The following is a 72,089-nucleotide window of genomic DNA, read 5'->3' as shown; positions in this document are numbered from 1 at the left end:
ACCATCCTAGTCTATGAAAAATAAAGGAACTGAGCACAATAAGATTTAGTATAGTATTAGCTATATTGTTTGTTACTTCGTCTTCCAATGCAGTTTTCTGTTTACCTTGTGTGTTAATCAAAAACAGAACAACAACAAAAAAAACAGACACTAAGATGGAGTTAAATGTGTAATAGATTTATTGGGGAAAACATTAGAGGAGGCTGAGGGAGATATCAGACAGCAGTACAAGTCTAAACTTCGTGAAGGTAAGAGGGCAGGGGTCATTGAACCAGATAATGCTAGCAAAGAACCAAGTTTGGGGAGAGAGAGAATAATGAATTCAGTTTTGACATATTGATCTCAAAGTGTTTTTTAAACATTAATCCTGAGAGTTAAAGGGAAATGTGGTCTGGAGTGTGCTGCAGTGGCACATTGTGAATCGTCTACAAACAGATGGTAATAGAAGCCAGAGGCAGACTGAGAGGGCATTGGAACAGAATATGAAGTGAGAAGGGAAAAGGGCCTAAAGCATTGAAGAATTCTTACATTTCAAGTCTGGACAGAGAAGGATGGGCCTGCAATGATATGGCCACAAAGACAGGCAGAAAGCAGGGTAAGAGTCTGTCTAGACAGTCAAGGGAAGTAAGAAATGATCAACGGTGACAAACACTACAGGGAGGTCGAGTAAGAAGCAGCCTAGAACTGCCCATTGGATTTAGAGACTCGAGGGCCATTGTTGCTTAACAAGAACTATCACAGTTCAGTGACCACGACAGGCGAATCTCTCTATAGAGTGGTGTGGGGGAAGGGCTTGGGTAGGGAGACAGAGATGGAGACAGTGTACAGATCTAAACGGCAAGTGAGCAGACTGGCTTTGAGAAGATGCAAACAGCTCCATTAAACAGGAGGAGAGAATAGATTAGATATAGATGTAGGCAGAGATAAGTTTGGAAATGGAAAGCCGAGAGATCACAATCTTATCTAATAGTATTCATTTTCTCTGTGAGAATATAATTTTCTGAGAGCCGTGGAAAGGATAGAGAAGTTGGACAATTATAGAGAACAGAGTTTGAAAGTCATTTAAGAAAATGGTGGTGGGAATGGACGAAAAATATGCAGCAAGTTAAAAGGCCCATTTGCAGTTGTAGATTATACATTTATAACAGATCCAATGAGCCCTGCTATGCGACCTTCTCCAGCCAGGTTGGGCTGTTATATGCCCAGGAAGGGCAGATCTCTGGGTTAATCTAGGATTGACTTTATAACTAATAGCTGCAATGAAAAGCCAAGGGTAGATGCGTTTAGTGGTATTTGTCATAGTGTTACCGAAATAAGAGTTCATGGACATGGTTGAGGAGAGAAGTATAGAAAGGAAAGGAATGACGGATTAAGAGAATGCAGGCATCAGAGAGAACCCCAGGAACTGAACACTTTGTCCTCTAACTTTAAACAACTCTTCTAAAACCCATCAGTTTGGTTCCCAAGAAAAACCATTTTATAAATCTTAGATTTGAAAAATAAACTGCATTTACGTTAGCAAACATAGCCAAAAAAAAATGTCCTTGCCTTCATGAAGTTTGTATTCTAGGGAAGTATGACTAACAATATTTATTATAGAATAACACTATCTAAAAAATAAATATCAGGGGAGCCATATATGTTATTTTAAATTTTCTAGCAGTCATATCTAAAATAGTAAAAAAAAAAAAAAGGTAGACTTGCCTGATTAAAAAAACAGGAATATACTTAATACTAAAAAATTATTCCTTGTTTATCTGAAATTCAAATTTAACTGGGCATCTTGTGCTCTTATTTGATAAATTTGTCCATGTAAATAGGTGAAATAAATCTTATGTTTGTTTCTTTTTTATCATTTCAACATGTAATCAATTTAAAAATGGAAATATTTTAAATGTTAATAATTAAAAGCAAACAAAAGTAAAAATTTAGTCTTCCTCACTTCCAGTGTTCAATAGCCACACTTCAAGTGTTCAATAGCCATATGTGGCTAACGGCTACTGCATTGGGCAGCACAGTCGTAGATTATAAACTCCTAACGTCATAGACAATGTTCAACTTTGTAATCTCCCCTGTTGACCAGCAAGGCTCTATAACGGTGTTTCCCCGAAAATAAGACCTAGCTGGACCATCAGCACTAATGAGTCTTTTGGAGCAAAAATTAATATAAGACCTGGTCTTATCTTACTGTAATATAAGGCTGGGTCTTATGTAATATAATATAGTATACTATAATATAATATTAATATAATATAATATAATATAATATAATATAATATAATATAATATAATATAATATCGGGTCTTATATTAATTTTTGCTCCAAAAGACTCATTAGTGCTGATGGTCCGGCTAGGTCTTATTTTCGGGGAAACACAAAATTTCCACCAATAGAAGGAGATGTATTGGTGTAGAAGAAAATATACAAAAGATATACAACAATGAGCAGAAAAGAGAAGTCGTATATGTACTGAACCAAAGAGCCTTCTACAAACCAAAGAAATTTTACTCTTTGGACAGAAATTTATATGAAAAAGATGGTCCTTGGAGAAACAATTTCATAACCAACTGGAATCTAATTTTAAAAGAAAAAAATACCTTGTGGACTTCAGCAATATATACAGAGAGAAGGAAATGGTGTCTTTTAAGAAACTTTCTATCCCAGCAGGCCCCAGACATTTCTTTCTCTGCATTTTGCATGGAGCTTAATGTCTGACATGAGTATGTTCCACAGAAACCTCTGGAATTCTGCCCCTGTTAGGCCTGCAAGGACACAGTGTCCCTGAGAATTCCACAGAGCAAAGATTTAGGAGGTTGTGTATCTCTGAGGAGCGCAGCTATTTTCTCTAAATCCTCGCAGGGTGTTTTCTGTTTTCTAAAATGAAAACAACCTGGAAATTATTTACTTCATGGTAGAGACCCAGAAGAGTAACGGCAGGCTGAAAGCTCACAAAAGAAGAGGCTGAAGCTGTCCTTTTCCTCAGGGAAAAAATAATCTGAGTCTGATGCAATGCAGTCATTTTTTCCCTACCATTCTTTTTATCTGTGAAGCTATGCCCTCCTAGAGCATTCATCAGACAGCTCTTTCTTGGTTAGCACAGAGAACTCTGTATGAATTCTGACCCCATGATAGGATCCATCTTGGACAGAAGAGAATATAATGAAAGAGGAGGGGAGATAATTCTTGTCTTGATATTTACATTTCTAAGAACATATAAAGCTATCACTTAAAATTAATTGCTCACCAGACCAGGATCCCACTGAGAAAATGTTGTTTCTTTTAGAGAGGAAACTGACCTGTAGCCGCCCTTTGAATCAGACACTGTTTTAATTATTCTCTTCTCTTCACTCCACAAATGAGCCCCCATTAATGGTTCAGTTTGTGAAAAGTTCCCCTCCTTTGTATTTTTAGTCTGCTGAAGCTTAGAACTCATTATTATCAATTTTTATTAGTTAAAAGATTAATTTTATAAACTTCTGAACTGACAAAACAATAATCGCTTTCCAGTCTATAAGTGGATTTTTTCAGTGACAAATACAGGACCAATTTTTGAAGTTAGACTATACCTATAGTGGTAAGGTTAATATCTGGTTTGTGGGCGAGGATGGTATAAAAATTTTAATGGTTGGGTAATGTTTGAACATTGGAAAAATGACACCCAAGTACACTACCCACTGGTAGTTTATTGAGACATAAACTCAGGAACAATAACCTGAAAAGAAAGGTCACCATTTAGTGGAGAATCATTTACTTCTACTACTTAGCATTTGCTAAGAACTGACAAGTTATGAGTCGTTGAGTACATTCAGCAGCCAAGACAAACTCTTCTTATCTTTCTTTTCTCTTTAATTTCCCAAATCAATATAATAACACTACAGAAAGATATCATGGTCTAGGATGGAATTAGAGTCTTGGCTGGAAATAATTCAACTCTTCTTTACCCTAAAAACAATGCATTACCAGCTCTGTCATATATGTACAAAATTGTTGGGAGACAATTCTCTGGGGGTCTCACATTTCTACCCATTTTGCAAGAGAAGCACTGGTTGCTCTTTTATTCTGGACTATATTTTTAAGGATGTTTGTACAGCGAACAGCCTTGGAAGAAAAAGGAAGTATCTCCCTCTGGAACAAAAGGTGATAACTTGCATGCTTATCATCCAGTAAAATAAAGATAACGCCTCCCTGAGAGCAAACACAGGAATGCTTACTGACCACTGTAAAATATTTGGGTTCCTGAAATTTGGGCTCCTTTCCTGTAATGCAGCCCTGTGATGCAACATGCAAGTGTCATTTGACCATTTTTATTTTGCTTCATCCTGTAGGACTCAGGGAACTGGCAAAATAATAATAATGATGATAATAATAATAATAAAAAAATAACAATAACAATAATGCTTATATTCTGACCATTGCTGTTACAGTAAGAAACAGTCCTTTGTCTCCTAACCAGGAGTCTTGTGTCTTCTACCAGTACCCATGAAACTGTGGCCACCTTACTTGTTAGCTTGCAAGCAGGGTAAAATCTCAAACCCTTTACAGTTCTTTGCAAGAGTCAACTAAGAAAAATGCACAGGCTTTTACTACTCAAATGCCAGCTCTAGATATATTCCGTCAAGCTGAGACCTGAGAGGGCCAGAAAGGAAGGGATTTTGGACAAAAGGATCTCAACTAGTTACAGCATACTGGTGTACTGTAAAGCCTTCATCAGTGTACAGTTTTGACTTGATAAGTAAAATGTATTTTTGCTGCAACTGAGGACCTGTACCCTTATGGTGATGTGTATCAGATAGGATACTGACTGACCTGACCACGCAGTATAATATAGAACAGAGTATACCTTGCTGAGAGTAAGAGATGAAATGTTAAACTCAATCTAGCATGAAAGGGAAACTGAGCGTTTACTGGAACATACGAGGATCTTGCTGCATGAATATAAAAGTATTGTCAGAGCATTCAAAAACTTGATTCAAATAGAGATTGGAGGTGAAGGCCCTAAGGGTTACTAGTTGAAGAGGCTGGTAACTTCAGTAAATTTTTTCAGTTTTCCAAAAGTTTGCCTTTAAAAAAAAAATTGGTATTCACCTTTGCATCTTTCAAGTGTGTTTCCCGCCCCCCACCGCCCAATAGACTTCTAATATGTGCCATGAAGACGTAAATGATGCCAACAACAGATCTGGAATGTCCACAGCTGTGCATCGGGTTGGTGTTGCCAACTTCACTATCCCCAGAGAAACCATCCCTATGAGGCTGATTCTCACAGGAATGTACAAGTCACACCAGGGACTAAATACAAAGCTGAGCGAGTAAATGCTATTTACCCAGTACCCTTTCACTTGGTGTCCTTTTAGAAGCAGTGGGGAAATGCCCTCTCCTCAACCCTATAAGTCTCCTTCTAATTCTCAAATGAGGTCATCGTAGATGCTATCTAAACAGATGGAGAGATTTATTGCTCTGGGATAAGCCCCAGACCTCTCTATAAAGCTTTAAGAGATACAGTCCACAATGTCTTGCCAGCGGGAGCCTCTAGAAGGGCTTGGGCCTCTGGAGAGAATTCCCAAGATAAGAGAGGGATTCCACATACCACAGACACTAAGTGACATGATCCAGGGAGGACCAAAACCAAATCCACTTAACTGAGCCCATCGCTGCCCGGCCCTGTGAAGAATGTGACAAACTCTAACATGGGAGCGCTCCCTCCATGCCAGTCAGAACACATGCAGCCATGTGGCTTCCTCCCTAATGAGAAGGTAAAAACATAGCCTGGGTGGCCATGAAGTCTTGGAGGTTGAGCTATAGGATGTAACCTCCTCTGACATTATATGGAGAACAAAGAAAAGCGATTTCTCTTAGGAATAACTTCCGTCTTCACCTTTGATTAAAAGTAAAAGCAAAAACAAACCAAAAAAAGCAGATAAATGTTTTAGGTTAATGTGCTAATTGACCACCCCTTATGTTTACAGTTTTACTCTGTAAAGGAAAACCCTGCTATCTTTCCACTAACAATGACAAATAATAAAGCCCTTTTCAGGAAAGTCCAATCTGAAAATGGCTATATGTTTTAATGAACACTTTTGACCCTTGGGAAATATAAGAAGGAACATCCAGAATAGTGATAATAGATTTTTCTGTCTTTTAATCCTGATGGGAAAGCTTCTTTTGAAGAATTTCAATTCTTAATGCAGACACACAACAGATGACAGAACTGATTAACTGTTAAGAGCTCAATTCTTCCCCAGCAATCTATTCAGGTTTTGATTCCCTATTAAAACTCAATACTTAAACGTTCACCAGTGAGAGAAGGAAAGAGAATAATGTCTCTTGCTTCAAACTCATAATGGCCTCCAGTTCTGCTTTGCCCACTTTAAGTAGATTGCTTGCTTTGGCCATTTACACTGTTTTTTCTGGAAACCACTCGTACTTCTTCTGGGTTGCACTCCTAAACCACTGGAAGTCGTCTGGCTGAGAAGGAATTAGAGGCCAAGTACTTTTTTATGACTTTATTTTACCTGCTCCTTTTGAGCATCCTGCACTTTAACAAACACAGAAAACACATTTATTGATAACTTTTTACAATGATCTCCTAACAGGATGATTTTGTTGTTACCCACTCCTGCTTTCCACGTTTTACTGCAAAAGAAGAAGCTCTGCCGAATCCAGTTGGTGACTTGTATGGAAAAGTTTACCACAGAAACATTTGCAATCAGTTAAAATGTTGGTCCCATAATCCTTAGCAAAGGAAGCTGAAGACAATTTCGAATGGAAATAGACTTCTCTGTGCCAACCCTGAGAGCTCAGTTTTAAGGGGTCACCCCTGGAAGACATGTATTTTTCTCATCGTTTGGTACCTGGTGAATGGCGATGACTATGTCTTTAAGATTTTTCTCCTCTATATTTGTGTCTGCATCTGTATAGAACATTATCTTTCACTTGGCAGGTCACCTAGACTTGCCCACATCTGTTTCTGCTTTCATTTCTACTACCCTATTCATTTCTGGCCAGCACTTAGAAAGAGCTGCAAGTTTATAAGTGCCACGGAGGCATATGGTGGAAGGGGATATTTTCCCTGTTTACCAAGCCTCTATTTTTGTTTTGCTTCCCCCCGCCACCCCATTCTTCACTCAATTATGAGTGATCACAATTGAATTGAGACTTTTATCAGTATTCTGGAAAATAAAATTTCTAAAAAGCATTTTAGAATGATCTAAATGCTAAGAAACTTTGATTACTGAACTCGATAGAGACCCTATTGAGAGGCGCTCTTCGTTTGAAAGACCATGGGCTTCAGAGTCAGGCAGAGTTCATTCTGATCCTAGTTCTGCCACTTACTGACTGAGCGACATGAATCCCAGGTTTTCTCATCTGTATTTACGTGATTTAAAAATAAAAATAAAAAATCCACATCTTTAGGTTGTTGTAAAGATGAACTGCAAATACACAGTAAGTACCTGGTAAAAGGAAAGTATTAGTAATAAAGAATAGCTCTTAATAATATTTTGCAGCAGCAAAACGCAATATTCTGATCACAATCAGCAATTTCAAAAAATAAACAACAACTTGCTGGTTATCATCTTTATGAAATCTATTATATAGTGGTTTTCCATTAGGCTCAATCAAATAATAAAGGATGTAAAGGCCTACTGAGGCCTAGTAGTTTTATTTGCTTAATGTGAGAGAATGGGCCCCAGGACAGTATGAGTACATTTACGGTTTGGGAAAGACAAAACAAGTTGCTATAAAAGCAAAAGCATACTGAACATGTCAGAGAAAAATAAAACACTGATAAATATGAAAATAAGTCCTGGTACCAGGAATAAGGTAAAACAGTGATTAGCTACTGAGAATCCAGAGCGCAGACCTAACTAAAACAGACAAGATAAGCCAAAGGAAACCATTCTCCATCTCTCTCCTCCATTCTCTTGATTATAATTAGCTTTGGCTTTTAACTGAAGTGAAAAGGGTGGCTTCAGCTAGGTAAGGCCAATGCCAACCTTAGTTAACTGTTTGAGAAAACTAAATGGAGTTGCCGCAGAATGTCAACTTTAGTTTTGCCAGTAAGTAGTAAAATCATGCCCAGAGACTTATCCGTACTCATTTAGTGTGATCATAAACATAAAAGAGACTGACGTTTAAAATAAGATTTTAAAAGACACCAACATTTTAGGCGTTTATTTCACTTTCAGGGTCAGGTAAAATTGAGTAAGATATATTGTACTATTTTGATAAGATTTGCATAACCAGCTGGATTTAAAGATCACTTCTTCCATGTAGGTGATGGCGTTTGCTGTATCACAGGAGATGTTTATTATGATTCTTATCTTTAAAGCAGTGATTATTTCCTATACTTCCAAATAATTTCTCAGGCACCCAAAGACAGCACCACTTATGTATCTATAGTCTCTAAAAGTATATTTTGTTTCTTCTCTGTCTCTCAGGTGAGGTTGACTTTCATAAAGAAAGACAGAGATTCTGGTAAACATTGGAGTTTTTCTTTAATCAGTTTTCTTGTCTCTTACTTGGTATCGCTTACTTCCCTCTGGGTCATTTCAATGAAATTAGACTTCCACCACGCCATCCTAAATAAAGGAGGAGTATGAATTAATGAAATTTGAGTAATATAATTCTTTTAATGAAATTCAGGTTTATTGCTTTAAAGAATCTATGGTAATTAAAACTAGACTGAGAACTGCTTCATTGAGATTCAAATTTAATAAATAACGAAGCGAGATTTGCAATTAGATTATCATATCCAGACACCAGCCCAAGTATTGTCAATGTCTGCTTATACTGTAAGTATACTATCTTATTCATTTATTTATTCATTCTTTCAACACAAACTTATTGGGCATGTATTGTTTGCGAAGAATAGATGCTAGGGACTGAATGGTTAACAGGAGAAAATTACTTCTTTACCTGCTTGCTTCCTGTAAACTTGGGGAAAACTTTCCTTTAATTAACTTTCCTCTTATGTTCTTATTTATATTATTCCATGTGTTGATACAATCACACACTCACAATTAAATCTAAATTGATGAGGGTTTTTCCTACTTTTTTTCAAGGCAAAACCTTTTTCTGCATCTGTGCATCTTAAAAGATTTTTTTTTAAAAAGCTGTCTGAATCTGTTTTCTTTTTCCCTAGAAATTTGCAGGGAATGGATGACTTTTGACTAGAAACCACTTATCACATCAGTCTTTTTTTTTTTCCTTTGAGCCATTATTACAAGAGTGCTAACAAACAACACGTTTAGAGAAATATTATGAAGTCGAGCAAGTACTGTGCACTAAAAATGTAGGGGAAATACATTTTGATGCCAAGATGCTGAAACTTCCAATAGTTCACAACCATACAGTTGTCTCAGAGGGAAGGATGACTTTAGAAAATGGAGCACATAGATGTTATACAGCGTAGAGAGTTCACAAGCACATCTGACCCCCTCAGCAGGACGCAGTAGCCATAAAGGGCCTGGAGTCCTGGAAGGAGAATTAGTCTGGTGGTCCCAGCTCTGCTGTGATCTTGAGCCAGTCCAGTCACCTCACCTCTCAAGGATGCAGGATATTCCAAAGCACAGGAGTTGAAATCAGAAGGCTGATCTGATCTGTGACTATGGACAAAGCTCTTTTCAACAGTGGGCTCTTTTGTCAAAATGATGAGGCCAGACCAGAAGTTTTCAAAAGAACCTCCAGTGCTGGCCTTCTTCATTTTTAGAAGTAGAGTTAACACCACAGGCATTTTTGTTTTAAATGTTCTGAATGGCACCTGTCCTATCCACCACTCTCCTTCATTCTACTCCTTTTGGTGTCATTGAACTAAACCATCCAAGGGCAAAGGAGAGGATGGTAACCCCCAAATTCAAATGTTGAATCTTAACCCCCAGGACATCCAAATGTGACCTCATTTGAAGACAGGGCTTTTAAAGAAGCAATCAAGTTAAAATAAGGTTGTTAGGGGGGGCTCTACTCCAATATGATTGGTGTCTTTTTACAAAAAAAAGGAGAAATTTGGACACAGAGATATGCACTGAGGAAGGGTGATGTGAAGACACAGGGAGAAGATAGTCATCTACAAACCAAGGAAAGAGACCATGGAACACACCCTTCCCTCACAGCCCTCAATCTTGCCAACACCTTGAACTCAGACTTCCAACTTCCAGATCTGTGAGACAATCAATTTCTGTTGTTTAAGCCAAGCAGTCTGTGATACTTTGTTACAGCAACCCTAGCACACTAATACACCCCATGAGCTAGTTCCAAAAAATAAAAGAGGGCTCTGACTATCTCGGATAACAAAAAGTAGTAGTGGGCTTGGGTCCCAGACTTCTTGCCCCCCTCTAAACACACACGACAGTTTGCATATTTCCCTTTCTCTCTCTCCCATCTGCCCCACACCCCAAAGCTGCCTACGTTTTAACCAGATATAAATATGCTGATATGATGTCATAGATTTATCACCTCATTTGCCAAGTCTTCCCCACCTTACCGCTCTGCCCCAGTGGAATCTCTTTCGTAACACTTGTTGGTTGAATTTGACAGTGAGGACCCCTTTTAGCTTCTGTATAAACATATGTAATAGACAACAGGATCCACTGAGACACTTTGAGAAAAGGGATGAAATGATTAAAACAGTGTTTTAGGAAGATCATTAGTGACAGTGTGAAGAGATTAGAAGGAGAGAGACAAGTAGAGGCTGAGAAACCATTGTTGTAATTGCTCAAACAGGCGACGTGATGAACTAGTCAACAGAAGTAGACTAGGTCAGTGGTTCTCAAAGTGGGGTGTGTGCCAGCATCGCCTGGAAGGCCCCACCCCAGGAGATTCTGATCTGTTTCAGTAGGTCTGGGGAAGATGTCCAGAATTTCTAACATGTTTCCTAAGTGATGCTGACTCCACTGGCTTGGAGTTCCACACTTTGGGAATCACTGGGCTACACTGTCATAGCCAGAGCGCTCTAGAGACTTTAGACCACAATCCTACTTTAATTTTTTTTTTTTTTTTAAGTGTGGCGTTTGGCAAAAACAGGGTTAAGTTTTGCTTTTAATTTTGTTTTGGCCTGAATTATCCAAGCAGTTAAATACACAAGAGTGGCCATTGATCATTCAAAATTCTATCTTATTTGGAGCCATATCAACCAGGAATTAGAAGCTTTGGAACCTAAAACTGAGGGAAACAATCATGAAATGGCATTCTCAAACGTGGCTACCATCTTCCTTAAGTTAAAAACCTAGGTGACTACCACGTCTATGCCTTCAACTTTCCCACCCCAGTTGAGAAACACTGATCTACAATTTGCAAAGCTTTTTCATTTGATTTTCAAGAGCAATTGGTGAATTCACAAACAATGGTTCTGTTCATCATTCTATGTGTGTAGGCTGAGAAAACATTACCCCCAATTTGCAGATAAAAGAAATGAGTCTCAAAGAGGATCTGACCCCTGTCTCATTTCTCATTCTGTTCCTGCCAAGATTTTAATAATTTGCCAAAAAAGATTAATGTTCCGACCCCAGAAGTTTTCTTTAACATATGTGATAGGATCAATATTAGACTGATCATTCAATTCACACAACCAATTTACAGCAGATCACCACAAAAGTAGAGTCCATTAAAAACAGCCAATCAGCCCTGATAAACTTCTCCATTGGCAAACTATGGATTCTGCTTGAAGAGTCATCCTATAGGATTGATCCAATTTTTCTTTCTTTTATCTGTGTTCATAGGATTCATTTCATATAAAGTGGCTTCCAGCTACAGATTCGGCAAATGAGGAACTAACAAGCTTCTTTTTCCTGGTTTCCTTCATAGTTCACAAAGAGAAAATCCCAAGAACTGTACTTTCTATTAAACTGAGATGAGAGATGTGTAATAAGGAAAGAATTTTTTTCAACAATAGCAGCAGTGCCACATAGCTGACCAGCTGGAGCCCAGCCCAGCCGCACCCCCACAGCCATTCCTTCCAGAGAGAAGCCAGCGTGGCTCAGAAGAGGCACCCTGACAGAGAGCATTCGCCCAGCCTCCATCCAAAACACCAGCCATCTCTTTCTGTAGCAGAAGTTATGCATTTGTACAACTTTTGCTCTCTCTCCCTCTCTCCCTGCCCCCAACTTTCTAAATCCTCTTTTAAAACAGTTTTGTGGCTTTAACATGAGCAACTAAGTATATTGGGTCCGCCCAGTCTATCCTTGGATTTCAATGAAAAATGAGTTGCTTTTATTTCCTTGGGGTCTTAATTTTACTCAAAAGAGGAGGGTTACGCACTGACACTTCATCTTCATGAGAGAGAGCAACGGAGAAACAGAGACTGAGAGACCCGGATGGGGGGGTGCGCACTGGTGGGGGAGGCCGTTCTCAGACCAACATTTCGACCTCTCCTTCCTGATTGCTATTTAAGGCACTTATTCTGACTTGGAAAAAATGTAATATATAGTTTCTTAATGTGTTTAGTTAAGGACCTCATGAATCATGTGGACTTCTCCACAACCTAAGTGGTTATTATGCTGACCCAAGGGTGTGCCATTTTGTGGACACTTCATCTTTGTGTCCCTGTTTATTTGTAGCGAGCAAGCTTAGTTCTGTAAGACACTGATTAGAGGGGCAGTGGAAGTTATCTACTGTAAGTTGCATACAGCAAAAAGCTGCCAAGTAGTGTTCACATAATTGAAGATGCTGAGCTTTCAGACTTGATTGTGATTTGGGTCTAGAGCTTTCAATTCTAGGTCAGGCTCTCAATAAAGCCAAGACTGCTCCTTATTCTGAATTATTCCTTTCAGGAACACCACCTTAACCATGAATCTTGGCGATGGCATACCAGTTGTTGCATTTAAAACCTCCTTTTTAATGACAACAATCTCATCCTTAGTCCTCCCCAAACTAATGAACCAAGTCCGCTTCCTTTGCTTACAACTAGATTTTAACTTTGCAAAGACTTTTACTATAAGTGGAAAAGCAATGGGGGATGGTGACGGCGTTGAGTTACTTAGTACAACTCAGAGCTGAACGTGAAGGAACGGCTGTGCTTTCTTACCAGCTGTTATACATCAAGAAGAGGCAGGCTTCTGTAACCCTTTCCTGGCACGCTAGTGCAAAAACAAAAGCCAGACACTCAGTTTTGATAAACTGAAAACATGCACACAACATAACAACTCTTTCCCACTGAGGTGTAGGTTAGGAAAACACCATCATATAAAGAAAAAGGCTTGGATTGAACCTGCTCTTCGTCAAATCTCAGAAGTGTATTCATATGTACTTCCCTTAAGGGTTAAGTACAGGGCACCTCCCAGGAAATGACAAATGGTTCCAGGGCCAAAGTTTTGCTCACTCCCCTGCCCCCAATATCCAGACTTCCAGACTTCCAATAGTTAGAAGGAGTTGTTTGGTTTGAAATAATTCCTGAGGTTTCGTTTGCCTCACAAACCACATTCCTTTTACCCTCCTCCATCCAGCTCAGTTTAAAAAAGAAAAAGGAAAAAAAGAGCAAGAGGAAAATAGCTTGGCATTCTGATGATAGACTTGCTTAAAATCGTCCACGTTGCATACTGAGTGAAAAAAAAAAAAAAAAAAAAAAAAAACCTAAAGAATATGACTTCTTCTGTAGCTGCCAAAATGTTTGTCTTCAATTAGAGATATTTGTCTTCCATTTATTTCGCTACATCTTGAATGCTTACTGTAGTTTTCATTTTGCAACTTTCCATTTTAATAACTTAATTCCATTTTAGTCCTATGCCCATGAACACATCGATTATTTTGTGAAGCCCAAGGTCCCTACATATACCAAAACCCTTCCGTCAGTGTCCATGAGCTTTTTTTAACCTACAAAGGCCTGGGACCCATCTCTAAAAATTCTCATTTAGTAAGTCTGGTTTGGGGCCTTAGAAAGTGTAATTGGTCTTCCAGTGATTTTTAAAGCCAAGCTTCACTTAGAAAACACTGCTACCTACTGTAGATCCTCCCAAGCCCCCAGACACGCACACATGACTCCCACCTAATGATACTATCAGAGAACAGTCATTATTAAGAGTTCTATTTGGAATTCTATTGCCGATATATCCTATTTTTTCCTTTCTTGCTGAATTTCCTGAAAAAGTACCAGTCTGCTCTCAATACTCCTATTTCCTAATCCATCGCCCACTCACACTATGTACAATGTGGCTTTCTTCCTAATGAGTCTGAGATCAGTAGCCAGTGACCTCTGACTCATGAAGCTCAATGGTCTTCTTCAGTCCTCTGCTTCTTAAACACATTTTCAGCCTTAATACTTAACCACTTTTACCTACTTGGAGCCCCTTCCTCCTTTAGATCAAAGAGCTCTGCCCTTCCTCAGCTCTCTCTCTCTGTCTCTCTCTCTCTCTCCTCTCTCTTCTCTTTCTCTGGTTCTTCGTATTCTTTCTGCTGCAAAAATCCACCCCCCCACCTCAAATCTGCCCTTGGCTGTTTCGTTTTCCATCTCTACAAATTCTCCTCTGGCAAGCTTATTCCACCTCACAGCTTCAATTAGCACCTCTTCATCAGGAAGTGCCCAGATCTCTCTCTCTCTTTAATCCTGAACTCTATCCCAAACTCCATTCCTCTCCGTTTCTTGTTTGCAAGACTCCATTGGGCAATTCCACTACACCCCCAAAGTAACATGCACAAATGAATTAATCTTTCCTCCCAAACTCACTGTTCATCCTGTGTTTTGTGATTCTATAAACAGTAGCTCAATGGTCATCCTTCCACCCAAATATCTCTCACTCAGTCTCCTCCTTTCCAGTCCTACTGCCTGACTATAAATGCTATTGTATGTTAAATATGGGGAAGAATTTTTGGGAAACAAGCATATTCAGAGAAAAATGCAAAATGCTCAAGAGGAGACTTGAACAATCCTTGAAAGACAGGTAGGATTTAGGGAAGCCAAGGGAGAGGTAGAATGGAATCTGGTGAGAAGATCAACATGTATGATGGTCCTGATGCAGGAATAAGCATGGCATGTACAGTAAAAATTTGTTTGACTGAAGACAAGTATGTTTATTACTCTCCAAAAGTAACTCCCTAATCAACCATGCTTCTACGTAATTGTACCCTTGTGTAATCCTGTCCTCTGGAATCTGCCACTGAGGCTCTTTGTGATTATAGAATGTGGTGAAAGTGACACTGCATAACTTCCATGGCTAAGACAGCAGAAGTCTCACAGCTTCTGCTTTAGTCTCTTAGAGCACTCTCTGTGGGAGCCAAATAAGAAATTCACTGCTGTGCTAGAGATGCCACATGGAGGCATTTCTGTCAACAGCCCCAGCTGAGCTCAGCCTTTCTGTCATCTCTGTTAAGGCAACAGATATATGAACAAAGCCATCGTGGACCAGTTGGATAAGACCAGCTGCCAGCTGAACCCTGAGTGACCTCAATTAATACAAAGGAGAACAGAATAATCACCCAGTTAAGCCCTACTTGAATTTCTGATCCGTAAGTCAAGAATTAGTTGTTTTAAACCACTAAGTTTTGGCGAGTTTGTTAGGCAGCAATAGAGAACCAAAGCACAAAGGCGAATTTTGTTGAGTAGTAGAAATAAGATTAAATATGTATGATGGCTCCAAATTACAGAGAGCCTTGAAAATGTCAAGTGGACAGGCTCTTCTTGCTGATATAGGATAATAGGGACCCAGTGAAAGTTTTTGAGCAGTAGAATGATAATCACAGCAGTGTATGAAAGATAGTTTGGAAGAAATACACAAAACGCATAGACTAATGGCAAGCTTTTGCAATTTGTTCATAGGCGATCTAGGGTCTAAACTTGGCTTTGTTGATACTGAGAACGTTATTAGCTTGAACTTGCTACCACCTCAAAGGCTTGTTGTGATGGCTAAATTGGCCCTCTAATGAACAGTACTTTGAAGACTCATTTCAAATACCATATAAAATAAATTCCCGTTAGATAAAGAAGAGACTAAAGACATCAAAAAGAGCTAGAAGTTGGGACAGCAACCTGGGTATAGTGTGATGCATTCCTTATTTAAGATGATTGATTTGGGCCTTCTCTCTGCTTACTTTCAGCCACTTTTTACTATATACCATGTTTCCCTGAAAATAAGACCTAACCAGAAAATAAGCCCTAGCAGGATTTTTCAGGATGACATCCCCTGAACATAAGCCCTAATGCATCTTTTGGAGCAAAAGTTAATATAAGACCTGGTCTCATTTTCGGGGAAACAGTAATTTGTACTCTAGCTATACTAACTGTAGAGGGTGGCTTCAACATACCACACCTTTTCTAAGCTCCAACACTCTTGTTCTTGCAGTGCCCCCTACCTCTAGGTCTTTCTCTTCTTATCTACCATGCCATGCCAACTCATCTTTCAAGACTCAGTGGGGGTTTTGCTACTCTTGTAACCTTTTATTGATTTTCATAGTTTGAATGAATTGCTTGCTTATTGGGACCTCCACTATACATTTACTCTATAATGATTCCACATGATATTAAATAGCATTTGTTGGTTTACATATTTGTCTCTCCAGTGGTGCTACACTCTGAGCAACTCTGATTACCTGACACACAGCAGGGTCTTAATAAATGTTTTTGTTTTCTTTTTATCAACTAGAACATTAGAGATAGCTAGAAAAAGGACTGAAACAAGTGGCATCTTAAAGGGAAAAAAATAGGACTCTATGACTGACTGAATTTAAAGAATGGAGATTATGGAAGAATCTGAGATGATCCTGGGGTTTTAGATGTGTGCAACTAGGAGAACATTATTGCACAAAGAGACTCAGGAAAAATAATAAGGATTCTGGACATAATGGACGAATTCTGGAAAGCTTAGATATGATTGTGTTGAATTGAGAAAATCGCAAAACATCCAAAACATCTGGATAGAAACATACAGAATTAGTTGTCTATATAAGGCTAATATTGAGTACATAGAACAAGAGTCAACCTTTAGTTGATACTTTAATTGAAAGAGATAACTTTTCAATTATTCCTCTGATAAAAGGTCTTTTTCAGAGGAATAGTGTCCAGAGAGAAGAGGAGGACCATCTTCCGGGAGCAAGAGAAAGAAAGGAGTTATAGAGGGAAACTCAAATAGGTCAGCGTTAGTAAGACCTCCAATGGTGATGTCACAGAAACCAGCAGCAGTTGCCTGCCAATCAGCAACAGATGGCTGTCCTGTGTCATCTCAAACATATGATGTGCAAATCTCAATTTCCTCCCCTTTCTCCTGTCAACCCACCACCACCATGCAATGTAGTATGATTGCTTTTTAACTGCTTGCCTCCAATCTCAGCTCCCTGTGATCCATCCTATTCATATCAATGTTCTAAAACACAAACCGAACCACAGAATTCCCTACTGAGAATCCCTCAATGATTCTCCATCTCTTACAAGATAAAACTGTGTCCTCTATACATGGATGCTGTCTGCTTCTCTGCTTCTCTTCTGATTCTTCACCATAAGCGGCCTCCATGTTCCAGCCATGGGAAATTATATATGGTGTTTCAAACACAACATGTCTACAAGGGAATACATTATTTTCTCAAACTCAAATCCACTGTTCTGCCAGAATTCTCTATCTCAGAAATGTTAGACAGAAACAACAAGACAGAAACCTGGTAGTCATATTTGATTCCTCCCTTTTCCTGATTCTCACATCCCAAATCTACCTAATTCTCTTCACCCCCAGTGTTACCACCCCCGGCTCCACTGCCATTCATTTCTCATCTGGAACAGTCACTTAAAGGGTCATGTTCCACTCATCCCTTTCCAATCCATTCTCTAGACCACAGATGGAGTTATCTTTCTAAACAATATCTGATCATGGTTAGAGTTAGAGGGTCGGGGTTAATGTTAGAGTTAGGGTTTAACACTTTTCAGTGGATTCTCACTACTGCTAGGATATATTTCTTAAAATGTCTTTCAAGGCCATCCCTCTAGCTCACCTAGAACATACCTTTATGGACTCAGCCCCTACCTCACTGATCCCCTTTCCCTGGGATAAATAGCACCCATTTGTTAGGGACTGAATGTTTGTGCCCCCTCCACTCAATTCAAATGTTGAAGTTCTAACCCCCAATGTGATGGCATTTGGAGGTGGTGCTTTGGGGGGATGATTAGGTTTAGATGAGGCCATGAGAGTGAGGCCTCCAAAAAGGAATTAGTGCCCTTTTAGGAAGACAAAGAGAGGCCAGAACTCTCTCTCTCTCTCTCTCTCTCTCTCTCTCTCTCTCTCTCTCTCTCTCTCTCTCTCTCTTCCATGTGAGGACACAGCAAGAAGGCAGAGTTCTGCAAGCTAGAAAGAGGATTCTCACCATGAACCAAATCTGTGGGCCCCTTGCTCTTGAACTTCTCAGGCCCAGAACTGTGAAAATTAAATGTCTATTGTTTAAGCCACACAGTCCATGGTATTTTGTTATGGCCGCCCAAGCTGAATAGGACACCACTCTAGTTCTAAGTTTGTCATTTCCTTAGAGTCATTCCCTGTGTTCCAGGGCTAGCGTCCCTGCCATGTACGCCAATAGCACCCCACAGATTTCCTGTCAGATGACTTATCACACATTATGGTGCAGACTTATTTTATGCCTGTCAAGATAGCAGGAAGCCCTTCACCCTAGATTATCAATGCTTGTCACTGTACCTGAGACATAGTAGGCATAAAATAAATATTTAATAAATAAATGAATCAAGAACTTGATTCCACTATACTGCTATGCTTTTGCATATTCCTGTGTATTTCCTGCAGATCCAACCTAACAAACCCTTACCCATCAAGACTCACCATCTCTCCTTGAGGATCCCTCTTAATCTTCTCAGGCAATGTTAGATACCTCTTTTCTGTTTTCCCACAGAAAGACCTCTATCACATTGTTTTGTTTCTCACACACCCTCACTAAATTATGAGCAACTTGAAGCCAATTAGCATCTTAAGCATTCTTCTCTCCTCAGCACCTAGGATTCAATACATGTTTGCTGAATAAATAATTCACTTGAGAAGGAGGTAAGTTAAAGTAATATTTCTTCTAATAATAAGGTATGGAGCTATCCTAACTGTTCAGTGATTTCAGTTGTTCGTTATCATATTCGAAAAGTGTTATAAACATACAAGAAACAATATTCTATTTTTTTAAGTATAGAAAATAAGGGTGTAAATATAGTCATTTTACCTTTTACATAAAGAAAACACTTTCAGTTAATTGTAAGACCATTCTGTCTATTCCTTATTGTTCACTACAGTACATACTTTAGCCCATTCTTTATTTTTTAAAATGACGGAAGTAGTGGACATTCCTTAATATTCTTTGGAAAATCTGTCTAAAACATTAAAGGCCATACAATTTTAAGTTGTGCCTTGAATTTCCACTATTCTTTCTGAAACAATTATTTTTCTATTTGTAATTCTTCAAATTATCACTGTCATCCTCTGACTGTACTTTCTACAAACGTTTTAGAGATGAAGTCTATAGAAGGAAAAGATTAAAGTTCCAAGAATCGGTGCACTGTACTATTTCAGACCTTTGCCATTGACTGGTCACAAGACATTGATGGAACCACTTTGTGTCTCTGGAATGACTCCATTATGCCTCACATGAAGTGTGGCAATCAAGACTGCAAAAATAGAACAAATGGTCTCTTAAGTCCCTTCTTGTTCCCCACTCCTGTCATGGGCTTTCATAGCTGCTGAGTCTTTATCTGGACAGTTTCTTCAGCTTGAAGAACATTTTGTATTATTTGAGACAATTATAGATGGCTCACATTGATTTGCTGTATTTTTTTAGTTGTCTTTCTTTCTCACAAGACTGTGAGATTCTTTTTAAAAAATTGAGGTGAAAGCGCATAATATAAAATTAACCATCTTAAAGTGTAAAATTCAGTGGCATTTAGTATATCCACACTGTTATGCAACCATAACTAATATGGAATTCCAGAATATTTTCATTATCATCAAAGAAGACCCCACACCCATTAAATAGTTATTCCCCATAGCCCTTTGGCCACCACAAATATATATATATATATATATATATATATATATATATATATATATATATACACACACACATATATATATATACATATATATGTATATATATGTATATATATATATATATATATACATATACACACACATATATATATATATATATATACACATATACATATACATATATTTTGCCTCTGTGGATTCACCTATTTGGGATATTTCAAATAAATGGAATCATATATTATATGATCCTTTGTGTCTGGCTTCCTTCACTTATCAAAATACTTTTGACGTTCATCTATGTTGAAGCATGTATCAGTACTTCAGTTCTTTCTATGGCTAAATAAAATTCCATTGTATGGCTGTGCTGCATTTTGTTTATCCATTCACTTATTGATGGACATTTGAATTGTTTCCACCTTTTGAATATTGTGAATAGTGCTGCTATAAATATGTCAGCTTCTTAAGGACTAGAATTATATATCTTGATATTCTCAGTGCCTGGTAATTTGCTAATCAAGTCTATTGAATATAATAAGTTAATGTGTTAATAAATATACAAAGACAGATGCGCACACACACACACACACACACACACACACACACATCCTGCTTCTCTTCTTATTTTCTTCATCTCAAATAATGATAATACCAACATCTACTCAGTAGCCCAAGGCAGAGACTTCTCCATTCTCCATATTTAAATGATTGCCAAGTCCTATCAATTCTAAGTGTCAAATATCTCTCAGATCAGCCTTCTTGTGTATTTGCTGTTTTAGCCCTAGGTTAGGCACTCACCATCCCTGCACTGTTATAATGTTTCTAAGTGACTGACCACTCTCCGGGCTATTTCCACTGCTGCTTGGTTATCCTACTAAAACATAAATCAGATGGTATCATTCACCTGCTTGGAATCCTCCAGTGGGTCTATCCATGGACAATATATTAAAGGAAGACTCCTTAATATGGCACAAGATAACACTTAATAATTTCTCTTTATTTTATCAATAGCCTTATTTTCCCACTGCTCTTTAATTATACCCTAACCCAATGCTGAATATGTATAGTAAGTCCTCACTTAGAGTTGTTGATAGATTCTTGGAAACTGTTACTACTTTAAGTGAAATGACATATAACAAAACCAATTTTACCTCAGGCTAATTGATATAAACAAGAGTTATGTCCCTGAGGCAGATTTCTGCTCACAAAAACATCACCAAACTTCTAAATAAAGACCTAAAACACTCTTAATATTAAACACAGCAATAAATGTGAGCTATACATATAAGAAAGATGACTAAAAACAAGGAAGATATTTCCCAAGCCACTTATTCCAGTTCCGGCTCATGGGTGGTCAGAGCCTGTCCCAGCAGCTCAGGGCGCCAGGTGGCAACCCACCCTAGGCAGGACGTCCTTCCATGGCAGGGCCACCCACACCCACACTCACTCACAATGGGACAGCGTAGATATGACAGTTAACCTCACATGCACATCCCTGGTATGTGGGAGGAAACCAGAGGCCCCAGAGAAACCCATGCAGACATGGGAAGAAACGTGTATCTCCACACAGACAGTGGCCCTGGTGGGAATCAATCTTTTTTCTCATCAATATTATAATGAAACAATATTGAATGAAAAGATGTTATTCAAGAACCTGCTGTATTTCCCCTCCTCAAACATTTCCCCTTCTCTTTCATGCCTCCATTCACTCAACAAATGTTAAATGAGTACCGACTCTTCCTCCAACCATGCTAGGTCCAGCTGACAAAGCGGTGAAAAAGATAGGCGAGGTCCCAGCTCTCATGGGACTTACCTTACAGAGCAGTGGCAATATTGACATTTGAGGGGAGTAATTATGTGTTGTGGCATCTATCGTATGTATGTAGGATATTTAGCAGCACCTCTGACCTCTATCCACTAGACCCCAGGAGCACACTCCTCCCTCTAGTCTTGACAGTAAAAACTGTCTTCAGATATTGCCCAATGTCTCCTGCGGGCAAAATCACCCTGGGTTTAGAACCACTATGCTAGAGGAAAATTGTGATAACATCGATTATTTTTAAATACAAATTACGATACATGTCACCTGCCTCTTCACATGTTGTACTGTCTGCCTAGACAGGGTTTTCCTTTCCTTTCTGCCTGGTGAATTTCTCCAGGATCCAATTTCAATGTTCCTTTTCCCTACTCAGCCTTCCTAAGGAGAATCAGCTATTTCTTGATATTTGATCCTCCTCATGGACTCCCTTAGACCTTGTTAATATATTGTTCAATGAATAAATGCAAAATATCTCTGTTTGAATGAGCTAATGTGCTATTTTCTCCCGTTAGGTAAAGTAAACTCCCCCCCACCACCACCATTAGTGAATTGCCCCTACTTTAAATTTTAGTAAGCAAGGGATTCCAGAATATGCAAATTTAGTTTTGTGCACTTTTTTTCCAACCACAAGAATCTTAGTTTCAGTATATGAGAATTATGAGTCACTCCTGTTGGGGATAATTAGAAGAAGAAATTGAGTGTTGTGGATAAAAAAGTAAAGCAGATGGCATGGCTATAAGTTTTTGCCTTGAGGCTTTAGGAAATAAGCGAATTTAAGGAGACATAAACCAGGACCTTAAAATGGCACTCTCACAGCTGCCAGGAAGGAGGGAAGTGATATTTGCGGAAGAAGGGACTGATGGCATGTGCTTTGAGGGTTATGTCTGGGACTGAGGATGCCAGAGTCAAGAATTCCAAATCATGAAATCAGAAAGGCATTGCACATTTGGATGGAGAACCAGATATGGGGGGGGGGGGGGAATCCTTTCATATGTACATTATCTTCAGCAAACCAAAGCAAATTTATGGGCATTTCATTAAAATGGCAGGGGAGAAAGACCCTGAGAAATTTCAATTGAACAAGAGACGGTTAATTGAAAGCAATTGTGCCATAACCATTATTAGTAATTTAAGATGTGAAAAATGTCACTGATGCTCTAGCATGCTGTCTTGACAGTTCCACTTTAAAGATGTACAAAGATTTATAAGGGTTTGCATTTAGTCCCTCTATTACCTTATTTCAACCTCCCAAAATCTTAAGTACTTCAAACTGAAATATCTTCTTACCCTCACAACTGGGGAGGATCTACTGTGTTTGCAATGTCTTCTGAGCTTGGAATCTATACCTTATTCCTCTACTTATCCCCGCATTTGCACCTGGCACATAGTGGGAACACCATTATTGTTTGTTGAACATACAACCCAAAACAAGAGGTGGCTAGAGGAACTGGCAAAACCCACCCTCTTCTCTCAGATGGAGATTCTGAGAGAAAAGTGGAGATTGGGAGCAGGCACCGCAGAAATGGACTCAGCTGCAGGCAATAGCTGGACGTCAGAAGCAGGGCAAACACAGAGAGAACTACTGTGTGTGCCGGGCCAAGCCAGGACTGCCATCAGTGGGGTCCTGCAAGAAGGAATGCAGGTGTTGCAACAGGTGCTGGCATATAGAGCCCCGGGGAAGCACTATGGCAGATGGAGCCAGGCAGGTCTGCAACAGTGACAGACGCGAACATAGAGACATGGCGCTGGAGTTTAGGGGCAGAACTCTGGTCTCCAGGGTGTCAGGAAAGGGCAGGAGAGGGAATGTTGCCAAGATCATGTTTCAGGCTCTGTTTCCAACATCGTATCTTACATAGACAGTAGGAAATTTGTTGAATAAATTAGTAAATAAAGTGAATAAAGCCAATTATAGAGGAAACAGGCACATTTTCGAAAGAACTCAGGTGCAAGAAGATAGAAGGTAGGCTATAAGAATGGGCATAAAATTTAGACTGGGTTTCAGCTATATGAAGCCCAGGCAAAAGAACAGTGTCAGAGAGTGAAATCCAACGAGTGGCAGTTAGACAATGCTACAGCTGGAGCTTCTTACTTGTATCCTCTACAAGGACAGAGCCTGTTTCCAGCGTCTGCGCAGGACTGGGTTTGCAGGTGTGCCTAAAGGGCCAAGGTTGTAAAATAAAAACCCTGTCAGAAAACCCAGCAGGAACTCCCAGGCAAAAACAATGACTTCTCTGATTGTTTTAGTCCAGCAGCTTGCACTTCCTGAAATAGGAAGATCTACTACTTACTCTCTTATTCTCTGTCTCTTATATACTCTCTTGGGTGCTTCAGAAGGAAAGTTCATTTTTTTAAGGCTCCGGTGTGCCATTTTTATTCAAGTACCAAAACATGACATGGGAACTACAGGGAATAGAAGCATATGTCTGAGCTCTCAATATATAAATAAAATGTTTCCAAACATTATCTGGGTCTTGGGGGGCATTGTCTACAATGAGTAATGAATGGATTCGCAGTAAACCATAAATCTTTCCTGTCTCACCTGAACTGTTTAATTATCTAAGGAATTGTACCCCAGGTCCACAGAGCGGTAAATTCCAAAGTACGGTAACAGGAAGAAGTTAATTGGCCATAGAGGAACTGAGGCTACAACCCAGACTTCATTAGCACAAGTTCTAACCATTAGGCCAATCACACTTAGCTTTCTTGAAATGTTAGTATATTCTTTGGAACATTTTTCCACTGTAAATGTTATGTTATCCGAATAACCATAAACAGGGCTTGGATCAACAAAAAGGAATTAAAATGATCTTCCTTTGATGTTACAAATACTGTAAATAAAAAACAATTAATAGACTTTCAGGATGTTCAGTTACCCATCCCCACGAACCAAAGAGAATCAAGAAAAGACGAAGTAAAGATGGGTACTAGACTGATGGGCCTGGTCACTTTGTAAGTTACACAAATGTATAATCAATCTATTGTAGACCTGAAACTAATATAATATGTCAACTGTAATTGAAAATTGTTTTTTATATTTTATAAAATAATAGAGAAAAAAGAAAAGAAGCAGTAAGTCAACAGATATATTAGAGAGAGAGCAAAAATTGATTTTAAGGGGGCTTTCTGGAGTGAAAGAGAAGAGAAAAAAGGAGTTAATATTTTCCTAACTGGGCTCTTCTAGTTTTTAATCTTGTTATGCTCACATCTATTCTCCATGATGTTAAATTCAGATTTATTTCAAATTTAACCATAGCAGTCCCATTCCTCAAACCCGGAGGGCTGTTAAAACACAGGTTGTGCTAACTCACCTCCAGAGTTTCTGATTTAGTGGGTCTGAGATGGGCATGTGATTTGTATTTCTAGCAAGTTCTAAGGTGATGCTGATATTGCTGGTCCGGGAACCACACTTTGAGAACCACCGATCTGGAGAAAACCTTGAGTTTTTTTGAGCCTCAATTTTCTTCTCTGTAACATAATAACTAATCTCCAGACTACTGTAAAGGTTAAATACTGCAAAATAGTCTAGACAAATGCTAGCTGTTATTTTAATTTTGAGGAAAGAGCAAGAGACTGGGAATCAGGAGATCCCCTGGTTAAAGGTCTACCATAAGCTAGCTCATCACATAAACTTCCTGGGCATGTTTTCTCATTTATAAAATGTATTCATTCTTGAAACTAAAACTTATTGAATACCTGCTGTGTACTTGACATTTGCCAGACATTAGAAATATGAAAGAAGAACAAATCCTGATTCCACACATGTATATGATTATGATTTGGATGATATCTAAATTGTCTTCCAACTCTGAAATTTCATGACTTTATAATTATTAATAAAATTAGCTTTTTCCTATTCTTCAATCACTTCGCTCTTCATAAGTAGGCTTAATAAAATAAAATATTAAAAGATATCAAGGAATAATTAGGTGCTACTATTGGGTGAGTTGGTTAAAATACATTCATGGACTACTCAAGTAAATTTCGTGTGTTGATTGTCACGCTTACCTATCAATAAAAAGAAATTTTAAAATGTGTGGGTTAAATGGTTAAACCATCAATGAAAAAAAGTAACCAGAACTTACATTTAAGTTCTATATTCTCCAGTTATGTCATGCCAAATCAGACTTCATTTATTGAGGAAAAATATTTGTTGAGCATCTATTATTCAGCAGACATGATGCTAAGATCTGGGGTTGGGAGTATGAATAAAATAGGCATCGTCTCTGCTATTGAAGACCTCACATTCAAGTGAAGCCAGTCAATGAACAGTTAACTCCTTTAATTAATTAATCCATTATCATTGTGATACATACTAGATGTTAGAAATACAAAACATTTTGAAAATGTACAACAGAGGCACTGATCCATTCTAGGATCTGGGGACACATAGACAAGTCACTTCATCTTTCTAAGCCTCAGTTTTGTTTTATTTTGGTTTGTTTTGTTGCTTGTAAAATTGGGAACAATAAAACGCATCCTACTAAAGTTTAGATGATTGTTGGAGGTTTGAGATAATTTATGTGAAATTCCTGGCAGAGTACTTAGCACACTATATATTAGACAGTTATGATGTCACATTAACGAACTGGAAGATTGTTCATGCAAGTAGAGAATTCCAACTGTCAAAATCAAATTTTAAATTCCAAAGAGTTCATCAGTAATGCCATTAACTTAATTTGCTAGTTATTTTTAAAAGATGAAATACAAATTATACAAATTCTAAATATGGCATCATTTAATAAAGTACTTATAATTCTTTTTCTATATGTAATGTAGGAACCAAAGAGAATATATCTTGATTCAACTTAATGGGTGAATCAATCAATTACAACACCCAGAACCTTTTTTGCAACTGAACAAAAAGTCTCCTTATTTCTTTCCACCACTTGAAAAGATCTGAAAAATATTAGCTTAGAAACCAAGCCAACCAAACTTCTAATAAGCCAGAGTGGACTTTTGGAATGCATTCTGGTGCTCTACAATTTAAAGACGGATTTGGAGCTAGCTGAATAAATGTAATCAGCATCTTCTCAAAGAAAAAGGTAGACTTGATTTAAAGCTGAAATTTGTGTGCCCTGACACATCTCTCTGAATTATGGACCATTGACGATGGAAGAGTCGATAACAAGATACCACAAAACACCTATATTCATATAACCTGTACAAGAATACTCAGTGGTTGTCTATTTCATATTTCTAAACCTGCAAAACAGGTCACTAATCCCAGATTAAACTGGGATTCATAAACTATGAGATAAATGGACTCTGTCTACACATTTTAAAAGGAACTCCTGAAGAAAAAAAATTGATCATTCACTACCAAGTTAAAAGTGCTCCTTCCTTTAATATTAAAAAGAAAATGGGGGAGAGGGGAGTATAATGTAGGAAACCTCAAGAAGGAAAACAATATTTCAATGGAAGTCTTTAAAATGGAGTGAGATTGAACGTCTGCTTCTGATGGGATCTTTCTAACATGCGTAATTCTCTTCCAGGTTAATCCTAATGTCACCCTTAAACTATATCCCAGGTCTCTCCTGACTTCTGTTATACAACGTTTTGGTCCACGACTCACCCATGTACAAGTTCATAAGATTATAATGGAAACTAGATTTGGGATGGTGAGCAGGCAATAGAGTATACAGATATTGAATTATAATGTTGCACACCTGAAATTTATATATTATTAACCAATGTTACCTGAATAAATTTAATTTTAAAAAGAAATTATAATGGAGCTGAACACTTCCTATCACCTAGTGACGTAGCTGTTGCAGTGTGGTAGTGCAATGCGTTACTCACATGCTTGTGATGATGTGGTGTAAACAAACCTACTGTGTTTGTTGTTGTGTAAAAGTATAGCACATACAATTACAGTAGTAGGCTATACCACCCAGGTTTCGTAAGTGCACTCTATGATGTGTATATAATGTTGAAATCGCCTAATGTTTTCTCTGATGTTTTAATTACCTGTCTTCCATGTTCTCTCAGCTGGATTCTATTCCCTTGAAACCACCTTTACCAAGATCACCATGACTTCCAAGCTGCTTATTTATGTAATAATTGTAGCCTATGTTTCTGACTTGACCTCTCAGAAACATATGAAACTTTTCAGCCACCCCCAAAACTATATTTTGCTCCCAAAACAATCCGTTCCCTTGCCTTCTGTGATGGAGACACTGGTGTTCTTCCACCCCGTAGGGCTGTTCATTCTCAGTCGTCTTTATGGATTTTCCTCTTCTCATGTCTATTGCTTACATGCTGGAGCTTTTCAGGATTTTGTTCTAGGTTTCATTATTGTCTGTTTACATACATACATACAACCTGGGCGATTTCCTCCACTCGAATGACGTCGGTAATCCGATGATTCACTCTTTTGTCCATAAATCTAGGCCAAGCATAAGTTTTGGACTTTAGGCCCGAATATCTAATCCCCTGTGAGACCTGTGGTCCACAAACACCCCAAACTGAACATACCCAGATTGGCCTCTTTATCCTCCCCTGACCCACCCCAAGCCTTCTCCTCAGCTGTTTCCCACATAGATGGTTTCAGGCAGCCAGTGGCCGAGGCCAGAAACCTGGTGATGCTCCTCAAGTCCTCCTTCTCCCTCACTCCCCCCACCAAACACCAGAGTCTTTTTCTTCTACTTCCAAAGTATTTCTAAAACCCACCAACTTCTCTCCAACTCCACCAGCACTACCCTACTTCAGGCCACCATCATTTTCCTTCAGAAACACTGCTGCAGCCTCCTAACTGGTTTCTGTCTCCAATGTGTTCTCCTGCTAATCATTTCTCTATGCTGCAGCCACAGTTGTCTTTTTTTTTTTTTTTTTTAAGTAATGAAAAAGCAGTTCATTAGTAGGAAAAGTACACTCCAAAGAGTTTGAAGCGGGCCAAGCAAAGGCAAGGCTCCAAAAGGCGTGGGTCACAGGAGCCTGGGGGTCTTATCTGGGATGAGTGGTTCCTCTCCAGGTGGGGGACTACCTGATTGACACCTGTGATTGACAAGGGGCTATTACCTTATCTTTTCAGACTGCTTTACCTTTCAGACTGTTCTCTGTAGTTTGAAATTGTTAACTACAAGCGGATTGGCCCTTCCTCCTACACCTGAGCTAATAGTTTTGGCGGGCTCTGCAGCTTGAATCTATTTTGTTCGCTATTAAAGTTATTTCCTTTGGCTTTGTTATGGTCTCCGCCTTAATCCCCTCCACCGGGGCCATGTCCCTGACTGCCTATGGTTTTTCTATCTCAATCCCCCCTCTGATGACATAACCCTAACTATCAGAGCCCTGAATACTCCAGCCATCACCAGGGAGATCTGAAATTAATCCTGCGCCATTCAGATAAGTGCCCGGATGGTGGGACTTAACCCCAAAGGGACAGTAATGGGCGGTTACATTCTCCTAATACTTGCCTTTTTCCTCTTTTTTACTGGCACCCTCATCTGCGCAGCCCTAGACCTAACACAACAAAAAAATGTTGTTTTTACATACATCATACAGGTCCATAGTTACCCATTTGGACACTGCCAGTGCACTAACAACTTCCATTTGGGTCTCTCAGACTGGTGAGCACCCCTTAGAGCCCAGCGCCTGCAATGGCTACGGCCCCTCCTGGCCCCTCTACTCGTCCTCCTCCTTCTACTCTCCTTCGGGCCCTGCATCCTCAACCTACTCAGGAGGTTTATCTTTTCTCTCCTAGAAGCCATAAGATTACAAATTGTACTCGACATGGAGCTGCGTATGGACTTACAAGACCTACCCATCTACCGTGGGCCATCAGACCGGCCTCTGACCGACTAGCTCACTGCCAGTCCGTACTTCGCTCCTCTTCAGCAGGAAGCAGCCAGAGCAGTCTTCGGCCCTTTCCCTAGCCACAGTTGTCTTTTTAAAAGCACCCTCTCATTGCATAATTTCTATGCTTAAAATCATCCAAACACTCCCCATAGCACATAGTTAAGAAAACAGAAGCACCAGAATACAGCTTAACAAGTGTTGTTTGATCTGGCCCCTACTAAATCCACTGATGTCATCTCTCGTTCCTTCCTCTATTCCCCCCCACCCCTTTCACCCCGCACATGCTGAAAGACTTGCATTCCTCAGAACTGCCAAATCTTCTCACGCCTCTGTGCCTGGATCTGTGCCCCATCTCTTTTAAATCCTATTCACATTTAAGGCTTGAGCTTGTTGCATCCTCCAGAAAACCCTCCTTGACTCCACCCACCTAAATCTAGAGTAGGTGTCCATCTTAAATCCTCCCATTAACACATAAGCTCCCTGTACCCCCATCACAGTACTCCCCCACATTATTCTCTATTCTCCAACAGACTACAAGCTCCTTGAGGCAATGGCCATGTCATTCTGTTTCGTAGTTATATACCCATCAACTAGTACAGTGCCTGGCACAATGCTAAATATTAGTTGAGTGAATACATCTGGACCCATTTTACTTTATTATTTTATTATTTTATTTTGGACTATTGGGGAACAGTGTGTTTCTCCAGGGCCCATCAGCTCCAAGTTTTTGTCCTTCAATCTAGTTGTGGAGGGCGCAGCTCACTGGCCCATGTGGGAACCAAACCGGCAAGCCTACTGTTCAGAGCTCGCACTCTAACCAACTGAGCCACGTGGTCACCCCTGGTCTCTTTTAAATAGAAAGAACTGAATAACCTAATTGACATGATGTAGGGCAGGAATCTACATTTTCCAAAGTAGTATCGCACTGAGAGGTCAGCCCTCAAACCTTTTCAGCAAACACCTTAATTGTCAGCTCATACCTACTTAGCAGTTGTTTGACAACCAGCTTAGTTAGAGCTAGAACTAGAAGGAGACAGTGTAGTATCCTTAATAAATGTTTGAAAGGAGATGTCAGTCAGATGTTCACTTTGATCAAAGAAAGGAATAAAAGTATAACATAATATGGCCTTTCCAGGCTGGTTTGCATCCCTTCAGTAGTCAGGCTCCCAGCCATTATCTTGCCATATTTTTAAGTTTGGCCTAGTTTGTCATCTGTAGGTCATAGGGAGATGAAGAGATCATCCTTTTTGCAACAGACAGTGATTTAGGAATAGGAACCCAGGTGTTCACTGTCTAGTGGCAAAATATAGAAGTCTTTGATTTCTGCCTCCCGTGTTCCATCCACCACTCACAACCTCTACCCCCTCTACTCCCTTACTCTTTGCTCCTCCTACTCAGTCTCCAACCTTCCCCCCCACCCCTGATCCCAGGCACAGAGGCTCCCCCTCCACTCACACCCAGCCATCAGCAGGACACTCAGTTTAGGCTTTGGGTCAGCTCTTTCCCCAGCCCCACTCCATTCACGCAAAAAAAGCCTCTCCCTGTTTGGAGGCACGAAATGTTAAACAGATCTAAATGTAATCATTAAAGAAATCTTGCCATAACACAAACACTTAATTAACTGTGTTCTCCACTGAGTGATGAGTAAGAGAAAGAGAGGATCCAAATAATGTGTAAAAACTGCTGGAACTGGAATCCATCTCCCACTTAAAAAAGAATTCCCCTTCAGTTTTCTCCATTTCCATTGTTCCATTTAGATCCAGGGCCTCCCACCAATCACGGACGACTGCCTGCTTCAAACACTGCCACATCAGCAGGGAGGGTGCCCCACCGCATTTGGTATTTGCATCAGTTTCCAGGAATGCGTTTCAAGTGATCAGTTTACTCTGCAGAGATGTGTTTTTTTTCCTTTAAGTTTATAAATGTGTGCTTGAATTCATATTTCTCTAATTCTCAAAAACTAGCTGAGAATTTTTTATGCTAAAAGGGAAATTATAATTGCACTTCCAAAAACTGTTTTACAATTGCAATGATCAGATTTGACTTTGGATTGATAAACACCTTGTAAACACCTTCCTAGAACTGACCAGAACCCCTTTCAAATTCCTTTACTGCACGTTATCTCAAAAAGTCTTCCATAGTTATCTCTCAAGTCAGTGCTCTTACTTAGAATAAAATAAGAGTTTATTATAGTTTTGGGTTGTTCTCTTTTATTTCCATTAAACTTTTTGTTCGTTTGTTTGTTTTTAAAGTTAGAGGAAGCAACCGGTTTAAGAATATTCAATCCCTTCAGTTTATAGCAGCTGCTGATGAGTTAGGTAGAAATTCTTCCTTAAAGTACAGCCAAAAGAAAAAAAGAAAGGAGGGGAGAGATGGGGGAAGAAAGGAAAAAAGATTAGTAAGAAACTATAGCCCATTGAATTTCTGTTTGGTGGAGACAGAATTGACCTAAAGATGCCCCTTTGCGTTGACTTCTGGGAGAGGATGGCACTCTGAGTAACCCATGGCAGCCTCATTGGGGGTGCTGGGCAAGCAGAAGCCGCCCCAGACCCAAAGCTTTTCCTCTGGGCCTGAAATGACATCTCAAGAGGGCTGGGAAAAGGGCAATCCACTGAAGTTGACTGCACTCAGTATTTTGCAATTCCTGGGAGCGCTGGCCTCCCACCCCCAGTGTCTCAGGGTCAAGGCCCCAGCTCCTCCTCTCCCTGGCGGGAAGCAGAGAGTGGGATGGAGCCGCAAGGAGAGAAGGACGTTGAGTGTTGGGGAGTTAACATCCACGTTGATGGGGGCGCTGCTTGGGATGTTACCAGAGAAGACTGCCCATATCCCCAACTCGAATTAGAAGCTTCTGAAGATGGGCTAGGAGGTTTCTCCAAGCTGTGGAAGGACCTGGGACAAAAGGAAGGAAGGTGCTTGGGCACTGATTGCTTGTAAGAGTGGGGTTAGTGAACGGGCAGCGAGATCAAGAGGGGCTGTGGATGGTCACTAGAGGGTTATCAGAGTCCAGGCTCAGGATGGAACCAGTAAATGCGGACAAGGAGTCTGTGAGGACGAGGAGAGGGAACGGAAACCTGAAAGAGAAGGTGCGGGTCCTACACTGCAACCTCAGCAAGGAGACTGCGTAAGAGAGATGTCCAGGTCTGTCCGTTGCAGTCATTTCGCAGGGCCAGATAATTCCCAACGCCTCGATTTAGAATCAGCCTCAGCAGAGGGAAGCGAGGAGGTGAAAGGTCTTCCCGATGGCTTGGTCTGGTCTAGTGTGCACAAAGCGTATCCTCCCTGTAATGGGTGCCACGCCGCCCTAAGCCCGCTCTCCTCCGAACCCCCAACAGTAGTTGTCCTCCGACTCCAACCTAACCCTCCGCGGACACAACCCCCCTCTCACCCTCTCCTGGAGCCAGGAGAGCGTGACTGCTGAAAGAGTGGGCGCACACTCCCCAAAGCGGAGAAAAGAGGTAGGGTGGAGGGTGGGCTGAAGGGGGCGGGGGCGGACTGAAGAGGGCGAGGGAGGGCGGCCTCCGGCTGCGCCACGCGGTCGGATCCTTGCTCCCTCCTCCCCTGCCCCCTCCTTGCCCGCCGGGCCCCTCCACCCTGCCGGCCCGCGGGGCACAAGGTGAGGCCGGGCTGGACAGCTCCTGCTTTGATCTCCCGGCGCCCGTCCCCTCTCCAGCTGGCCCGCAGTCCCCAGATCTGCAAACTCTGCCCACGTCGGTGTCTACAGAGGGCTCCGACGTGTCCCAAAGTGTTTCCAAACTCGGAAAGGGAGGGGGGAGGGCGGAGGGACGGGGGAGGGCGGAGGTATGCAGACAGCGAGTCAGAGTTTCCCCTTGAAAGCCTCAAAAGTGTCCACGTCCTCAAAAAGAATGGAACCAATTTAAGAAGCCAGCCCCTTGGCCACGTTCCTCCCCCCTTCGCTCCCTCCTCTGCTCCCCCGCAGTCTCCTCCCAGCTGTGGCTGCCCGGGCCCCCAGCCCCAGGCTTCCCATTGGTGGAAGCGTTTTTGGAGGCACCCTCGGGCCAGGGAAACTTTGGCCGTATAAATAGGGCAGATCTGGGCTTTATTATTTTAGCACCAAGGCGGCAGGAGGTTTCGGCTAAGTTGGAGGTACTGGCCACGACTGCATGCCTGCGCCCGCCAGGTGATACCTCCGCCGGTGACCCAGGGGCTCTGCGACACAAGGAGTCTGCATGTCTAAATGGTAGACATGCTCAGCTTTGTGGATACGCGGACTTTGTTGCTGCTTGCAGTAACTTCGTGCCTAGCAACATGCCAATGTAAGTGCCTTCAGCTTGTTTGGGGCAGGCGGGGGAGAGAGATTAGATGGGTGGGCACCCTGGTCTGAAAAGGGAAAACCTAAACTAAGTTCGAGGTACAGCTTGGAGGGAAGGCTCTCTGGCATGTGGAGAAATGCTGGCATTGATAAGAAACACGTAACTTACCTTAGAAATGAAAACATAAAACGCCCGACTCTCGCCAAAAGTTAGGAAACTTTTCTCTGAACTCAGAGTGAGACTGTTAACTTGATCTGGATCCTCTGGATAGTGAAGTTCAAAGGGAACAGAAAGGCTTTTTCCCTAAGGATGAGATAATTAACAACTGATGTGATGAAGGAAGAAGGCAAGGGCCTTCCCTAACAGGCCCCATAACTGCGCCGATACTCACCTTGTAAAACTTGAGGCCTGCTTTAGAAAGCCTTCTAATTTAGTAATACAAAACTCACCCCCTAACGGCTTTTCTGGGTGTTTAAGACTTGTCTGGATGATGATGATAATGTTGATGATGATTATGATGATGATGACGTTGACGACGGCTGTCAGGCGCCCTCTAGAGGGAGGACAAGGAAAGCACAGGGGACCAGGCCGTAGGCTAATGGAAGACTATATAGGTTTATGGAGAGGTGGTCTGCATTTCTGACTGAAGCCATTCCCAACAGCTAGTCAGTTTCTGGGAAGGAAAATGGATGCTACTTGGAATGGATCCATTCTGAAAAGTAAAATTAGCTTCTCAAATTCATTAGCTTCTCAATTCATTATTAGTCATGGAAATGGTAACTGAAATCTGCTCTGCCTTCTGTTGAACCTGAGAGTTACCTCGTCGACCTGTTTCCAATGACAATCAGACATTTTGAAGACAGCAAGTTGGGAAACATCAACACTGATGTGAGACTCAAGAGACCCAGGTTTTTCCCATGATGTTGCTACTAATTTACCATGTGACCTTGGGCAAGTCAAACTGAGCTTTTTCTGAAATGCAGGATAGAGATTAGATGGACCCCAAGGCCACGTTCCAGCTGTAGGTTTTATGACCAGACTTTCATGTCAAGATAGAATGAAGAAAATCAGTCCATTTTTGATGTCTTGAAAATGGCTTCCTAATCACCAAAGATACTAACTTGATGGAGTATGAGGGGTGTCTGACTATACCCAACACTCCAAAACGTTTGCTCTACCACATACCACGGTGTCTACCATTGCATTATTACTGATGCATTTTTGGTGTGTTTTCTCCCTTCACCCACTTTTAGTGTACACGCTGTGGTTACTAAGGAGTAATTGCATTGAACAAATTCATATCACCAAGTTCTTTTTTTGTGAGATCTGAGGGTGAGGGGAAAGAGTTGGCTCCTAGAGAAAAGATGAAAACAGACCTAGGGAAGTTTGAAGATACAAAAGACAACTCACCTTCTGAGTAACAGCCAACCACAGTCTGAAATAAAAGTTACCAAACACAGGTTCTTCAACATGGCTCAGTCTGAGTAATTAAAAGGCAAATTTCCAAAATCATAAGGACTTCCGTTAATCAAGTGCAGGCATAATTATTCTTCCTGTTGATGGACACAATGAAGTAAACATATAATTTTCCTAATTTAAAAGTAATTCTCATAAATTGCCCTTAAATGTCAGTGCTGGATGTGGTCCACCCTCCTGAATTGTGACTATTGCAACAGATGTTCTCACTTCAATGACATATTTCTTGTCCACTTAATTAAAGCAATTTTTAGGGGTGATTCATCTTGTTGCCAGCTTGGCTACATTTATATCCTGTGTTAACCTATAATTTTTATACCGTAGAAGAGGAATTCAGTCTTAAGGACTTACAGCAATCATGGCAAAGGAGGGGATATTACTTTAGTGTATTTTTCCCATTATTTTTCAAGATGTTGAATCCACAGTTTTTCTATTTATACAGGGAAATTCCTTCTAAGGGACAAAAGTAATCTGTAAAATGACCTTACCTAATTTAAGTGAACTAACTTAAAGCAAAATTTCAGATGTCCGAATGAATCCAGTTTCATATTGCCAATTAGATCTTTTGAAACAGGACATTAAGAAAGGTACAAACTCGGTGAAGTACTACCATGTTTCCACGAAAATAAGACCTAACCAGAAATTAAGCCCTAGCATGATTTTCCAGGATGACATCCCCTGAACATAAGCCCTAATGCGTCTTTTGGAGCAAAACTTAATATGAGACCTGGTCTTATTTTCAGGGAAACATAGTAAGTAACTTCAATGTTTTATCAAAAAAAAAAAAAAAAAAAGTCTACTTTCGGCAACATATTTTCCTAAATTCTTCCTTTTCTTAGATTTTTAAGTATCAAAAATTATCTAAACCATAAATTATTTCCTCATCAATCTACTGGTCTTACTCATCACATTCAGTGATCCATGTGTGTAATTTACCAGCTTAATTACTGAGCATTAGAAATATCCTTTGGACACATTAATATTTCACAAATTTATAAAATAGTAAATAACAATTCGATTCAAAATATAGTTACACGTTAATATTGTATGCAAGTCACCCTGATCCCTGCCTACTTTTGACCTGCATAATTTCCAAGTCATTAGAATTTTCCTAATAAAAAACACAATTGGTCTTTTACTTAGGTAAGTTAATTTTACAGACTAATATATTTATTTGGTATTCATTGCTGTTCATCAATGAAATAATACTAATAATTATTTCCTGTTTTCCCCTTTCTTCTAAAGCTTTACAAGAGGTAAGTAAAATTATTTTTAGAATATATATTTTTTAATACTTTGATTGCCTTGGCCATAGTAATGTCTTCTTTGGGAGGAGAAGGGGAGGCTACGTTGGTATTGACCAACCTGAATTCCCAAGAAAATTATCAAGAGTTATGGTAGTCAAACCTTTCTGGTTGCCTTAGAAAGTACCCACCCCAATTTCCAAAATGGGCGGGGCTACTGAATAAGACCACTCTCATAAAAAGACCCAGAAGAAACAGAGAGTAAATAATCCAGTGGAAGGTTGGATTTTAGCAGCTGCTACTACAAAGCAGAAGACTTCACAGAGCTAGAGAACTTTGTCACTCCCTTGGAGTCATTTGCAAGAGTATAATGAACAAATTCTTAGCTCATCAATTGAATTTGAGGCATGATTACAGATAAGTATATATTTCGGTTCTGTACATATTTTCTTTAATTTACTTGTAAAATTTAAAGTCATACTTTGAAATATTAAGATAATAGTAATGCTCAATATATATACTCCACAGGTATATTGTATACTACACAGAAATGGGAACCATTTTAAAATACATGTATATAATTTTCCTCATAATAATCTTTTACATTTCTTTTCTAGGCAACTGCAAGAAAGGTAAGAATCCAATACTTCTCCATAATATCTGAAATGATCAGCAATAATTTATAATTTAACTAAATTTATAGTGGACTATACAAGGAAAATACTTTGTCAAGATTTGCCCATATTCATTTAGCTATTGAATATGCATTAGCTAACCCAAAAATAAAATAGCTTTGATGTTTAATATAACAGTTTTAATATCTTCCAGAATCATTTCTAATTACACTTATATTTTATAAACTGGTGATCTACATACTAAAGAAAAAAAAGACTTGTCTTTATTCTTGAAACATGACTATTATGTTAATTATAGGTAGATGAAAGTTTATTTTAAAGGGCTTTGACTATATAAGTATGCTGCTAACGATGTAACAAAATAGTAACTCTTTCCACAGAAATCATCTTTCTAAAAACAGTAGTTATAATATTTTGGCCTAATGACTGGAGACTATAACCTCCAATATCCCAGTTTTAAAAAAATTACATGTTAATTATAATAAAAACAACACACTTTTATCTATTGTATTGTGCCATTTTATAGCTGTTATCTAATAACATTGTGATTAGATCAGTCTAACCAACTAATTTTTATCAAGAATGCTTTGCTTGTTCACTGGAAATTGCTTAGACATTTAGAATTGTGCTGTTTGTATCTTCCTTGTAGGGCCCAGCTGGAGATAGAGGACCACGTGGAGAAAGGGTGTGTAATTTTTGAACTATTAAAGGGTTTTGACCCATAATTGAATAACTACATATTAGAAACTACCAGAGACTGACGATTTATAAGAATATCATGTAGCCAGATAATTGCACCATCTTTTAAGCAGATAATGCCCTACAGAAGAGACGAATGAGCATTATTATATATAATCAATATTCTTTTCAGGTCAAGATTACCTTTAAGAAAGCAAAACTATTACAGACAGCCATATTCTTTGCATGGTCCATCTTTTTTTTGGTTTTAGTTGACCTGTCCAGTACATACACAGTGAAAATGTATCCACTACCACCACATAGTTCTTCTCTTATTACGGCATTTTGTTTGCTTTTCAAGTAAGATCTCTTACGTAGCCTGGTAATAATAGTAAAACAGCAGTCAACAACATATTTCTGTCTAAATTCATAAATATGTAAATTAGGCGTACATTTTATTCATGGTATTCTTAGCTCTCCCTGCTATGCTTATTTGGCGTGTATAACTATATGGTTTTGCATTATATAACACTTTTACCAAGTACCTATCTCTTGTATCTATCTGAAAGTACAGACTTAAATGTATTTCAAACAATCTATTACAGGTAGCATTATGTCAGCAAGTTACTTTAACAACATAAATAATTAACAACATAAATAGTGTTAATGGTCGGAAATCTGTAGGATTTTCTACCCTGTGATAAAATTACTTTGCTATCATATTAATTAATCTACTATTCACACATAGCATAACCAAAACAATTCAGTAAGTTCATCAGTCGGAAACAGTCACCGTATGAAGTTTATGGAATCATAAATTTTAGCTATGATTTCTTTCTTTATTTGAATACTGGAGCTCCATTATGAATTAATATTTAGCGGCTGAGGTAGTTTCTCTTCCTGGAGGAACTACCTGGTCTTGTGTATTCGTATATCAGTTACTAAACCTCCTTCTAAAATAAACCCAAGTCACAAGTGAATTTCAAGCAGGGACAAAGATGGCATATTGAATGTCCAGACCACTTGCTCATTGAAAGGTCTGAACAACTGATTTGACCACATGTGTTCTTAGGGATCCTTTGTCACGTATAAGTTCCTATGGGGTCTAATCCTGATGTAATTCACTTTTTACATAACAGGGTCCACCAGGCCCACCAGGCAGAGATGGTGATGATGGTACCCAAGGCCCTCCTGGTCCACCTGGTCCTCCTGGCCCCCCTGGTCTTGGCGGGGTAAGGTGTCTTAAGTATTGTTAACGTTTAGCTAACTTTGGTTTCTCATACTTCTATTGGAAAAGGCTCGTTGTGAAATTTATTTTTAGCAGTTTAGGGAGGGGATGCTATTTGGATATTGGCATATTTTGTTTCATTTCTTTGGTTCTTCATTCAGAATTCTGCTTTGCCCATTCTCTTTGTGAGCTCTTACCAATTACAGGCTGGTTTTTGGGTTCACTGAAGGTAGCTGCAGCTCTCAGAACCATCATTTAATTTGAGTATTTAGTATCTTTCATTGGTAGGGCACAAATAAGAGGTGTTGCATTATTAAAGAGCTTGATTATATTGAATTATAACTGAAATCCTTGCTCTTAAGTAATTTCACAAACATCCTACTCTTTTTATTCTCCTTGGTTTGAAGTCTGCTGAACCAACATTCAAAAGAGTTTTAGGTTTAATTTGCTTGAAACTAATTTGAGAAAAGTACATTTCCTTTTTCAGTAATATCTTCTTTTAGTTTTAGGTATTTAACAATGGTATGAGTGCCACATGGCCTCACCGCAGGAAGGAAAACATATTTGCTTAATTGGTTAGCACTATGAATCAGAAGCCTGATTCCAATACTCAACTGTATGCCAGTAAAATAAGACCTTTCTCCCCCAAAGATCTTATTATGATTGCTTATCTATTGAGTACCCTCAAAAGCACCTTCTTGAATAGATCTACCACTATAAGAGATACCTTTAACAGGAAAGTTATTACTGTGAACTATTTTTTAAAATTTAATCTTCCAAAGGGCATTTTAATTTAATTTTCCTCTAAACTTGAAAACTCTTTATATCTTTTTTGAAACTTTAGCAAGGGAAAGGTCTCTTAGTCATTCTGTGGAGTTCTGGAGGAGTGGGGCAACAGGAAGTGCACAGTCGTTTTCTTGGCCTCTGCCCAGTTTATTAGGGGCTCTCAGTGACTTCTAACATTTCTGAAAGCTCCCCTTCCGCAGTGTGGAGGTATGAGATGGGAGTGGAGAAAGGGTGAACAGGGCAGGAAAGGGTTTGAAAAATAAGGTAGGGAAGCTCCCCAATTCAAACTAGGTATGGAGTAAATTTTAAACTTGTATTTCCCTGACTTAGGAATTTAGCTCAATATGGAATTCTAAACTAATAATTGTATCAAAAATATTGCTCCCTTTTAAACAACAATAGAAAAATCTTAACAAGTAGAATGAGAAAATGAACTACAGGGCTGGTAATTATAATATGTATATGTATATATGTATATATACATATAATATATGTATATATGTATATTTTTCCCCCCACCCTTCTAGAACTTTGCTGCCCAATATGATGGAAAAGGAGTTGGACTTGGTCCTGGACCAATGGTATGTATATCTCTTTTTATCTTAGCCAAAAAATTACTGAATAGAGGATTTATTTTACGTTAAATTTCACATTGCCATTATTTAGCTATCTAGGTTAACACCCTAATACTTAGATCAGATTAAAGCAGCAACTCTTTTTGTATTCAAATCTATAAAAATCTAAACCTAGTTAAAGGGGGTTCAGTTTTCTCTGTGAACATGCCTTTTAGGATAGATCAGATACTTACATCCAAGAACTAACCTCTGGACATAGTAATCATAATTTAAGTAAATCAATTTAATTCAAAAGCGTGATCACTTTAATTTTTTTTACATCCTTTAACATTGCTCAGAATTTTAAGCAACCCTTAGAGACACAGAACTATTAAGTTCTACAAACTTGTTGAAAGGATCGACAATTTCTAGTCCAGACTTTTCATTTTATAGCAAGAGAGTTTAAGCCCCATATAGGTTGTTAATGACAGAACTAGAACAACAGCCAGACAAGATGTCTGATATTTGATGATGACATGGCTCATGCATGTATATAGCACTTGAATAAAATATTAATTTATTCAACACATATTTATCAGGTGCCTTCGATGAGCCCCAAACTGTATTATGCATTGGGGATACAGCAGTGACTATGACAGAGTTTCACCCTCCCTCAGGGGTTAACAATGTAGGAAATGTTTCTTTGTATCCATTTGGATAAAAATTCATTTTTCAGTCTATTAATTAGAAATCAATATAGAAGAAAATATAAGTAAAATTTAGCACTTATATTAATCAGCACAAATATTCAGCAATATGCCCTATAATTTTAGTAACATTTAGAAAAGTTTTCTATATGATTATGATGATGATGATGGTCTATCTTCAACAAGTGAACCTTTTAACAAGCATTAGTGAGACATGTTAATGAAAAAAGCGATATGAGCATGCAAAATACATACTAGTATGTATAAAATAGAGGGAAATATACTAGAAGTAGAAACATTAAGTTGATTAAACACTACAGTTTAACACACACACACACACACACACACACACACACACACACACACACACACAAAATCTGGTGATTTTAATTAATTGCTTCCAAAGTTAACATGGTCTTTAAAAAATAAATTTTACTTGGACAATGCGTTCAGTGCCCTATCTTCAAAAGAAGATGTTTTACTGGAGCTAATGGTCCCCAATAAGCTAATACACTATAAGGCCAAGATAATATTTTCTGTAAATTAAAATTCTCACTTGAGAAGTAATGTGCCTTTAATGATGCTTTCCAATTTCCTGGTAATTTAAAATATTCATATATGAAATGAAGAAGTAGAGATTTTCTTTTGGCTTTGTTTACATTCGATATATAAAATTAGCCATTTCAGCTAATGCTAGACATTAGTCAGTTTTAAAGCAGTACCTATATTTCAAGAAGAAGCTAAAGGGGGGAAAAATAAAGCACTAATTTAAAAAGCCTACATAAGCCCAGAAAATTAATATGGATTTCAGATTCCCCTGACTTTGGAACATCTCTCTGGGGGACATAAAGCAAAGTGTTTTACTTTTAAATATCAGTAAAATATAATTTAAGCTTGCACATCCACACACATTCATGTAATCAACAGGTGTGTATTTCACAAATAGGAACGATAGGCCGCAATAAAGTATTAAAATAATTTTCCGTGTTGGAAAGTCAATAACTATAAAACCCTACAGGGTTCTTCTCTGAATTAATGAGTAATCATTGTCTCACAGCCTCCACAGCACAAACTACTTTTTATGCAAATGAAATTGTTGCAAATACATGGAAAAAATGAATAAATATAATTAAAAATTCATGGTGTCAAAGAAAATTGTTTATTAATGTATACTTAAAAATTATTTTGATTGAAAATTGACAGTTTCTTTGAAGGTCGATGCATTTCCCAAATAATTCTTATAATTAAGATGATGTACTTTTTAATAAAATCTGTATTATTTCACTTTAGGCATTAACACAGTGGGGCAGACTTGACTGCAGAGTCCCCACGGTTGATGACGGACTGCAGAGTCCCTCATGAGCAAATTACCCAAGACTTGTCTGTACAGTATTTTCAGCAATAGAGGAACGGGCTCCTACAGAAGAGCTTGCACAGGCGTGGATTACTGCAAAGGGAGTCAAGAATGTATATTTAGCTTGCAAACTAAATATTAGCTTGTAAGCTAAACTAAATTTAGCTTGTTTCACTCTGCTTGAGTGCTACAGAATGAAGAACAAAGGGGAGAACAATCGGCTGTCATTTGGGTCATATTTTCAGTAACAATATTATGCGATAGACTCTTCCAGGGGGATGTTTCAATAATATTTTATTTCTCCTTTACCCCTCATTACATCTACTTTTGTTTGACATTTGTATCAGTCACCAGCAATCCTTAAAGTAGTTATCAGGTTATAACAAACCGCCCTCTAATCGTTAAAAAGGATTTTTGATCCTTTTCAATTTATGCCCCTTGTGGCAATAAAAATATCAATTTCTTGGCTAAGGATGACATGAGGAGATGACATATGATTAAGGGAAGCCAAATAGAAATGCTTCGTCAGCTGCGTAGAAGGCAGCTGTGTACTCTGTACTGTGCAAAGGCTGATTTCTTAGAACAACCTCAGTATGCCCGCTGTGCACAACTTGAAGGAACCTATGGCCACCCCATCCAATTCTCATTGAGTTCAGCTGCTTTGGGTTAGTAGGAAAGGAAAAGCAAAAGCAGAGAACTAGTGGAGGAAACCTGAGTCCCTTAAAGCTTCCTTTGGGAAAGACAAAAACTATGAAATAAGACCAAGACAGTTCTGTTCATCTGTCTATCACAAAATGTCTGTCAATGGTACTACGAAGCTAGTTCTCTCTGACCTTACTCCAGGCCATTACACCTTGGCTGTGCTGAGTATATCTGTCCTGTTTACAGGGTTTGATGGGACCCAGGGGCCCTCCTGGTGCAGCTGGAGCTCCTGTAAGTATCAAAAGTTTGTAATCTCTCTTTTGTAAAAAGATGGACAATTAAAGAAAGGCTTGGAGTATGACAGACTGGTTTCTCTTAGGGCCCTCAAGGTTTCCAAGGACCTGCTGGTGAGCCTGGAGAACCTGGTCAAACTGTGAGTCCATTCTTCCCCTTTGTGATACTTTTATTTTATTTTTCCAAGAAATTTGTTCATCCAGCCATAACAAAATGATGGGTCTTCCGTTTTTTTTAGGGTCCTGCAGGTGCTCGTGGCCCAACTGGCCCTCCTGGCAAGGCTGGTGAGGATGTAAGTGTTTACTTTTCAGCACTTCCATATGCCATTTAGTACTCCTGTCTCAACGAGATTTTCTAGATTCAAATGAAGTATTCTGCCAAGAGCCAAATATGTCTGACATAACTGTCTCCATATGGGAAATATTATTTTAATAAAATATAAATTGGATTATATTTAAGGAAATATAATTGCGAATTAAATGTATGTTTGGATCCACATTTTTATGAGGTGCCCTTTTCCTCTATTGTAAAAACCACCATACCCACATTTTCATCTGATAGTTTACCAAGAAAAGGTTAACCCTATGATGCTTTCGTGTTTTAGGGTCACCCTGGAAAACCCGGACGACCTGGTGAGAGAGGAGTTGTTGGACCACAGGTAAGGCTTTTTACAACAGTATATAGTACAAGCATCAGAGAGCATCTCACATATAAGATAGTTGCTAAAAGTAAAGTCAGTCTAAATGGCAATATGGATGTCTGCATACTTATAACATTTATTGAAGGCATCTGGCCTAGTTAAGAATGCATCCAGTTTTTATTAAGGCAAATAATATAATATCAATGACAGCAGGCATACTATCAACAACAAAATGGTATTTTCTACAAATACCACAGTATTAGTTATTCAAATTAGAGTAAGTTAATTTACAGCTCTATGCTTAAAAATATATTAGTCTTTGATTCCAAGCTTGAACTTCGATAAGAACAAATATTTTGGAGGGAAGAAACAATTTTCATTTTATCTGGAACAGAAAACATTATTTGTCTTCTTCTGTGTTTTCTTTTTTAAGGGTGCTCGTGGTTTCCCTGGAACTCCTGGACTGCCTGGCTTCAAGGGCATTAGGGTGAGTATATTCTTTACCCCATGAGAGAAAATGTTGATGATTTTTAGGAAAAAGTTCAACCATATTTAAACTCCTGGGTGACGTATATTTGCCTTCCAAAGTCCTGGAGTTTGCCAGAGTGGAGAGAGAGTTAAAGAATAAGGACCACTGGAAAGTAAAGTAAAGTGGCATGTAGTTTGTTTTCTGTCTGTTCATAGCTTCCAAGAAGCGGGGATCCATACAGAGAAATTGTGTACAATAGGCATGGCTCAAGTGGTATTTACAGCCATCTGAAGATCGTAAAATTATTCAAGATGGAAAGGACAGAAGAGAACCTCTAGTCTTAGGTCCTTCTCTTTCCGGGGCAAGGAGGTTCACCTAGGGCAATGGAGGGAGCTGGCCTGGAGCTGGAGCAGGCGGATTGCATTCTGCAGATGAGGTCACAGGAGTCAGCCAGGAGATAGTGACTACAAAGACAGATGTTTGATTTGACCAAGCACCATAATGGAATAACATTTTAATAATGAGGATTTCCCTTTCAGGGACACAATGGTCTGGATGGATTGAAGGGACAGCCTGGTGCTCCAGGTATAAAGGTAAATACTAAAGCAGAAGCATTTTTAAAACGATTGATTGTCTTTCCCCATCACCACTTGAAAGTATATTTTGACTGAAATCTACTCATATTCTAAACAATATTCTATTTCTTCTTCTATTTTAATTAAATATTAATTAATCCTTCAGTGGTGGGGAGTATGGGATTCTGTGACAAAAGGCCAATTATTGATAATATTCATTTAATTAATATCTTTTACACAACTGTGATTTTTAAAAATGTCAATAGTTTCATCCTCCATTTCCTTTCTGCCCGTAATTTCAGTTGATCTCTGCAGCGAAAATAAAAGTAAATAAATATACTCAGACATGAGAACAGTATAGGCTATTTTAAACTGTAAATTCTCCTTTGCCATGCACTAATTAGATAGGTACATCCGTGCCACAATACATTTTTCTACCTCTTTCCTGTGCTTTATCTGTGCACACTCAAAAAAATTTTAATTCGATAATTAAAGTCTCAGAAGTGTGTTATCTCTGGGTTAGGCTCTTCTCTGACAGGGTTTTCAACTGTAAAATGTTCTCTCTCCTATTAAGGAGATAATGTGATATTAAAGTGAATACCAACGTAATTACAAATTAATGAGTAACGAATACTAGTGGGACCAGAAATGAACATGAATATGGAGAATCTGTTCTAACTTTCTAGCTGCCACATAAATGGATAAGGTCAAACTCATTCTCTCTAGAGCCTAATATAATACCTCAGACTACTAATCACAGCATCATAAAACGTCAAAGCTTGCAAGGAGCTTTGGAGACTTCCTCATTTTGCAGATGAGGGAAACCAGGGCTTAGAGGAAGTGAGTGACTTGCCCAAAGTCACACATCTGGTAGTTAGAAGCATATGGGCTAGAATTCTTAACCCTTCTCCAGTGGTTATCCCCAAAGGATACATAGCACATAGGATCCCAGAAATAAAGGTTCTTTAACTGGTCTCTTAAACCCTGTTTATTCCATATCTGAATCAGATTATCTTCAAGGAAAGTTCTTTTTATACGTGCCATTGTATCAAATTATCCCACCACGATCACCACCACTCAAGATAAGAATATAGATTGGAAATAAATAAGACAACTCTAAAAATATTACGAAGTTCAAATTTTCATGCATATTTTACACAAATAAAAATATTGAGTGTTCAAAATAACTTTAAAGAGGGTAAATATGGTAATATTGAAAGCAAATTTATCTTCTGACATCTCTTTTTATATCTTTCCTAATTTATAAGCCTAACCTAAATGATATCCAAAATCTAAGGGGAAATTAGGGAAAGGGTAACACTCAACCACATCTCCCTAGTACCATGATATTTGGTATTATCCAAATGAAAACCTGTATTTTAGAAATTTTAAAAATTTACGTGTTTGGCATAATTGAGAAACAGTCTATATGTGTAAGAAATGTTACAAAATATGTGAATGGTTCAAATGGAAAATAGGGTAAAAACTGCCCAATCAGAAAACATAATCGATATATACACATATCGATATATATATGAATGTATAATGAACAAAAACTCAATCCTTTTCCATGTAGGGTGAACCTGGTGCTGCTGGTGAAAATGGAACTCCAGGTCAAACAGTAAGTACTGATAATTGTCAATCTAAATCTGTATACTCTTTGCAAGCTGGAACTTCTTTAATGTTTTTGGCTAATTACTATTTCCCTCAGCATCGTATTCTTTGATGTTTTTCTACTAGCCTTCTGCATACTTAATTGGAATCCATTATCTTTTAGTTGGCATTACAACAAGACCTATTTATTTGTAGTGGATTCTTGTGCATGTTGGAAATTGAACAAAGCAAATGATGCCTGTGACTTTTTCAAAATTAGCATTCAGGATTTCATTGAAAATATTTCTGCTTTTAGGGAGCCCGTGGGCTTCCTGGAGAGCGAGGACGTGTGGGTGCCCCTGGCCCAGCTGTGAGTGCTTCCATTTTTGCTCATTTTCATCCCTTTAAAAATCTTCTGATAATTGCCTTTTAACTTTCCACTTGACTTTTTCTCTTTATTTTCTTCATAGGGTGCCCGTGGAAGTGATGGAAGTGTGGGTCCTGTGGGTCCTGCTGTAAGTTTTGACACTGAAGAATTTGAGAGTATGGGATGGAAGCTATCTTCTTTATTAATTTCCTATGGAATAACACCATTTTAGACACCTTACCAAATATTCTGTGGGGTCTTTTGAAGGTCCTATTTATAAGTACTATCCCTGGGGTGTTGATTGATTTATAAAGTAAAATCTACTCTACTTTGGATACTCTGAATGTCTTCCCTTTGATAAGACTACTGACAACAGACTAGCTGTCAGTTTTTTCTTTGCCAATACTAAATAAGATCAAACCATTCCAATCTTCTGTTGTTGTGTTATTAATTTACTAGGAGGAAATGTCTTACCACCTTCTACTTTGATTTCAGGGTCCCCTTGGGTCTGCTGGCCCTCCAGGCTTCCCTGGTGCCCCTGGCCCCAAGGTAAAAATATGGTGACCGTTGTCATTACCTTGATAAACTTTTTATAGTGATGAGAAAGATAGGAGCTGTGTTTGCAGATGGAGAGATAATTATAGGACAGGTAGCTTAACTAGTCCCTCCTTCAGAGTGGTTATAGAATGACCAGTTTTCTCACTCCCAGCTTGAAATAGATCATCTCTCTGCACTTGAGCACTATGAGTATAGATGTAGATGACAGCATGGAAATTGATTCCATGGGGTCTTCTGGGATGCACTCCCAAACTCGTTGGGACTGACTAGCTGAGCACCAAAGTCTCTACCACAGAGAGACAGAGGTAGGTGAAGGTAGCACTGGGAGCCAGATGGCAGAACCAGGCCACGAAAATAGGAACCCATTTTTTGCTGTGGTACCAGACAATTGCAGTTCTGAAGAAATTTCATAAAATTGGTGTCCTAAAACTGGAGAAGTGCTGTTTCTTTACATATTGGCTAATGTCCCAGTGTCATTCCCTCTTTTAGGGTGAAATTGGACCTGTTGGTAACCCTGGCCCTGCTGGTCCTGCGGGTCCCCGTGGTGAAGTGGGTCTTCCAGGCCTTTCTGGCCCCGTTGGACCTCCTGTAAGTAGCCATTGTCATTAACCTTACTGAGTGGAAGAAAACAAAAAAACCAAAGGAATCATGATGAAGTCAAGGAAGAAGAGAAATATTCCTATTAACTGGTGTCTTTCTCCCTTCCTTTTCCTCGTAGGGTAACCCTGGAGCCAACGGCCTGGCTGGTGCTAAGGGTGCTGCTGTGAGTATGTGGCGGGAGTGGCTAACATGCTGCTGTGGGTTAGAAGGCGGGGGAATAAGTGCTGCCTCTCCTGTCGGTGGCCTTAGGATCGACCACTCTGCATTTTCCTTCACAGGGCCTGCCCGGTGTTGCTGGGGCTCCTGGCCTCCCTGGACCCCGTGGTATTCCTGGCCCTGCTGGTGCTGTTGGTGCTACTGGTGCCAGAGGACTTGTTGTAAGTAGTCATGGCTGCAACTTTCATCATCCATTATTTCATCACTGTCTAGACTTCCTCTTACACTTTTTAATTCTTATTGTTTCCTTCCTTAGCATTTAGTTTGTATTTCTTCTATAAGTGCACGTACACGTCTCTTCCTGTCATGCACACACATACAGACACACTCCTGCTATCCCAAAACATTACCCAAAGGTCAGTGAGGCATATTTCTATAAGATCATTCTTGTCCTTTCAGTCAAGACCATTCCCCAGTGAGCTCTTTAAATATCAACTGGGCACATTTCTTTGAGAACTTGAGTTTTTCTTTACCTTGACCTATAAACATTTCAAGATGTTTGTCTGCAAGAGAGTTGTGACAAATGTTTGTCATGTGACCACTGTTTTGTATTTGCCCCTAGGGTGAGCCTGGTCCAGCTGGTTCCAAAGGAGAGAGTGGTAACAAGGGTGAGCCTGTAAGTAGTTCTAGAATCAAACTTTTATAAAGTTATTACTTTTTCATTTAAAAAATAATACCTTCACATTTTAAAAAAGTTATTACTTTTTCTCTAGCTGGATATGATATAAAAATTATTTTTCCTGTTCCCCCCTCTTTTGTTTTTTCATTAAATAGGGCTCTGCTGGGGCCCAGGGTCCTCCTGGTCCCAGTGGTGAAGAAGGAAAGAGAGGCTCCACTGGTGAATCTGGCCCTGCTGGCCCCCCAGGACCTGCTGGGCTGAGAGTAGGTACCAAGTGTTCTTGACACCCAGACACACCAGAGGCAGAGGATGACACCCCTTCTCTGGGAATTGGTCAGAATTATTGAGTGCATTTTCTAGACAAAAGAAGCATCTGCTTTCCATCTGCTTTATTAAATTAGTGATTTTGATATGTTATAAAATTGGTCTGGAAACAATATTGACCTACTTTGGCAGAATGTCTCCTCCACACATTCCGTTGGGGTTTGGATGAAGTTTTTTGGCTTGGTTGGTGTTCCTATTCCCATCTTAAGAGGCTCAAGATTTTTTGCAGAATGCCATGTTTCAATAAACTCTGCCCTATGTGATTCAAGGATTTCCTGCAATTCTCTTCTGTTTTATGTGCTTTCTTACAGGGAAATCCTGGTTCCCGTGGTCTACCTGGAGCTGATGGCAGAGCTGGTGCCATGGTAAGGTGTCTATTACTCATTTCCTGGGAAGCAACTTGATGCTTCTGGTCGTGGGTGTGTCATTCACTTTTACATCCTCCTTCCCACTTCTTTTCAACAGGGTCCTGCCGGCAGTCGTGGACCAACTGGCGCTGCTGGTGTCCGAGGTCCCAACGGAGACGCTGGTCGCCCTGGAGAGCCTGGTCTCATGGGACCACGAGTAAGTTTCAGATTGATTCTGAGCAAGTCACCCATGGAACTGTTTCCTTTTTTGAAGGGATGATTAATATTTGAAGACGACAATTTAAAAAAATCAAAAGTAAATTTGTTAGTCGACTTGCCGATGGTTGCCTTTTTAATTTAACTGCATCAAAGCCCAGTAGATATTTTTCCAAATTTGGTTAGTTCATAAATTTCCTATTTATTACTGGATACAATAGCTGTAAAGTTTTTGGAAGAATTGATTTATTTTACTATATCCAAATTAAGTTGGTTCTCCTGTCAGCACGAATCTTTTATCTCAATTTGTGAGTTTTACATAAGGTGTACATGGAACGTATTAGGACTATACATTATCAGTTTATTAGATTCATAAGTGGAATCATTTTTCCAGCAATCGCCAAGTGCTATAATGTATTCAGCATCACACTTGCTATGGAGAAATGACCTTTAGATCCGTAGGCACTCTAATCCATAGCAATGGAGTAATTTTTTTGCCTCCATTATCTCTATGGATGAATATCAATGGTAATTATACCATAAACAAGTAATAAAGACACCAAATACAGCAATAAATAAATCCACTATGAAAATTGCTTACTAAAAGTATTTGTTTTTCTATTATGAGTAAATACCATGATACATTTTGCCCACATAGTATGTTGCTTAACAGTTTCTTGATATATCTGCAAATAGATCAGTTATACTAAAATTCAGTAAAAGGAAAGGCACAAAAAATCGAAAGAAATATTTCAGATCTTTTCATACCTCCCAGTTAGTGGCTAATACCCCTAATGATTTGCCCTAGGCAACAAACAGAAACTGGGGGAAAAGTGCTTTTGTGAGATTTCAATTAATTAGATCCTCAAGTATGTGCATGAAAGTGCCAATATGAAGCATACTCATTTGCTTTATAGGGTTTTCCTGGTTCCCCTGGAAATGTTGGCCCAGCTGGTAAAGAAGGTCCTGTGGTAAGTATTGCTCATTTTCAATTATATTTTCAAGGACACTGATTACACCCTTATAAAGTCTATTCTGTGGCTTACTTACACATGAACACATTGAAAATAAATATCAGCCACATACATCATCGGGAACGCAAAGTAATAGATTGTAATTATGGAGTCCAAATGAACGCAGTACTGAAAGGGGAGGAGGAGAATGAAAAACATTGCAGGGAAAATTGAAGAGGGTGACAAGAATATAGAAAGAGAGAGAAAAGAGGAAATTATGTACATATGAAATTCACTTGGCTGTGTGTGTACCAACATCCTAATTAGAAAAGGAAAATGAATTCATAATTTATTGATGCTTTATACAGGAAGCTCTATTCATTCAGAAAATGATAATTTCATCTCCTGACAGCGTCACAAGCTTGAGGTTGTAAGACCCTGTTGATGCTGAGCAAAGTTTAAGTTAACTCTGGTTTCAGGGTCTCCCTGGAATTGACGGCAGGCCTGGACCAATTGGCCCCGCTGGAGCAAGAGGAGAGCCTGGCAACATCGGATTCCCTGGACCCAAAGGCCCCACTGTGAGAATCACCATAACCTCCTCTCCTTTGGCAGTTTTTTGCCACATTTCACCAAAACTCTAGTGTTTCTCTCCTGCCTCAGTTCACTCTAACTCAAAGGCATCACTTTCAATACCAGAAAACTGCAAGCCACTTACCACATTAAAAGTTGACCTCCAGTGTATCACTGTACACCTTCTGAAAATCCATCTCCTGAGTCATACTTCTGCAGACACAGGTGTACCTTGTTGTATGTGGAGCTGCATAATGACGGATCATACCTGAGATAACAGAATTTAAGGTCTAGGAATCTAAAAAAAAAAGCAAGAAATTAATGTTTCAATGTGGTCACAGTTAATCTGACATTAAATGTGTAAGGTTTTTTTTTTAATGTTTTTTTATAGGGTGAGCCTGGCAAAAGCGGTGAGAAGGGTCATGCTGGTCTTGCTGGTGTTCGAGTAAGTGTTAATTTCTCTGCGGGTCTATCCATGTAGCATTCACGTAGGAAGCACTTCCTGTGAAGTCACCTGATATCATTCTGTCACTTTCTTTCCAAGATGGCATCCCTTAGGGTTCTTTTGCCATTACAAAATGTTTTGTTTTGTTTTTTAACCATACTTGTAAGGAAGTGAGCTATAACAAAACAGAATATATATTAAGTCAGAAATATTTATGGATGCCTTTGGTTTTTATTTAATTCATTCTCTGGCTTTCATAAATTGCCCTCCACCTGTGGACTTTCTCTGAGCCATATCAAAAGTTAGTAGGCAGTATTTGGGCCTTGGCAGGGGACCCACCATGAGTTTAATTCATGCTAAAATGATAAGTGTTATTTTGAGGAAGTAAAGTCTGAGGCTTTGCGGTATCTCAAAATACCTGACCCAGGGGTCACTCTGAGCCTTTCTGCTAAACATTTTAGGGCGCTCCAGGTCCTGATGGAAACAATGGTGCTCAGGGACCTCCTGGACTACAAGTGAGTATTTCTCCCACTCTTGTTCTTTTCTGCCCCAAAGTGAATCTGTTCTCCCAGAATGACTATCTCCTTTTTCTAGCCCAAAAGTTATGTCACTGGACAGTAATGATCACTGAATTCCTTTATTTATGCTGTCTTTCCTTTCACTTTCAGGGTGTCCAAGGTGGAAAAGGCGAACAGGGTCCCGCTGGTCCTCCCGGCTTCCAGGTAAGTCATCTAAAACCTACAGAATGCTGCCTTTGGTCAGACTGCCCAGCTGGAAGTCACCATACTGCTCTCCCCCACCACCCAGAACATGATTTAAGAACTGAAGCAAAGAAGTGTTCATTTTTTTCAAGGCAAACTTTCGTGTACTGCTTTAATAACATGCAGTAGTTAGTGATCATGTCGATATTAGATAGTTCCCCTCAAAACCCAAATATTAGCAAATCCCCTGAATATAGCCATAAGATTAAGATTGATATTTCTTTCATGTAGGGTCTGCCTGGCCCCTCAGGAACAACTGGTGAACTTGGCAAACCAGGAGAAAGGGTGAGTAAAACAAGTTATTATAAATTCACCTACACTTGAGACATTCCCCCGTTTAATACCCTACTACAGTGCAATTATATTTACAAAGGAAACTTCATATTTCATATGTTAATGATAGTGTTCCACATATGTTGGTACTGATGGAAAGAATGATCCAAGTTACTCAGTTTTGTTCAAATTACTTTGTTTTAAGGATTGAGTGAAACATCACATTACGGAAGTAAAATAAATCAATAAACATTCCATTTAATAGCCTTATTTTTTGTATTGCTCTTGGTAAATACAAATTATGCCCTTCCCCTTAGAGAAAAGTAAATGCACTGATTTTCCATCAAACTAGCCCCTGACAAATCACATTTAATGTTTTTCTTGGCATTCAGACATGGCACCACTATCCACAATCAGGGCATGAGTTCTGAGTCATTTTCTCTGTAATTGTGATGAATGTTTCTCAGTTCAGTTACATTATATGGCCTGGTCTTCTCTGTCAACAGTGGGGCACATTAAGGAGACAGCTGGTCAGTAATAAAAGAGATACACTTGGGTATACAACTAGATAATGTGCATAATATGATTTCTATTAAGACAGCAGCCAGTTATATGACTAAAAATAGGCAATGTCTGATATTATTCATCATTATTTATCGTATTACCAAAGGAGATAGTGTGTATGGTCACTTTTTAAAAAAGCAATAAACTAAATAATGGGAAACTTAAATTTACTGATACCAGGTTCTAGGAGAGATGTAGCTTTGATGAATGGGATTCCCACTTTTTGTGTCTTTCCATACACAACTGAAAGTTTTCTTGTTCCTAATAGCCCATGTACTGATACATATACACTCATGTAGGTAGAACCTATCTGGCTTTATTTCACTGTTTCAAAAGTTTTCTAAATATCTTATTCATAAGTAGATTTAGAGAACATACATTAATTTCATGCCTTTTTATTCTCATGTTTTGCCTAGGGTCTCCCTGGTGAATTTGGTCTCCCTGGTCCTGCTGGTCCAAGAGTAAGTGTTATTTGATTAACTTCCATAAACTTCTGGATATGTTTTTTAGAACAAGCTCTGTTTTCTCCTAAAAACTACTGATGACCTTGCAACAAGTTCCTGACACTCTTCTGTAGTCAAACATTATCTGTAGAGAGCATTTGATTTCTGACTTGATAGTAGACTTTTTTATTGAATTGCTCACATTTCTTACTAAACAGCCACGTGTAGTTAAAAGAAATATAAATGAACTAACATATGTGTTATTTTCAGTGATTTATATAGACAAGCATGATATATTTATGACAGTGTCTTGACTTGAGCAAAAGAAAAGTAATATCTTACTAAAATTTCAAGCCAATTTTTGCAATGTGTGCTAATGTTCAAAATCTAAAGCTGAAATCATGAATGTGCTTTTACAAAAAATAAACAAATAAATAAATTTAGTTTGTCTGTGGTCATTAGAATAGCTAGAATGATTAGTTTGCTCCTAAAGTATCCTGTTATGTAGCTAGTTACCATATATCCGGGATGTCCAAACAAATTTAGTACCACAGAATCAAGTTATAACAGGGGACTCTGAAACAGTTGCAATATGCACTTATGTGTTAAATATTCTGGGCCATAGAATGCTAAGTCATAATGATATTTACATGCAAATTGGGAGATATTTAGGTAGATAGACAAATACACATACATATACGTATACATATACATTTATCCTCTTTGTAACTGTTGCATCAGTATTGAACATGCCCTTTCTGGCAAAAAGGAGCATGGATATGATAATATTTAATCTTATCTACACCTGGCATTACTAGTCACCTAAAATGGCACAATGTTTCCCTTTGAATACTATGCATAACTGGCATCTCTTTTTCCCAATGGATCTATCACACACACACACACACACACACACACACACACACACACAGCAAGCAAACAAACAAACAAAGTAAATTCAAAAGGCTGAATATTATACTCTAAGAGCAACACATTTTGGAGTTGTAGCCACAGAACATTAGAGCTGAATGAGACTTCAGAGATTATCTCATCCCATCTCTTCATTTTACTAGTAGAGAAATTAAGGAACAATAATTATAATTTACTAATAAATGGAAGAACCAGGATTCAAAAGTTAAATGAGTGTGAATTCTAATGTGTAAAACAGTATCTTTGAAAATGATTAACAGTACAATACTTCTTCTAATCCCTTTTTTACAGGGAGAGCGTGGTCCCCCAGGTGAAAGTGGTGCTGTTGGTCCCTCTGGCCCTATTGGAAGCCGAGGTCCTTCTGGACCCCCAGGGCCTGATGGAAACAAGGTAAAATTATATGTTATATACTGCTGGTTTGGCCCAATATACTCTAGAATAAGTATATCCTTTACAATAGTAAATAGTTTTTCAGATTTTTTTTCACTTATTTCTAGTCCTGTGATGATTTTCGTGTCAGTAAATAACAAACTGATTCCAGTGGACCTGAATTTTTCCAAAAGAAGGAAAACCCGGTGTTCTATACACATAAATGAATTAGTAGGGGTTTTCACTTTTTACTCATAACACTGTTTACACTTCTGTTTTAATCTAGAAATGTCATATACATTTGGACACCATTTTTAGAGAACAAACTTTTACCTTCTTAACATTCTACTTCAGAGTAAAATTTCAAAAAGTAGTCTAAATTTTAATAAGAAAATTTATGATAAAAATTAACTGGACAGTACATTCACCCCAAGAACATAAACCTGAAAATTTGTTTCAAACTAGAATCCATGGTTTAGATTTTAAAATACGTGGAATTACTTTAACCACAATAAAGAAAAGGCAACTCATATTATTTCTGATTCTTAGCTTTAAAGAAAAAAAATGTAAAGATTAGATGCAAAAAGCTATTTGTTATATGGAAGGCTATTGGGAAAAAATATAATGCAAGTAAGAGGGAGAAAGGAGGAAATAAGAGAGGAAATATGGTTCTGTGAGGTAGCACTTTCAAAGAGTTTCATCTCAGAAGCTAGTCAACGGGTTTTAAGTATGTGGAATTGCAGAGCTTTATATAAAAATGGAGGCTATAGTCCCCACTCTTAAGGAGATTAAAATGTAAATATCTCCTCAATTGATGAGGTCTCTTTCCATCTTCCCTGTCTGGGCTAAGAGATATATCCTTGAAAAACGTTTGTGGGCTAGCATTTTTCACTCTCTGCCTCCCATTGTCCTATCCAATTCTTTTCCATGCCCGACTTCCTTAAGAGGCTTGGGAGCAGGTTATAGAAACATCACAGCCACCCACTCCCACTACCCCCTTCTCTGTAGTCACCACGTTATAACAGCGTCTGTCTCTGTTATAGCCACCCTTCTTTCAAAAGCCCTCCTTTATGTCTCTAAGTAGACAAGAATGTTATCTATTAAGCGTTTAAATTGGAATCCTTCAAGAGTTTGAGTTTTCATTTTCTTCTTGTGCCACTGAAATAATTGATTTCACATGTGTTTGATTGAAGGGCGAACCTGGTACTGTTGGTGCTCCCGGTACTGCTGGTGCAGCTGGTTCTGGTGGGCTCCCAGGAGAGAGGGGCGCTGCTGGCATGCCTGGAGGCAAGGGAGAAAAGGTACCCTCTCTCGGTGCTGGGTCTTAATACATACTGCTGATGCGTTCTCACAAGAAGGCTGCTGCACAAGGTTGCTCGATATTTTACAATTCTGGGCAGGTGGTCTAGTGGCGTTGTGATATTTGTCATGTCCCCACATGGTATCGCTCCCCGCACAAGAATGCAGGACATGGTGAGGCCAAAAAGGAGGACCAATGGAGCCACAGATAGGGGAGTCATACCACTATAGTCTCGCTGGTGGCCGGGCGAGACACAAGAAGTAGGATCAACACGATCCACAATCCACAATCTGCTCACTAACCACACTTGCTAGCCGCAGTCCGCTGTCAGTTTTTCTGCCAAATAACCAACCCCTTGCCAGCGCAGCCACGGCAGTTATATTAGTGGCTAATGGCTAACTGGGAACAGCTGATGGCCAACTAGTCACAGCTGATGGCCATCTGATTACAGGTGATGGCCATCTAATAACCAAGCCAGCACTTTTCATGAGGCCAAGAGCCTGGAAACTGCTCTCTGGGACTCTGTCCCCACACTATCTATATATGTTTCCCTCTGCCACCTAGCACCTACACATTTCTAAACTCACTAATCTGGCAAAGTTCCTTGCTACCATGGAATTTCACGCCAACAGATGGTGTTGAGTAATACATGAGGCTCATTTTAATGCCACTAACAATAATGCCTCATCCTGCCCTAATTAATGGCAAGAAGCTATACTGAACAGCTGTCAACCGTGCTGTTGCATTACTTCTGCCGTAAGAGTGATTGGGCACTGAAGCCCACGGTGATGTTGCCTTGTCATTCCGTCCCCGTGAATTTGCACCTTGCTAGATTATGCTTCAGGAGGGTCGTGGAAATTAAAAGAGAATATTTCCCAGAATAATCTGGGAAGGGCCTTGATTATTTTTCCTTTCTTTTCCTCATTCAACATCCTATGGGATGGTAGGGAAGTGAGGCATGACCAAAGATTTTAAATGACTGAGGCATAGCAGCATCTTCTGTAAAAATACTCCAGATTAATTTGGGTTCAAACATTTGGTCAGAAAACAAAACATTGCTCCTGCTTTATATTTTCAGGGTGAAACTGGCCTCAGAGGTGAAGTTGGTACCACAGGCAGAGACGGTGCTCGGGTGAGTAAAATGGTGTCCGTTTGCTTGCAATTAGTCTCTCTTTCTTTTACATGTCACCCAATTTGAGTTGAGAAGCTTTCCAAAATAGAATTGACTAAAGAAGGATTCAAGTTTCACAAGAGAGTATTCCATTCCTTCCTGGATCGGTGTCCAATAATATCATTGTACCTGTTCCAAAAGAAAACTTCAACAGGATTTACCCGTTGAAAATCTAGCCTGGATTTGCTACTTTCCTTAGTGTTAACCATACCAAGTACAAACTACAAGCTAAGAACTCTCGGGTTAATGGAACTTTAAAGGATTGTTGAAAGTTATTGTAAGGCTTTAGAAGAAAACAATAACTCTTGTATTTTTAAGAAGCCAGAACCTCTGACAAGGTCTTGTTTATTCAAATGTATGCCTTAAGAATGTATCACTCAAAGAGCAGCCCCAAAGATTAGCTGTTAATGCAATGGAGATGCCAAAGATAATCCTATGAAGGTATAATAGCCCTACCTGGAGTGCTGGCATCATGGCTCTACAGGCCATAAGCTTGGCTCCTTTTCACCTCTCCCTCAGAGCTGATAACTCACTGGGGCACATCCTAATAGTCCTGTCTCTGAATCACAGTCCGAACTGTTCCAAACAAGGCTACTCATTTGCTGCTCTCCAGGGAATTTTACAAGAGCAGAGCATGTACCTCTCCCAAATTCCTAACCTGCTTTTGACGTACACATTTCCATAACCTTTATCACTGGGGTATTCTCCTCTTGAGAGTGGCTTCTAATAGTCTTGATAATTAGAACTGAAATGCATCAGAGGCTTTCTGGTTGTCTACCCAGAGGGCGCAGTGAAAGTTTCAGTCGCTGTAGAAGCACAGCAAGGGGGAATAGCAAGGGTCCTTTTTGATAGTATGGGAGTGTTACTAGTAAGACTTGTTTCCTTTTTGGTACTAGGGTCCTCCTGGTGCCATGGGTGCCCCTGGTCCTTCTGGAGCCGCTGGTGACCGGGTAAGCATGCATTTTCACTAAGCTGAAACTCTCTGAGCCAATAGCAGTATCTAAAATTTCCTGCCTGCCTTAGCCCTCCCCGCCCACCCCCCACAGGTCCCCAGCAATTCATTGTTATGGCTTGGTTTAAAGCCCACTTATTTAAAAGCCTGTCTGTTGAGATGGGGCAGCGGGAAACAAACACAGTGTGTTTAAAGTTCTCTTTCCCTTCCCATAGATGTGCCAGCTATGTGATCTATAATCTCTATCATTTGTTTTGTTTCAAAGTCTTTCTCTATTACCCATTAACAATATCCTAAAGCCTTCTCAAAGCCTTCAATTGTACCACAAAAAAAAAAATCAATAAAATACATAGTACGCCCATTTCACATCGAACAGTCCACTTAAAATAGACCTTATTTATTGTATTGCACAGATTGCAGCAAATACATCAGTGCTGAGTTCATCTGAAAATTAAAATGTCCTCCTGGTATTGTGGGCACTGATTTATAGTGTTTTTGCAAGTGTATGACCCATACCACTTCTACCCCTAAAATGAATACAACATTCAGCAGAGTCAGAACCCACTTCACTTTACTCTGTGAGATGCACACTGGTTATCTCTTCCAATGCACCTGCAAACCCTGACAAGGGCCCAACTCATTACCACTGTTCGCTCTCCCTTCCACCTCTATGAGCATCTGTGTGAGTAACACGCTGATCTTTGGTCCCGTCACAGGGTGAAGCTGGTGCAGCTGGCCCTTCTGGTCCTGCTGGGCCTCGTGGTAGCCCTGTAAGTAGAAACCTGGGTCATTTTGGACACTCATGACTTTAAGTGAATTTATTGGTGAATCTACGATTGCTAAGACATTTTTAAATCCCTCCTTCCACCTAGGGTGAACGTGGTGAGGTTGGTCCCGCTGGCCCCAATGGATTTGCTGGGCCTGCTGTGAGTATCATATGTCGCAGGTTAATCTGAAAACATCCCACGTTGGCAAGTAGAGTGATTTGGAATACCTGAACTATAAAACTGGTCTTTTCCAACAGGGTGCTGCTGGTCAACCTGGTGCTAAAGGAGAGAGAGGAACCAAAGGGCCCAAGGGTGAAAATGGTCCTGTTGGTCCCACAGGCGCCGTTGGACCTGCTGGCCCATCTGTAAGTTGAATTCACTGGTGGTCATCACAGCCTGTAGAGTTGCCCATGAGATCTTATAATTCCACACACATCAGTCAAGTGCCTACTACACATAGCAGGGAATATACTAGATAGAAGATGATTTTTAAAGTCAGAATTAACATTTGCATGCTGCTTTACAATTTATAGAAGTCTCATATATATTATCTTACTTCTCTGATAACACCATCGGGAGGTCATATTGAAGGAAGAACATTTATTTTATATGACACAGTTAATCATTTTTAATTTCTGGATTTGCTTCTGATAGACATGGGAACTGATCTCTTTGAAGAAAAGAATAAATTTGTAAGAATCGTCTTATGATTTGACCCCATCTTTTTGTTTTTGTTTCCATTTAGGGTCCAAATGGTGCCCCTGGTCCTGCCGGAAGTCGTGGTGATGGTGGTCCCCCTGTGAGTATTTAAAACAGACTCTGATAACTTTTCTTTCTTCAAATTCTATTAGGGACAACTTGAAAGTTTGGAAATTTTTAGAAAATTGGACCTATAATAAGGAGACACTGAGATTCAAATTAACTCTATTCAGGGAAATTCTGAAATTGAAGTTAAGGACAGGTTCATGGGATGTTAACTTACTCCCAGCTGGAACTCAGTGCTGTGTATGTTGCTACCACCTCACTTGAGATAATAACCAAAATGAACCCCAGGTACTTTGTGAAATGGGTAGCGTATTTCTTTGGCACCCTGTATTCTTTCGTTGATGCCCCCTTCTTTTGCGTGACCAAGTCTGGAGACCCAGAGCTCCCCAGGAGTGAACTCCACTGACTCCTTTCTTCTTTCACTGGACAGCAATTAATACTCTTGGTCTTTTGTTGTATCTTCCCTTTGTAAACAAATTTACTTATTCAGTGTCCATTCCTTTAGCACCCAGCCAGGTGGTTAAGACAGGTATTAATATACACACATCCATGTATAACGGCAGAGTGTCTTATCTTCTAGCTCTTACAACCATCAGGTAACATGTTGACATTTCAAAAAGGACCATCAGAGCCTTAATGCAAAATATGGGTGTGGCACCTGGGGACATGCTGGAAGATGTGTAGAGATAGAGGGTCTTAGGTGTTCTGGTTAAATAATACCTTACATGAGATGACCACTATCTATTCCTTGGTCCATCCCTGGTCACCTGGTATCATGGATTTGCCAGAAGAGAAATTTCCATTTTACCCAAATCCCTGAAGTTGGTGTTGATTGTAGAATTTCAATGTGCTTCACTCTTAGGGCGTCACTGGTTTCCCTGGTGCTGCTGGACGTACCGGGCCTCCTGGACCCAGTGTAAGTAAATCACTTCAAAATATGTCTTTATTCACTCTAGCAGAAGGACCTGGCTTTTGGTAGGAAACTAGTAAGAAACTCTCTTTGAAAACATGCTACCAATATTTAGTTATTACTTTCCCGGTCTGAAATCATTTTTTCTGAACCATTAAGGCAAAATCATCACAAATTATATTTTATAATATCAGTTTAAGAGGATTTTATTCGTGTGAACAGAAGTCCCCTTTTAGGGGCATGGTCTCTTTGTTAAAAATAAATTTTTTTTAAAAAAGCACAATTTTAGTCACATATCAGATATTTCTATATCTAATTACCCTTTATGGCCAACATTCTGCCTCCGTTGTTAAAGTGTAATTATTCCTGAATTTCAAGGTGGTTTGGCCTCTAATTTAATTCTGATTCAGACTCTCCTGTCAGGACTCAAGAGAATTTAATTAATTACCAAGGATTAAGTCTTCCAGTTAAGGTTTCAGAGGAAAAAAATAGCAAAGATGTTGATTTCTTGGAATCCTTTTACAGGTTCATAACAGAAAAATCTTCATTCCCTGTAGGCATTTAATTAAAGCTAGTTGAGAGCATATGCGATTCCTCATTTATGAACAAAATGCCAGTATTGGCTTTCTTCAAAAAGAAATGAGTAGTCCTCCAAAACCCAAAGTCCCATTCATTTACAGCTGACTCTTATACATAGTTCCAATATGCCACGTTATCGTGTCACACCATTGCTTGTCCTCACAGATGTTTGACATAGCTTCGGCCTTAGTCACTTTACTATGGCCTCAGGAGAAGGAAGATGGGAGTTGCTTCTTCCTACAAGAAAGAACGTTGAAAAGTCGAAACAGTTCCTCCCAAATGCCAGGATGTTATTTTGTGGCTTCACATTGCATCTTACTATCTAGAACCTCAGCTCCTCTCTTCCAGGTCTGTGATGATTAACAGAAAGTAAATGACCTTGTACATTTGCCCACAGGGTATCACTGGCCCTCCTGGTCCCACTGGTGCTGCTGGTAAAGAAGGAGTTCGTGGGCCTCGTGGTGACCAAGGTCCAGTTGGCCGAACTGGAGAAACAGGTGCCGGTGGCCCCCCTGGCTTTACCGGTGAGAAGGGTCCCTCTGGAGAGCCTGGTACTGCTGTAAGTGATCTCAAACACTTTTTTCTTAATACTTTGTGTTGAATTAAAATAAAACCCTTGAACAAATCTTCAAATGGTGTATATGTGTTGATGAGTATTGCTGGTTCTCAAGTAGAGCTCAACTGAGCCAGGAAATCTGTCCCAAAGATATTGAGGTGTTATAGCTTCAGCAGATGCTCAGAAAGCACTAGATGGGGATGACAATAAATGAGGAAACTCGCTGTTTTTATCAAAACAGCCCTTTAAGCTATTGAGGGCACCTTACTGGTACTGGGATTAATAGAATCCCTTTGCTATTGTCATCCTACTGTACATTAATCACTCTCAGTAAGCTACCAATTCTTTAAACGTGCATTGTCCAGTATTATTGCTACTCTGAAATGTGCGTTTACTAGACCTGGTGCAATTAGAGGCCAAGGTCAAAATTTTCTTCCTGGCACAGATTCTATAAAAACTCTAATCCATCACCCCAGATGGCTTCATTAATCTCAACCACATATTTTGTTTAATGTTGTTCCATTGGTCTCAAGGAGGAACCAGGTACAAAGAAATATATATATGTTGAAAAATATACATACGTCATCACCAGAGAAAAGGATATCCAAGGATATGTCCTGCTAATAGGAGACCTTTTGCTAAACTGAGGATAGCTCATTCTCACAATCCTCAAGCCAACCTAGGATATCACCTATGGTCTTACCAGTAACACTCAGTATTTGTCATCTTGCTCAGGGACCTCCTGGCACTCCAGGTCCTCAGGGTCTTCTTGGTGCTCCTGGTATTCTCGGTCTGCCAGGCTCTAGAGGTGAACGTGGTCTACCAGGTGTTTCCGGATCTGTGGTGAGTGTTTGACACCATTCTTATGTTCATTAACATAATAAAAGATTTTAAAAGCTGCCACTTCAAATGTGACAGATTGATCACTGAATAACTCCACTTAAGATTTTTTATTCATGGCATTTTCTTTATACAGATCACATGTCACTTATTTAAGAAGCTTTAATACTACCTTACTTAGACACACGCAATAAAGACACAGCTTAACATTATGCAGAATGATTTTTGTTCTTTTTACATGCTTAAGAATGATATAAGCTCTAATTGCATTCACTCCTCTGCAATATGAAATGCTGGCACCATTTATCCTGTAGGAAGAATGAAACTCTGGAAGTTCTAAATCATTCCATTAAACCTCATACATGACAGCAACTAGGAACCATCTCATCTCCATAAATTCTCTTAATTTTATGAATTCATTTCATTCAGGCTATCGGATGAAACTAGGTTTGCCTCGTACAGAGCAACATTTCAAAACTACATAAAACTGACCATCATCAAAGTCTGTAGGAGGAGGGCAAGGATGACACTAATGACACTTCTTACCATTTTGTGGCCTAGTCACTTTCAATTTACCTTCTTTCTTCACACTGTAATCTCATGGCTAGGAATGTTTTAGGAGGCTGAGATTGGCACTCAGTTCAATGAGGAATGTTGTTTTGTCTTCTCTGATTTTTTAGGGTGAACCTGGTCCTCTCGGCATTTCAGGTCCACCTGGGGCCCGTGGTCCCCCTGGTGCTGTGGGCAATCCTGGAGTCAACGGAGCTCCTGGAGAAGCCGGTCGTGATGTGAGTCCAGCACTTGGTTTGTAAAGTCAAGCCTAGCACTGTTTCATTGTGTGCAACTTTATATCCTGAGCTGAGGTTCTCTTGTTTCAAGTTTCTAAACAAGATGTCTGATTTGTCATAATGTCTACATATACTGACCACTCGTAGTAATGAAAATATAAAAAATTACTGGACTGGGGATTGGGTCTTTAAATAGCATACTTCAAAGTTGGCCAAAATATTAAAAACACCTCTGAAAAAATCAAGGTTGGTAAATTCTTGTCCTTATTTTTAACAGTCTAAAAGGGGGTTCTCCATTGAGCACTGGGAGTGATGAAGGCAGAACAGCTGAGCTGTTCTGGGGCTAGTGGGCTACAGACCCTCACTGACTGCCTTTATTGGCATCATGTCTTCACAGGGCAACCCTGGGAGCGATGGTCCCCCAGGACGCGATGGTCAACCTGGACACAAGGTTGGTGTACATCTTCATGTTTCTCTAATTTAAAAGTGATGAAAATGCAGGCCAGATTGATGCTAAGTTTCATTTTGCCTCTGGCAGGGAGACCGTGGTTACCCTGGCAATGCTGGTCCCGCTGGCGCTTTGGGTGCACCTGGTCCTCATGGCCCTGTGGGTCCCACTGGCAAACATGGAAACCGTGGTGAACCTGTAAGTTGTAAATACCAGTCCCTTAATGCTGTCATCCTCACACGCTTCACTTCTGACCGCCCCACACTTGGTAACTGCGGGGGTCTGGGGAGGGAGAGCTGGGGCTTGGCTGAAGACTTACTGTTTTGTTTTTTGTTTTTATTTTTTGACTTACGGTTCTCTTTTCCAATTCACAGGGTCCTGCTGGTTCTGTTGGTCCTACCGGTCCCGTTGGTCTAAGAGGTCCTAGTGTATGTACATGGTGAAGCTTTCTTTACAGATTAATACTTGGGATCAATACAGATGGTCCATTAAGAAAATAAATAGTATATAGGCTAGATTTTATCTTTTTTCAAAAATTTAGTCCATGTTGAGAATTGCTACAAATAGCTTTTAAATCTCTTCTATTTCAAATATCTTCTGCCTGTTTGTATTAAATAATCATGAAGATCTAGCCAACTTTATATATAGCTCAACTAAAGCAGATTAGGAGAGAGGAGTAGCACCCCCATGGGTTTTAGAACTTTACATGTCTTGATTACATTTATCAACAGATTAAACAAGATTTGTTGAGAAGTGAGTGTCATTTAAAAAAAAAAAAAAAAAGTAAATGTCCTATCTGTCCTCTTTCCTTACAGGGCCCACAAGGTATTCGAGGTGATAAGGGAGAGCCTGGTGATAAGGGGCCAAGAGGTCTTCCTGGCTTAAAGGGACACAATGGATTGCAAGGTCTTCCAGGTCTTGCTGTAAGTAAAATGAGGACACCCAGCATATATGAAAATCTTAAGGCCTTCAACTCGGAATGATCTTCCTCAAATTTTCACTGTGATTGTTCTAAAATGCCCTATATCACATTCATTTCCCATTCTCTGGCTAACTCCATCTCTCAGAGATAATGCTATTTCATCCCAACATGAAAAGGTGAGGGTTAAGGGAGATATATTAAAATCTCCTGGCAACAATGTCCTTCAACCCCACTTAAAATAAATATAATTAGAGGAATGACTAATAGTGCACTGCTGAAATAGCTTGTAGGAAAAAAAATAATTGAATATAATAGACATAATGGGAGAAAAGAGCCCCATTTTACATTTTCAATTTTCTCAATCCTGAGTTCATTGAAACTAAAGTTTTCCACTCAATTTTTAAAAATCTATTTATCAACACATGTTCTGAAAATGTGATTTTTCCTGTCCTTTCTTTAAAGGGTCATCATGGCGATCAAGGTGCTCCTGGCGCTGTGGGTCCCGCTGGTCCTAGGGTAGGTCAATCTAAGGGATATTTATCTCTGAAATATAGCCAATGCCAGGCAGGGAGCCCCAGGCCTCCGCTCTCTTGGGAGGTTTTCACTGGCTCACACAGACTTGGTATCCTTCTTCCCTAGGGCCCTGCTGGTCCTTCCGGCCCTGCTGGCAAAGATGGTCGTACTGGACATCCTGGTACAGTCGGACCTGCTGGCATTCGTGGCACTCAGGGTAGCCAAGGTCCTGCTGTAAGTATTATTTGGGGAAAGAATAAAGGGTATCAGTCACCTAAGGCATGTTTTCTTCAGACTAAATCAGGAGTATTACATCAACACATTAAAGTAGTCCCTGAAATTTCTCTGAAATATGTAAATATGGTCTGTATGTCATGAGCTGTTTAAGCCCATCCCTGCAAGTATGCCTAGGAGCAAGTTGTTTATTTACATGAACTTGATTCTTTTGTACTTATTAGAACATGCTTTTGTATAATGCCCATCTGAAATCCTGCTGTCCTTGAGGTGTCTCACTGCAACCCAATACAAAGCCTCCTTTTTCTCACTTTCCCCTTTGCAGGGTCCTCCTGGTCCCCCTGGCCCTCCTGGGCCTCCCGGCATAAGTGGTGGTGGTTATGACTTTGGTTTTGACGGAGACTTCTACAGGGCTGACCAGCCTCGCTCACCACCTTCTCTCAGACCCAAGGATTATGAAGTTGATGCTACTCTGAAATCTCTCAACAACCAGATTGAGACCCTTCTGACTCCCGAAGGCTCTAGGAAGAACCCAGCTCGTACATGCCGCGACTTGAGACTCAGCCACCGAGACTGGAGCAGCGGTAGGTCACGAGGTCCAAGTCAGACTGAGCTGTCTCACAGGTTGGGCTTTTCAAAACCAGTTTCCACTGACATTTAGAATGAAAGGTATTTGGGTAAAAACTGCATTAGGTGAAATCATAATTAATGAAGCACTTTGTTCTCCCAGCCATTACCAATTCTCAAGCTTCTCTTCATATATATATGATTTTCCCTTTTTGTAGTAATATGTATCCTGATTTGATTTTTCATGGAGGAGGGAAGGAACTGTCTAATCTTGAAAATAGCTACTCCCTCCCTGTTAAATGTGGGGTAAACAATATAACTGTACAATCAAAATGTTACTTATGAGAATCAAAATCTTTGACCAGTAATTATTAGAACCTATGCGCCACTCAATAAGAGGTTTTATGATGTGGGTCTTATTTTCTTAAAAGGTTACTACTGGATTGACCCTAACCAAGGATGTACTATGGATGCTATCAAAGTATACTGTGATTTCTCTACTGGCGAAACATGCATCCAGGCTCAACCTGAAAACATTCCAGCCAAGAACTGGTACAGAAGTTCCAAGGCCAAGAAGCACATCTGGTTAGGAGAAACTATCAACGGTGGTACCCAGGTGAGGATCCCTACAAACATTCCTCCCCTTACTAAACAATATTTTTTAGGATTGTTTGCTTTTTTTTTCATTATCTGTATTTTAATCCTTTACCAAAATGGGCTTATGGAAAGAACCTACTCTTTTCTTGGGTTCCTGTTCTGTCCTCGATTGCATATTAAAGATGGATTGATTGGACATAGTGATACAATTCAAAGTTATTATGCAAATTTGACTTAACTAATAATCGCTGAAGAAACTGACTAATGTCATTTAGTGTAAAGGAGTATGAGCCAGCATGTAGCCCCTACTCATGCATACGTATTTTCAGATCATGAACTGTTCTGAATTTTCAATCAAATCTTTTCACCAACTTTACTGAATGCCTACTGATGGATATTACTGAAAAAGAAAAAGCTTCAGATCTCATCTCCTTGCTCTCTTATTCTAAAGAAGAAACATACACAAAAAGGCTTATCTGAAAGAAGTACTTTTTGAGATGACCTTGCCTCAGCCTGGTCATTCCTCTCTCCCTTCTAAGTAACTAATACTTCAAAGACACATGAATTTTGTTTCCTTCAAAAGTACCTTCTTCCTAAGGTTCAGATATGAGTCCATTATTTCTCCCTATACCAGACTTTTTTTTTTTTTAATTTGACTTTTAGTATCTGAGTCCTTCTCCACTTAACTGGAATTCCCATCTTATTCTCTGTAGTTTGAATATAATGTTGAAGGAGTAACTACCAAGGAAATGGCTACCCAACTTGCCTTCATGCGCCTGCTGGCCAACCATGCCTCTCAAAACATCACCTACCATTGCAAGAATAGCATTGCATACATGGATGAGGAGACTGGCAACCTGAAAAAGTCTGTCATTCTGCAAGGCTCCAATGATGTTGAACTTGTTGCCGAGGGCAACAGCAGGTTCACGTACACTGTTCTTGTAGATGGCTGCTCTGTAAGTAATAGTGAAATATGGGAATAGCATTTATTTGGGGTTGGGGTTGGGGGTGGAGTCCTAGTTTAGAGCATTAAATGAACAGATAAATGAGAGACCTAACTTATTCAATCTTTTTTTTATAAATGTATTTATTCAAATTCAGATGGCAAATCCAGAGTATTCTTATCAGATATTGCCTTCCTAAATTCTCTGAAATACCCATAACTTAAAATTTCTTGAGGTTAAAAGGGCTCAAGCTATAATTTATAGTTATGTGTATTTTATTGTACTTATTAGTACAATAAAATTATTTTTCTTCATGTTTTCTCTACACTCTGCTATAAATGGAAGAAAAATTAAAATGCACTAATAGCAATACTGCATACCTTGCAACTCTCCCCCGTCCCCCGCCCCCGACATACATCCTGCAAATGATGACATAGAAATAAATCACTTGGACTATGTATTGAAATGTTTTTAAAAATAAATAAATAAATAAAATTAGATGGGTAGGAAGCTTCTCCCCCTAAAGAGACCGCTGATGCTATTGTTTCAAAGATGAACTTGTTGATCTGGGGCCCATGTCTTGAGAATGACAGAAGCCAAAAAGTGGTTCTTACACTGTCTAAGGCTCAGATGATATTAGATTCAGAAATAGTCTGCTTTATGTATGTTTCTCCTTCTCTCTTTTTTAAACAGAGAAAGACAAATGAATGGGGAAAGACAATCATTGAATACAAGACAAACAAGCCGTCTCGACTGCCTATCCTTGATATCGCACTTTTGGACATCGGTGGTGCTGACCAAGAATTCGGTTTGGACATTGGCCCAGTCTGTTTCAAATAAATGAACTCAACCTAAATTAAAAGAAAGGAAATCCAAAAAACAACTTTCTCTCTTTGCCATTTCTTTTTCTTCTTTTTTAACTAAAAGCTGAATCCTTCCATTTCTTCTGCACATCTACTTGCTTAAATTGTGGGCAAAAGAGAAGGATTGATCAGAGCATTGTGCAATACGATTTAATGAATTCCCTCTCCCTTACCCCCTCCCCCAAAAGATTTGGAGTTTTTTTTTTTTCAACACTCTTACACCTGTTGTGGGAAATGTCAACCTTTGTAAGAAAACCAAAATAAAAATTGAAAAACTAAATAAAAACCATGAACATTTGCACCACTTGTGGCTTTTGAATATCTTCCACAGAGGGAAGTTTAAAACCCAAACTTCCAAAGGTTTAAACTACCTCAAAACACTTTCCTGTGAGTGTGATCCATACCATTAGGTGCTGACCTAGACGGAGATGAGCTGAGGTACTTGTTGTGTTTTGTTCACAATACAAAGGTGCTAAATAATAGTATTTCAGATACTTGAAGAATGTTGATGGTGCTAGGAGAATTTGAGAAGAGATACTTCTCTGTCTTGAGTTGTGTTGTGCTTTTTCTTTTTTCCATTTGATTCTGCATCAGTATTTTACATCGTATCCCTGAATAAAAGTATGTGGTTCATTTGCCCAACATTGTCCTCTTCTTTAAATTCAGCACTTGTTTCTTGCCAGTCTCATTTTCATCCTCTCCCATGGTTCCAAAGAAGCCTTGTTTCTCGGACAAGCAGGAAAATTAAATTGTACCTATTTTGTATATGTGAGATGTTTAAATAAATTGTGAAAAAAATGAAATAAAGCATGTTTGGTTTTCCAAAAGAAAACATTGAGTAAAATTCCTTGCTTCAATGCTCTTTGCAATACAAATATGGATGATGGCATCTCTCCCAGCCATTAGACCGAATGTTTCACATTAGATAGAAACTATGCGAAAATGGCAGTTTGGTATAATAGAAAGAGCAGAGAACAAGGACACAGAGCTGAGCACCAATTCTGGCTCTGCTCCTTTTGGCTCCTTGACCCTGAACACTTCATCTTTCTGAGTCTCAGTTTCTACGAGAACATCTATAATATGGGGAAGATTCTTTCTCTGAACTGTTAACATGTGCCCTATTCAACATACCTAATACCTGAGCAACATGGCATTGTTAACCTAAGTTTATTCTAAGTATAGGGCCATAGAACCTTATGGTGTATTATCCATTAAGCCCTTTGAAACGGTGGCTGAAAGTTGGTCTGTGCACAATTAATACTCTTAACTAAGACTGTTTCAAATATTCAGGGAAAATGCCATACACTTAAGGCTGATGCCACTGAGTACAATGCCTGCTGAGAAGTAATGTGTGAGCTGTCAATCAGCACAGACAGTTGTGGATAATAGTACCACGAACGCCTACCTGCCAAATCAAGTTCATTCTCCTCCCCTGCACCCTTCAATGACATCTTTAATACACTTAAACATAGTAATGTGTCAAGTAAAATGTTAAGATTCATTTAGAGCTTATTTCCTGTTGCAGAACATAATTGTAATTGTAATATTTGCCTCCTGTGATAAGTCATCTCAAGATTCAATTAGTTTTAAAAGCAAAAGACTGAACATGATGAAAATCTAACATTGACGCTAAGAAGTTAGCAAGGTCTGTTAACCAAATGGTAACTTCAAATTATGGTCCTTCCACCACCTGAACCAAAACACTGGGTTGTTTGTCAAAATGCAGATTCTCAGTCCTTAGCCACCAAATTGAGACTAGTAAGGAATCAGCATGCTAAAAGTACCTTGTAAAATTCTGATGTGCACTAATTGGGAAGCCACTGGTTAAGGTGATTTCCACAATCCTTTGTAGCTCGGACTTTCTACGTCTGGCAAGGATGAATCAATATACCTGACCAAACGATATAAAGAAAACTAAACCTCTGAGATCTAGTACTCCCCACAAGTTAGTAATTGAAATAGCCCAGGCAAGCTTACAAGATAACCAGTTAGAAATCTCTGGATTAAATATATGCTATGCCTTCAGGCTCATAGTACAAGGAACAACCATAAGTTTAGTATAAAGAAGAGAGAAAGATAAGACGGAAGAAAACCGACACTTACTGAGGAGCAACTATGAGCCAAACACTATGCCAGATGATGATAACAATGACATTCGTCAAACTGAATCCAAATAGGCAGATTTCCTAAGCCAACAGTCACTTAATTATCAGTGGGAGACTAAAAGTAAATAGTTAAACAAATAATGGTCTATCCAATAGACAACAATGGGGAATAAGTGATGGTGTACTCAATAAATATACCAATGAGAAATAAATAATGGAATATCTAATACATAATAATAGGAAAACATAGTGAAATACATTTTCATATCCCAATAACATGAGGATGATTAAACAAAAGAAAAATGCTTAGAATGGAATGTTACAATCTTTACAATATAATATACAAATACATTGTCAGAAATATATTCAAATACATGTAAAGTGCTAAGAGTAGGTGCATTACCAAGTAATGATAGGAATAATTTTATGCCTAAATTTGCTGTAATATAGTTATATTACTTTTATCATTTACAACAATTTTACTCTTAATATTTTATGAAAAGTTATAAGCAGTCAACAAGTGTAAACAATCCTGGTTGAGGATTGGCCAGCTCCAGGGAAGGGGTCATTAACCTCCCGCCCACATATTTTCTGAAAGGGAAGGAAAAGCCTAGCCTAAGAGTCAACATTCACCATGTCCCAGCCACTCTGCAGGATCTGGGGAGGGGTGTACAAAGCTGTACCCAGCAGCAGCAACCTCAAGGATCTCGCAGTTCAGTTGCAAAGAGAGAATCGAATAATGGGTGAGAGCAATTTTAAATAAAGTGTCCCCCGAGGATAGCGGAGGACACTATTAATTAAAGAGAGGCAGTCTCGGGAAATTAACCCTAGCCTCATGTGGTAATGGTGATATTTGAATTGAGCTGGCCAGCTCCTGCCAAGATCTCATTTCACCGCCAAGCTCTGTATCTGGCTAAATGCTTGTTTTCTGAAAGCCAGGTATGAGAGCAGTCTGCTACTTACCGAGCCAGGAGGTCCACTGTGCGTGCTGCCAGGGCCTGGGCAATGCACTGAAG

At 39.3% G+C, this 72,089-nt stretch overlaps 1 protein-coding gene across 1 annotated transcript; it reads left to right on the top strand.

The window, feature by feature from the left end:
- Positions 1 to 33,619: 33,619 nt before the first annotated feature.
- Positions 33,620 to 69,269, top strand: COL1A2 (collagen type I alpha 2 chain). The gene is made up of 52 exons (XM_019729717.3): positions 33,620 to 33,825; positions 36,544 to 36,554; positions 37,160 to 37,174; positions 37,827 to 37,862; positions 38,995 to 39,087; positions 40,397 to 40,450; positions 43,373 to 43,417; positions 43,506 to 43,559; positions 43,659 to 43,712; positions 44,025 to 44,078; positions 44,494 to 44,547; positions 45,069 to 45,122; positions 46,681 to 46,725; positions 47,014 to 47,067; positions 47,168 to 47,212; positions 47,560 to 47,613; positions 48,112 to 48,210; positions 48,341 to 48,385; positions 48,501 to 48,599; positions 49,001 to 49,054; positions 49,213 to 49,320; positions 49,693 to 49,746; positions 49,847 to 49,945; positions 50,862 to 50,915; positions 51,377 to 51,475; positions 51,859 to 51,912; positions 52,374 to 52,427; positions 52,581 to 52,634; positions 52,905 to 52,958; positions 53,927 to 53,971; positions 55,175 to 55,273; positions 56,446 to 56,553; positions 57,631 to 57,684; positions 58,620 to 58,673; positions 59,392 to 59,445; positions 59,548 to 59,601; positions 59,700 to 59,807; positions 60,188 to 60,241; positions 61,070 to 61,123; positions 62,094 to 62,255; positions 62,988 to 63,095; positions 63,773 to 63,880; positions 64,278 to 64,331; positions 64,419 to 64,526; positions 64,703 to 64,756; positions 65,144 to 65,251; positions 65,713 to 65,766; positions 65,890 to 65,997; positions 66,323 to 66,581; positions 66,996 to 67,180; positions 67,875 to 68,117; positions 68,799 to 69,269. Exons 1-52 carry the CDS (start codon positions 33,747 to 33,749, stop codon positions 68,943 to 68,945), a joined length of 4,110 nt encoding a protein of 1,369 aa, XP_019585276.1. The 5' UTR covers positions 33,620 to 33,746; the 3' UTR covers positions 68,946 to 69,269.
- Positions 69,270 to 72,089: the final 2,820 nt, after the last annotated feature.

The sequence above is a fragment of the Rhinolophus sinicus genome, chromosome 4 (genome assembly GCF_057876585.1).
Source record: "Rhinolophus sinicus isolate RSI-liver-muscle chromosome 4, RSI-T2T, whole genome shotgun sequence".
In the NCBI taxonomy this organism is placed as follows: Eukaryota; Metazoa; Chordata; class Mammalia; order Chiroptera; family Rhinolophidae; genus Rhinolophus; species Rhinolophus sinicus.
The sequence above is the reverse complement of the archived record's forward strand: the minus strand, read 5'-3'. Positions and strand labels throughout refer to the sequence as shown.

Excerpts from the sequence above, each read along its gene's own strand:
- COL1A2 (XM_019729717.3), top strand. The coding sequence starts at position 33,747 with ATGGTAGACATGCTCAGCTTTGTGGATACGCGGACTTTGTTGCTGCTT. Across the intron at positions 43,560-43,658 it reads CTGGAGAACCTGGTCAAACT|GGTCCTGCAGGTGCTCGTGG; the intron begins GTGAGTCCATTC and ends CGTTTTTTTTAG. Across the intron at positions 45,123-46,680 it reads CTGGTGCTCCAGGTATAAAG|GGTGAACCTGGTGCTGCTGG; the intron begins GTAAATACTAAA and ends TTTTCCATGTAG.